The sequence below is a fragment of the Porites lutea genome, chromosome 6 (assembly GCF_958299795.1).
Source record: "Porites lutea chromosome 6, jaPorLute2.1, whole genome shotgun sequence".
In the NCBI taxonomy this organism is placed as follows: domain Eukaryota; kingdom Metazoa; phylum Cnidaria; class Anthozoa; order Scleractinia; family Poritidae; genus Porites; species Porites lutea.
The window spans coordinates 30,077,291-30,149,379 of record NC_133206.1 but is presented as its reverse complement, the minus strand read 5'-3'; the positions used below and the strand labels follow the sequence as shown (position 1 = coordinate 30,149,379).

The 72,089-nt window shown below is 39.1% G+C and overlaps 1 protein-coding gene and 3 long non-coding RNA genes across 4 annotated transcripts; 1 reads left to right on the top strand and 3 right to left on the bottom strand.

Annotated features, from left to right (window-relative positions):
• Positions 1 to 460: 460 nt before the first annotated feature.
• Positions 461 to 4,438, bottom strand: LOC140940239 (uncharacterized). Its single transcript, XR_012166321.1, has 5 exons — positions 4,387 to 4,438; positions 3,562 to 3,652; positions 2,169 to 2,251; positions 1,826 to 1,880; positions 461 to 549 (listed from the first exon to the last, which is right to left on the bottom strand). It is a non-coding gene; the product is annotated as an uncharacterized lncRNA (long non-coding RNA).
• Positions 4,439 to 6,048: 1,610 nt separating this feature from the next.
• Positions 6,049 to 6,856, bottom strand: LOC140941523 (uncharacterized). Its single transcript, XR_012166473.1, has 3 exons — positions 6,741 to 6,856; positions 6,400 to 6,454; positions 6,049 to 6,095 (listed from the first exon to the last, which is right to left on the bottom strand). It is a non-coding gene; the product is annotated as an uncharacterized lncRNA (long non-coding RNA).
• Positions 6,857 to 33,425: 26,569 nt separating this feature from the next.
• On the top strand, positions 33,426 to 71,861 carry LOC140940223 (uncharacterized). Its single transcript, XM_073389144.1, has 13 exons — positions 33,426 to 33,566; positions 53,221 to 53,377; positions 61,708 to 63,144; positions 64,968 to 64,999; positions 65,752 to 65,807; positions 66,263 to 66,329; positions 66,623 to 66,702; positions 68,027 to 68,087; positions 68,281 to 68,336; positions 68,623 to 68,692; positions 68,983 to 69,062; positions 70,426 to 70,486; positions 71,588 to 71,861. Exons 4-13 carry the CDS (start codon positions 64,976 to 64,978, stop codon positions 71,663 to 71,665), a joined length of 633 nt encoding a protein of 210 aa, XP_073245245.1. The 5' UTR covers positions 33,426 to 33,566; positions 53,221 to 53,377; positions 61,708 to 63,144; positions 64,968 to 64,975; the 3' UTR covers positions 71,666 to 71,861.
• LOC140940248 (uncharacterized) lies at positions 52,379 to 53,352 on the bottom strand. The gene is made up of 3 exons (XR_012166330.1): positions 53,283 to 53,352; positions 52,587 to 52,657; positions 52,379 to 52,494 (listed from the first exon to the last, which is right to left on the bottom strand). It is a non-coding gene; the product is annotated as an uncharacterized lncRNA (long non-coding RNA).
• Positions 71,862 to 72,089: the final 228 nt, after the last annotated feature.

Sequence of the window (72,089 nt, the reverse complement as noted above, 5' to 3'; positions counted from 1 at the left end):
CTAAGTACGTATTAGGCTGTTGTTTTGCATTAGTAGTCTATGTCGACACAGTTAAGCTTATGAATCGTTCAAATTGTAAAGAAGAGTGCGAAATCGTACTAAAGGGTGTCAGAAAGGTAGTCAGTTGTCGAACAGTTATCTTACGTGACAGGTTGGGTGCCGATTACATCGATCAGTCCTGGGTTTCGAGATTCCCCGATTTTTAACCGGAGGCCCTGCAGGGAGGAAATTAAATACGATTCCGACGTTAAGAAACTAGGAGTTGGCATTACTACTACGTTTAGGCATTAAAACTGTTTCATGTCGTCTGTTGCTTCACATGACGAGGAAGGAAATGGATCAGTTGAAACTTGAGTTCAAAAAGTGGATATTACTGTCCTTTTTACAAAATATTATGTGCAGCCAAAAAGGGTTATGTTACACCATCAATATAAAAAACAAAGCCAAGCCAACAATTATACAAATTTATTTTCACAATAGAGTATTTAATAAAAGTAGAAACAGTGCAAAAATAAACACAGCCACGGGGTTAGGCGGCTCCTCGTTTTCCTGTAGAAGATATGATAAAAATTAAGTTAAACCTAAAGCCGTCTCTTGAAATTTTTTCTAAAATACAGTATTAGTATAGTCAAACACCAGCCTGCCTTGCACGCGTAATCTAGCCCCGGCTAGTAGTAGTCAAAGAGTTAGTTTCGTCTGTTGCGCAGGCTACTAAATACCCCATGTTTCAGTAAATTAGTGTTTGCTTGATAATGCTTTGGTACCTCTCTTTATGTATACTTCTCCCACTCCTTAGCTACCAGGGCAGTTTTAAACATCAGGGTGTTGTAGGTTGCACAAAGCTAACCCTCTTCCTTAAATACGTACGTTATTAGGGAATGACGCAAAAGCAAGGATCATATTTGCGCTGTGTCTGAACAAAAATCTTTCGCCCGGTTGTTCGAACATTGGATAGGGCTATCAACCGGATAAATCGCCATGCAGCGGATAATTGGTATTATTAAAAACTGAATCATTGGATAATGCAATTCTAGAGCTATGATTGGCTTAGCCATCATGGTATATGAGCCATTATACCATGCTCTCCAAATATGGTAACTGTACGCGTCTGCTCAAAATTTAAAACAACTTGAAAATCGGTTGTGTTTACAAATAAATTCGGGAAGAATTCTCGATATTTTGTGGGTGTTTTTCATAAAACAATTATTCCACTCGCGCTTATTGGATATGATATGATTGCGTTATCCACTGGAGAGACACAAATCCAGTCGCTCGGCGTTATCCATCTTTTGAACTACTAGGGCCTGTCTTTTAAAGTGTCCAGTGTATTTGGCGTCGCATGTTTAAGGTGAAAAAAAGGGACTGCTAAGTTAGCAAGAATCGGAGAAAACGTACTTAGGATGTGTCATACATTATATGGCTTTTGAAAAATTTAGTTTATTTATCGATTAGGGGATGGTAAGTTTAGCGTAGTTTTTACCCTCCTAAATTATTGGTGGAAATTTATCTGCGTTTATGAGTATGTGTCTGTAAAAAAATTACATTGATATTTTGTTTTAGCTTTGAGCATATTAAGGCGGGTAAGAAAGGGTTTGGGGGTGCATGTTTCATCCCAAAGCATGTATGTTTGAGCGATTTATAATTTGACAGGTCCATCCAATACTGTTAACAGTAGAAAACGTATACTTCGACGAAGTTGAGTTAATTTTCTTAGTTGTGACCTGGAGATCGCATGATCCTACACAGTGCCTACATTTTACAATATAAAGCTAGCGTAAATGAAAACCCAAGGGTAGCACAAGAACCTGGGCAGTAAAGTACTTACCTGTGGCTGGCAGCCACGGGCTCTTTCCGAATACACCTCTAAATTCGGTACGGAACTAAGAGTAATATAAAAAAAAAAATTAGTGAGGACAGGTGAAATATCGTAAAAAGAAGCAATTACTCTTTCCTGTGTAAAACCGTACGTTATTTCTTTAGACGATTTAGAACACTCAAGATGTTCGCGCGAAATTAGCCCCAAATATATTATTGTTCTATTTTGCTCATGCTTGGGGAACGTCTATCATTAGAGACCGCCTTTAAAACACGCTGGGGAACCAGCAGAGACCAACTATAGTTTGTTTTACAGTCCTTTATATTTTAGTCACGGTTTTTACTCTTCTTACCAAGTGCGTCGATCAAGTTCATGGTCCGAAGTCTGTTCACCTTCGGCTTCAGTCACTGCTTGGCTTCCCTCATCGTCTTTTTCCTGTATATACAGGAGAAAAATCTACCCGTGTGTGACATAAGCTGCAATATGTTTGAGAAAAGAAAGGAGTGTTGAATGATGTTTCTAGGCAGTAATCTGGGTCGAAATTGAAGGGAAAAAAGAACTACTAGGGATTTGTCAAGCAACGCTAAAGGTAAAAGCAGTTTTCTAAGGATTGACTCGATATGTTTTGCTGGTCAACTGTAAAAGGAATGAACTTTCTAAAACTCATTAATAATTCATGAAGAAAATACAGAAGAAATTAATGTTTAATGAGTGTTTGGAAATCAGATGAAAAACTGCTCATTTTTGCATCCCTAATTTCTCCTTCTAAAATCAATTGTTTGAGTAATATCAAGTAATGTCAAGCATTCGACACGTTGTTTCATCACCAGATGGAACGACTCAAAGTTCGTCAAAAATACTCCGCTGCGCGTCGTATTTTCAACTCTCTTCTCAGTGTTTCATCTGGTGATGAAACAGTACGTCTCATGCTTGATATATTACTTGAAAATCGCTCTTATGTACCCTAGATTTTTCCCCTGGATGGTCCTATCTATGAAGGGCTCTATTGGCTTAGCTGGTTCTTGTGGGACGTGAGAGCGTGAGAACCCACACCACGGTTCGAAAAGAACAGGGGACTTAGACCAGTGGTGCGGCTAACCTTTCCTGGGGTGGGTGGGTTATCTGTAAGGAGAAATCTTAATATAGGGATAACCTCATTGTCCTCCTTCAGGTGTCGTAATGGTTACCTGTAAACAGTGTATGTATGCTGACGTCAATTGTACTGATATATAGTCAGAAAAAAGAACTGCAAAAGGCATGGCTGTTTTGGCAGAGCTGGAGAAAATGGCGGAAGAATTCACACGATATACAAAGAAGAAATAACCGAACTACTGCCTGACCACATAGCATGAATAGCAAAAATATTACGCAACAGATGACAAGTGCTACTTGAAGACTGTTTGCTAGAATAAATATCTCGAGTTCATAACCTGAAACTGCCGAGGAACACTCGACGATCAGGCAGGTTATGAAGAAGGGAACTTTATTCTGATGGAGGTTAAAGTTGGAAATATTTTGAATAAATATTAAAACAATGATTAGATTAGGCTTTCGTATGTTACGAAGAATTATCCAGAACTAGGAGGGTGTAATCCGTTTTGGCAGATAAGCCCCTCCTCTATCTCCCTGCATAATTATTCATATCATAATCGGCCTCTCCCAACAAGTGCTTATGTATTTTTGTTTATGCAGTTATTTGGGGATCCATCATAATTACAAGGGGAAGACAGAAGCCAGCCGCCTACCTGTTGACGATGTGACTCCGTTTCGAGGGAGTATGCCCCACTGGACTGCTCCTGGCTAGCAAGATCTCCGTCCACGGGTTGAGTGACGCTACTAAATGACATCATAATACGGGTAATTAAATTTTATGAAATTGTATAGTAAATAGTCGTAAGAATAGACCACTTTCACAATAGTGTAAATTAGGGATATAGTCGTTTTTGCCTCACTGGGATTGTGAAATTGAACACAGTTCATACGGGTCATGGAAAACCTGGAAAGTTATAGAATTCAATTGTCGGTCAAGGAAAGCTACGTTTTGTAGGTTAGTTATTGCACATGTCAAAGCAAGGACAATGAAAGATAGAGGAGAGTTATTAAACCGCGCTAACGGCACGCATTTGGTGGACGCCAGAGTTTGTATCTTTTAAAAAGAAAAAGTACCCTAAAACAATGAAGTATTTGAAAATTTCGGAAAGTGAGAGCTAAATCTAAGGTCATGTAAAAGTTAATGAAAAGACATAGGAAGTCATTGAATGTGAAGAGCTCAAAAAAATACGAACCCCATTGAATAAGATGGCGAAATGTGCTTTCTTGTCCTCGCGAAAATGTTTTTCGTTAAATGAACGTTATTAGCGGAAAGAGTGGAAATTTTGGACGCTTTAAACACCATAAAGCTGCTGTAGAAGTCCCAGGAGATTAAAAAGCGGTTTAGTTCAACGTAGCTGTCGGAAACACGAAAATGCACACCAAAATTAAAAGGGCAGAAGTTCTGACCTTCGTCCTCCAGAAGGAGTTGGTAGGTTTTTGAAGGATTAACTGCATAACCATGTATTTGTTTTTCTTACCTATGGTTCTTGTCATCGTCATCAGAATATCCTGACTTGTCGGCTTCCTTTAGAACAAAAAATAAATAAATAGATATAATAATAATAATAATAATAATAATAATAATAATAATAATAATAATAATAATAATATTGCAATGAAAATAACAATAATAATGACTATCATGATCATGATGATGATAATGGTCAACAGCGTCTCATGGAAGTTCTGTACTCTATCGTAACTTTACCACTTTTATAACTCATCGTCTGTATCCTGGTATCACATACCGTATTGTAAAAATCTTTTGATGTGGCCATCTGCCAAAAAAAAAGAGGGAAAAAAGACCTTAAAATTGGTTTAAACAAGACTCAATCTTAAATTATTGCAGAACCGATAGGACATGACTAGCGAGTAGCACTTGGCAATTCTTTAGTTATTTCATTGAAATCGATCAGTTGAATGGTTAGCAGCAGAAAATGAATCGCATAGAAATCTCAAAGTTCCGGAGAGAAAGTGCGGAGGGGATAGCATTGACAAAATTTAGTAATTTTGGTCGAGTATGAACATTGATTAGACCTTGCCATCCACGGAGAGCAGAAAATTTGTCCGTACCGATAAAGGGATCAATATCAGATAACTGAACAATTGGCATGATGATATTGCACTAGTGCTGTGAAGTGGGAAAGATTGAAAGCAATTTTTAAGCCCTTCTCAGATAAACAAGTTCAATATTTACGATGAGAAGGCACAATTCAGTTGTGGTGGAAAATGTGAAACTCTATTTAAGAAGCAACGTACCAAAACAGTTTTTTGAAGTATCACTGATCACAGACGGCGCTTGGACTAAAAATCGCGCCGTTCTTGAAGAAATTCATCAGGCTAGTGAAGTTAAACAGTCGATTTAAATGTTCTTAAAACATAGCCAGCATCAAGAAGACGTTAAGACTGGCTATGTTTAAAGAACATTTAAATCAATCACGCCGTTCGTTTGCGCTCAGTTTTGAAAAAGTCCAACTACGAATAAACGGCCAAACGAAACGAAACTCGTATGATCTGAACATTTACACGGTGATCCCAACCAAGTTATCGTTGGATAAATCTCATGCTTAATGTAAAAGCACAAATATTTTTCAAATCCGTTTAGCTACAATAGTGCTTATTCCAAAACAAACAACGACTGACCGAGAAGTCTGATACTGTCTCGCGCTGAGTAAGGGTTATACACCCGAAACGCTTCTGTTCTGATAGTTGTTTCAGGTCCCATAGCCTCACGTATTTAATCTTGTTTTAAAGTGAAACATTTTATGTGCTGCAGTGCTTTTGCAACAACCTCGTAAATAAGTTGATGTCATATTTTCATTTCTTGTAAATCCATGAAGCTATTTGTTTCTGTTTGTTGCCTAGTGTGTTTAAAAACGGTAATATTGTGTGCTTGCCTTTTTCGGTTTTTCTTTGATGCTTGGCGCACACGTTTTTTTTTAAGGTTGTCCTTTTTCACCAACACGACAAACGCTGGACCCAGCGGGCTAAGCTGTTTTAAGTTCACCCTATATATTGGTTATGGTGAACAGAGTCAAGAAGAAAAACACACACTAAAGAAAAAACGTTTCTAACACTTAACGTTTAACAAGCAGGCATGATGTTTTGATTTACGTATATGATGACACGGAGATAGTACTCACCTTAAATTATTGTTGGAAATTTATCTGCGTTAATGAGTATGTGTCTGTAAAAAAATTACATTGATATTTTGTTTTAGCTTTGAGCATATTAAGACGGGTAAGAAAGGGTTTTGGGGTGCATGTTTCATGCCAAAGCATGTATGTTTGAACGATTTATACATGTAATTTGACAGGTCCATCCAATACTGTTATCAGTAGAAAACTTATACTCATACGAAGTTAAGTTAATTTTCTTAGTTGTGACCTGGAGATCGTATGATCCTGCACAGTGCCTACATTTTACAATATAAAGCTAGCGTAAATGAAAACACAAGGGTAGCACAAGAACCTGGGCAGTAAAGTACTTACCTGTGGCTGGCAGCCACGGGTTCTTTCCGAATACACCTCTAAATTCGGTACGGAGCTAAGAGTAATACAAAAAAAATTAGTGAGGACAGGTGAAATATCGCAAAAAGAAACAATTACTCTTTCCTGTGTAAAACCGTACGTTATTTCTTTAGACGATTTCGAACACTTAAGATGTTCGCGCGAAATTAGCCCCAAATATATTATTGTTCTATTTTGCTCATGCTTGGGGAACGTCTAAGTTTCGAGGCCGCCTTAAAAACACGCTGGGGAACCAGCAGAGACCAACTATAGTTTGTTTTACAGTCGTTTATATCTTAAGTCACGGTTTTTACTCTTCTTACCAAGTGCGTCGATCAAGTTCATGGTCCGAAGTCTATTCACCTTCGGCTTCAGTCACTGCTTGGCTTCCCTCATCGTCTTCTTCCTATATATACAGGAGAAAAATCTACCCGTGTGTGACATAAGCTGCAAGTCTGCTACCAGTCTGTCAGCTCTGACACCTAGTGACACAGCCTTAGCTGGTCGAACCAATCGAATTAAACGGGGAACAAGCTTTGTATTGAAAACGCAAGAAAGTGATTGGCAGATCTTGACTTGTTAACTAGGCTAACATTTATTATTGTCTAATCGACACGGGTGACAGGGAAAACCCGCCCCACTGGGTCTTTTTGTGGAGCTTTGCTCCGCCCAAGTGGGTGCTATAGGTAGCTGTTGTGTCTCATAACAGTGATCGCTGATCAACCGCTAAAGCACCGGCATAGGACGTTAGATTGTTCTGGTTATTATCGGTATTATAGACATATTAAATTCTGCAAGCAGAATACTGCAATGCTGATCGTACTATTATTTTAGCTGATCAGGTCTTTATAGATCCTACGTTCTTCGGCATATTCGTTTGCGGTCCTTTGCAGTCCCTTGTGGTTAATGTTTGTCCGTTAATATCACCGTTGAAAGGTATTTGTTTCAATTCGAGCGAGTCCCGTAAGTTAGTTTTAAAAGCCAAATGAAGATGGATTTTTAAACGTAGGTAAGACTAATTATAGGGAAGAGTAACACTCAAGGCTATCAAATATTCTCGGCTTCAGTGGTTACTGGTAAATAGCTGACAATAGGCACAACCGCCTCCGCCTCCTCCTCCTCCACAGGTTAGACAAGACTAATTAATGGAAAGATTGGTTATAAACAAGACAGCACTCCGTACTTAAAATGTTACGGCTGTATAGTTTCAGTTTGTTAATATTGCCAATTATGCTTAATTATGCGCTGTGGAATTTATCGTTAACAAAGAGATAAATTGTAAACGACAAATTCACAATTTCTTAGTCCAACAAATGTACTTTCCAATCATTTTATCAAACGTTACAAACAACTAATAGAAACTAAAATGAACTTTGAGAAACTGTTAAGCTAACAAGTTTTCAAAAACCCACAATTTTAATCCGTTTTAATCTTCAAGTTTGTCTCTCCGTGTCTATTTGTGTATTTGCTGTGTTTTTTTAAATACCCGATCTCTTAATGTTTTAAGCGAGTATTGATGATTTACTCAATTTGGTGGCAGTTCCTGCTGTGAGAATTTTGATAAAATTCGCGACACAGCCCTTTTAAGTATTACGATTACTATCAGATAGCTTTGGCGTCTGTGCTCTCTGGTGCAGGTCATTTTCACAATAAGGATAAAGACATACTTTATCGTTAATATCTTTGAAGTACGTGTCGTTAATAGTCGCTTATCGCGTGATCCTCTTAGCTTTGTGGGGTAAAGGAAGCATGTTTGAGTACACAAGGACAGTGTATTATTGTGTACGGATACTCACCCTATCTTTATTCAATCGTGTCAACTCTGACTAGCTGATCACGAATTGCGAAAATGGCATGACATGTAACCTTTATCAACAGGCGGTCTAGAAAAAATTGTTTTCAGTTTCCGCTTACTGACGGCTGTGTTTATTTAACGATTGTTATTGTGTCTAAATTTAAACATTACACTCTGTCTTTCCGGTCGTTTAGTAACTTTGTTAGCAATATTCCTCAAACCAATTATCATTCGTTTTATTTTCAAATTTGCCACGCTATTCAAATACGGTAAATAAAAGAAAAATTAGATTGAAATAAATAAAGATAAAAAAAAACTGAAGAAATTACCGGGCTGGTAACTCATGAAAACTGACTATACGACTAATTAAATCAGGCTAGAACAAACATCGCTTCATATCCTGAAACTGCCTCGAACGCGGTCTTAAAAAAACTCGACTACACCTCGTTTTTCAACCCACTTCACGGTATATTGAAATAGGTTGAAACACTTGTTCTCGTGTTGATTTATTACTTAAACAATCTTTCGTGATTAAGCGTTGGTATTGAGTAAAAAAGTTTGCAACGTTTACTTTAAGGTTCTGATTTCTTTTCTAACTTTTTCTCGTGAATTATTAGTAGCGTTCAAATTTTAATAGATTTGCACATTGAGACCAAGTGCTTACCAAAAAGGAATGTTAGAAAATGGAAATTCCCAGCGTCCTAGTAAAGCTGCCTCATTACAGGAAAGCGCTGCTTACTTCCTACGAGTTTAGACAGCCTGTTAGAATCACGGCCTTATTTATGCTCTTTCTGTTTGTGTAAGCGAATCATTGTTTTCACTAAAAAGGCCTCAAAAAGTTTGGAGAAAACAAACTCGAAACGTGTTGTGTTCTATCCAATCAATTCTGTCGTCTTGGGATTAAGAGTTCCACGTTTAGTGACATTTCATGGTCATATCATGTCGTAGCGTATATTCTGCTCCATTCAATGCCTTGATTACTGTATGTTCTAGTATATTTATTATGTGCATAAAAAGTTTGTAGCCATAAATCTTGCTAAGCCGGTTTGCGGGAAATATATCTTATGCTTTTGGTGATATTTCGTTTTGCATGACAGGCTTAAGTTGCCATGGAGACCCCTTGCGTCATATTTCCAAGAAAGACGTAATGTACATTTCCTTCGTTTCTTAAAAACCTTTCCGGGAAAAACGAATTGAAATTTCATTGAATTTTTATCTATACGTTTGCGTTTAGAGTGCATGCAGTTTTCAAACGTAGTACAAGTCAGAAAGAAATGGCGTAAAAGAATTTCAGTCTGTGGACTTTTTGAGACTAAAGAGACACATCAGTCTTCTTCTCTTCGATGGTGAAAACTTTAAATATAACCATTGTACGATGTTTTGCCTGAAAGATTGCTGGTGAGTTGGATATTTGCATTAGCACGTCTGAGTATCGTACTGGGTATGTTTTTATTACAGCCTCTAACTTGCTTTTCTTCAATACCGAGGAACCTCGAAATATCGAACCCTTATATAACGCCTTCAGGTCCTTGGCAGAACGAAGTTTATCTCTTGTCTCAGTGCTAGTCAAATATATGGTAAAGAACCTCCATATAACGAGACCTTGGTATAGCGAACGTATTTTGCCAGCACTTTAGCCCTTCGTTACATTGTCTTTCCATTGTAGTAAAGAAGTACTTTTGTAGCGGCAGACTATTCTATCAAAGTCTCTTTCTGAAACAAGAATATTAATCAGATGTGTAGTTGAATTATATAGAAGTTTCTGCGAATCCTTTGAATTGGAATGTTTTTGAGGTTAACTGTCGCTTTTATATGTTATGACGCATCTTCTCTCCTTATCCATACATTTCATTTTAGGCCTCTTACCCCTGCTCTTTGAGGGAGACCTCATTTCTAAGGGTAAAATGGACTTTTCTTTAAAAGAGGTTAAGGGTGCGTCAATAACAGCTAATGATATAGACGCTATAGAAAGAGTATTTGCCGAGCACGCATAACGCAGGAAACCATTTTTTGCCTTAACTAAGGGGTCTAACATGGCTTGCTCGCTAATTTTCGTTTCCGCAAAATTGTGTTTTACGGCGTCTCAATTGGAATTTGATTTTGATTTTGACCCGAATCAGAATTTTGTACCTCTGTGTCAGTAAGATATATTCTTTCTTTGTTTATGTAAGTGTTCTTTGCCAGCCTAAAAGGCGCCATTTTGCGCGTTTTTCACGGGAGCACGAAGTGGGCGCAGAAGGTGAGACCGCGAATAATTAGCGCTTGTTCTCCGGGCTAACGTTTTCTTTGAATATGGCGTTATGTCCCGTAAGACACATTTTATCTTGGTGTCATTAAAGTATCTTGCTTTGAGGGTAGTATAAATGTTAGGACTTTAAGGAGTCACGTCAACAGGGATGACAGTTAACAATTTTTGTTGCATTACTATTTCATCACGGCACGACAAGGAAGTGAACGTTTTCTTTAAATTATTTTACTTTAAAGTATTGAACAACATATATAAACAAAAACTTTGCACAAAATCGAACAGTCAATTTTTAAGAGACATAAAACAAGAGAATGATTAAGATGATAAACACAGCAACATCAGTGTGCTGATTTTCCTGTGGGAGATATAAAAGAAAACTACATTAGCTTGAGCTGTTTATGTTACCAAGTCATCTCAGTTTCATTTTGTTCAACTCCAGTCTAGTTCCTCGCCCAATTTTTTTTATTAGTATATATGCTGGATTTAGATGTACGCACATTTTTTTAAAACACTACTGTCTAACGATTTAAGAAAATTTAAACTCATCGCTAATGATGAGCTTGGGAACTGGTGCCTTAAAGGTTAGTGGGGGGCCAAATGCAATAAGCAGAGAGGAGGTATCCATGGCAACCCTGGAAGCGGGAACCACCCCAGGAGCAGCCACTAACCGGCACCGTCACACTGAATAAATTCAGTGGAGATACTTACCTGAGAAAATACTTACCAAACCACCAGGCAGGGAGGGAGGAGAGGGAGCAAGAATCCGCAATGATTCGCAAGAAGGCAAACATTGATCCGCGACTATCAGCAAGAATCCGCACTGATTTGCAAGAAGGCTAAGAAATGATCCGCTACAATCAGCAAGCAAAGCTACAATGCAAAGCAACACTAGCAAAAGGGCACACAAGGAGCCCTGCAATTCCCCGCGGGCCGCCCCGTAGGTCACATACTGAAGTGGGAGAAGACTGCTGGCCAACTCGCTCGAGTTTAACTTTGCCTAAATGATATTTAGCCACATTTAAACTCATCGCTAATGATGAGCTTGGGAACTGGTGCCTTAAAGGTTAGTGGGGGGCCAAATGCAATAAGCAGAGAGGAGGTATCCATGGCAACCCTGGAAGCGGGAACCACCCAAAGAAACCCGTCTCCAGGTGCTTGGAGAACGGAGGGACCCGTCAACAGGGTGACTTGGTACCTCCGATCACCCAAACAAATCCCCAAGCACCAAACAACTCCCACAGCTGCACAAATTACGAAGGCACTAACCTACAATTTTGTAGCTGATCCGCAAGCTGAAATAGGCAAAGAATCCTGAACCAGGACAGATGGCTGCCAAGCAAGCTACCCCGGGAAGCAGTGAGGATTGTGCAGTGACGGGATTCTGCATGGAACTGCGGAACGCGCTGAAGCTAGTTTTTGTGACAATGCAGCTAGCGAGTCAGCTAGCGATGTCATTGTAAGCAGGCTACGCCGCTGCAATTTTGCTTCTGTAATAAATCTTTGTTTCTTTTGGTTGAGTATCCAAGGTTGCCTAGCAACAATGTGGCGACTACGCTCCAAAAATCTAGCTGATCCGCCAGCTGAAATAGGCAAAAGGTCCTGAACCAGGACAGATGGCTGCCAAGAAAGCTACCCCGGGAAGCAGTGAGGACTGTACCGTGAAGGGATTCTGCATGGAACTGTGGAACATGAAGCTAGTTTTTGCGAGAGTGCAGCTAACGAGTCAGCCAGTGTCCTAATACAAGGCTGATAAGCGTTGCTGGGCCAATGGCCCATTGATTCAGAATCCCACTGCGAGCAGCGACAGAGGCAGCTCCAATAGGAAAGCTAGGGGAGAAGGAATTGCCCGGTATCTGAGCTGAAGTTATGATCTGCCTAAGCCAATCTGTAAGAATAGTGCGAGTGAGAGGCTGCCATTCGCAAACAAAAACAAGGGGCCAGACGAATACCCCCTAGAAGCAGGGAATATCATCATAGCGTGCACTGCATAGAGAGGATGCTTGTCAAGGCCAATGTGAATGAAAAGAGCCTTTCCAGGACGGGTCTGTCTTGGAGCCCTTGATTCGTATGCGCAAGGACGATGCAGCCGATGAAAAATCCACTGCAAAGTCCGGGACACTCAAGTGGAGGGATGACGAGTAGCTAGATGGGTTAGGTACCATGAACTCAGACGAACGCAGGAAACCTAAGTACCCCAGAAACGAGCTGCCCAGAACATCTGATGATCTGGAGGGCCGAGATCCAAAGACTGCGAGGTAACTAGCATCAATTAATCTCATCCCTTATAAGCAGCTGCATGGACGAAGGAGTACCCTGACAGCGCTTGATGCCATGAATGTCCCTTTGCAGGCGGAGACAATTTGCAAGCAGATGCGAGCACCCCTGATCCATGTGGAGAGCTCTAAAGCCTGATACATTAACCTTAATCAACAAATGCTGGAGAGTCCTGGCCAGAAACACAACAATTAGACAAGGCGTCCATTCGTCCATTAAGCATGGAGACCTTGATGGGTGCAAGTTGCCAAGCTGTCAGCAGAAGGAAATGAATTTCGCTTGGGCTGACGCATAGGAATGCCGAATCGAGGGAGCCAGGCCACGAGTACGAAAGGAGTAGCACTGCTGTTCTAAATCAGGGAAGTCAAGTCGGTAAGCAGGATGAGAACTCCGCATCGAAGCTGGACAAGGCTGAGTATTTGGAGCCAGCTGCCTGAATTCCTGCCAACGACAATGAGAGCCAGCATCAGCACTCTGATTCATAACACCTTGCACATGTTGGGAGAAGCTATGACGTACCACTGCGAGCAGCAAAATGCGAAGCAACCGCATTAAGCAGGGAACTTTAGAAGTCCTAGCATTCGAGATGTGGACGACAGCATCGTGGTCAGAGCGAAAGAGTCATGCTTTCAGCCCCAGTGGTGGCACCAAAAAATGTGGGAAGCAATTTCTGGCAGGAACAGCTCCTTATAAGCGATAGATTGCTGCTGCTGAGCAGGAACCCGGGACCCAGAAGCCCTTTAGGAACATTCAATAGCCCAGGGATCCAGCTTCATCCAAGGGAACTGCCACATCCGCTTTAGGGAGCAAGCCTGGAAGGAGCCAAAAACCAACCCCATTCCACTGTGACAAGAACTGATGCTACCAAAGCAAGTCCAGATGACACTCTCTGTTGAGGCTAATCAGGTGATCCTTCTCGTGGAAGCAGCACAAAAGGTCGATCATGCAATGTAGGAAGGCTCTTCCTGGCCACAGCACATTGGCAGCATAGTGTAGATGGCCAAAGAGGGACTCCAGTTTGCGTCTGTTGCACCACCTATGCGGAAGCCATGAGCTTATCAGGCCCTGCAAGGCCGATAGTTTGTCTGCTGGCAAGCGGGCAGCTTGATTGATAATATCAAATTCACTTCCCAATACTACAAGCACCGTTGCAGGGCCCTCACAGTTCTCAAATGGAGAGCTAGGCCTGGCCATTTGCAAACTGCTAGCGCGGTACTCATGTTGTGCACACAGTGTGGGGGGGGGAGACAGCGGTCACGAAGTCATTCAGAGCAAAGCAAGACACAAAGCGCCTTTCGCGAAAGAGAATTGATAATTTAGTCATGTGATGTCGCCCGGAACACTTGAGGATCGTAAGCAGAGTCATTTGGCTTTGGTCATAACTCTTTCTTTCTATTGGTTTGGTATCCGCACTTGCCTAGCAACAGTTATGACAGTGTCCCAATTGAGCTCAGCAGCGTGATGTCATTGTCAGCAGGCTGCACCGCTGCAATTTTGCTTCTGTCATAAATCTTTCTTTCTTTTGGTTTGGTATCCAAGATTGCCTAGCAACGATGTGGCGACTACGTTCCAACTGACTGCTTTTTTGGCCCGTTTTGGCCGTCAAGAAATAATTTTGGCTAGAAACATTGACTGCAGAAGTACTTTCCAGAATACATTGAAGCAATTTGGGCCAGTAGCTTCAAAATAAGAGCAAAAATCGAGATACAAGGGCATTTTTCAGTGCATCTCACTACGCAGACGAGTTTGTGTATGTCGCGCGATATGGTTCTCCAGAGTGTTTTGTTCAGTTTGGCGTTTTACCGTCGAAACCTTTTTTGTTTTTTTTTTGAAATCTAGTTTGGAATTCAATTCACACCGTGGCTCACCCAAGTGTATTGGTGTCCTGGTTTCCTCGCCGATAGATCAAAGTTTCTGCTCTGTACTGCGGCAAAGGAACAATAATTGCAAGCGAATTGTACTGTTGTGGTGGTTGCAGTTGTTGTTGTTGTTGTTGTTGTTTTTTTTTCATATTGCCGCCGACAAAATGCTAAATATGCTTCCTAATACACTTTTAAATAACACCATACAAATTGTAAAACAGCAGAAAAATGAGAGAAAGAACAAAGCAAGGACCTTCACGATGATGTTGGCAGTGGGTCGCCCAACCAGTTCCTAGCCTCGCCCGACAGGGCTTAACTTGAAGGGAAGCTACTAAAAACATCGAGTTTCGCGAGGGTTATTGCGAGATACGCATTTATTATCTAAATAATGATGCAATGCACTTGAGTTAAATAGCAAGGGGTAGAACGCTTGGACATGAAAAGCTTACCAGTCTCAAATTTGTTGCGGCTGCATGCTTGCTAGAGGCCCGATCGTACGCTAACCACACGCGGCCGGTGAACGAAAAATGACGTCAACACGAGACAATACACTAAAAGGCCTCCAGCCAACCGCCAATATCGTCCATACGCCGTTTTGGCTTTTTAGACGCTCGGGGGGAAGGAGCAACGGGCGATACCGGCGGCGAAAAAGTTGACACAAAGAAGGGACAACAAAGTTTGGCCTACCTTGCAATTGGTTAACCGATCCGATGCTGGTAGCAGAAATTGGTAGGAAACCAAGACTAGACGCAGCCAGATCCAAAGCTTGAGAATGCAAACGAACGTTGTGGGAACGCCCCCAGCCACGCTTGAGGCTACCGGAACGCTTATTGTAGATGTAGTTTGTTCGGCTGAGAGCGCTGATTTAACGGCAGCGACCACGGAGGCGCGGCCAAAAAGGCAAAGGACGGCACGTCCGGAACGCTAGTCAGATGCGATGGGCTCCCAAACATCGTTCGCAGAAGAATGAGGAACTTCTGGGATGGCACCCGTTGTCAAAGCGGGCAGTCGTGAATCCAGCGGCAAAAAACCGGCCGCAAGGCTGTTGTTTGTGTTACGTAGAGACATGCAGCGAGTAGAAAACGGTGTGTAACGGCGAAGACGGCAAGAATCCACAATGATTCGCAAGTAGGCAAACATTGATCCGCTACGATCAGCAAGAATCCGCAATGATTCGCAAGTAGGCAAAAATTGATCCGCTACTATCAGCAAGAATCCGCAATGATTCGCAAGAAGGCTAAAAATGATCCGCTACGATCAGCAAGCAACGGCGAAGACGGCAAGAATCCGCAATGATTCGCAAGAAGGCAAACATTGATCCGCGACTATCAGCAAGAATCCGCACTGATTTGCAAGAAGGCTAAGAAATGATCCGCTACAATCAGCAAGCAAAGCTACAATGCAAAGCAACACTAGCAAAAGGGCACACAAGGAGCCCTGCAATTCCCCGCGGGCCGCCCCGTAGGTCACATACTGAAGTGGGAGAAGACTGCTGGCCAACTCGCTCGAGTTTAACTTTGCCTAAATGATATTTAGCCACATTTGTAAAAATGATAATTCCTGTTCGATATCCACTATGTATCACACACAATCGTGTGTTTGCTTGGCCAAATCAAGTCAGCAAAATCAGCTTAATGTTAAGATATTATGTTGTAGCCGAGATTTGATAAAAAAAGTTAATTGCCTAGCTTTGTTACTCTTACCCCTGGCCCAGTAGGGACTTGTAGACATGCTTTACCGCTGGAAGAAAAGAAATTCAAAGCGGTTAGTTTTTTGAAATCAGTTAAATCCACTGAAGTGGGTAGAGCTTTCTGCATTTCTTGCATTAAATTACACTCCTATGATCTGCAAATTTTGTGGAAGGTAAATTGACAAAAAGGAGTGAGCTCTAAGGTTAGTTTGCAGTTCGAATGAAAGGATCCTGAATTTTTCCAACTGGAGGACACGTAAAATATGTCATTTGACTCCTTTTCTATGGTCGAATATCCCCGACTCATACGTCAAAAAGATTAACTTCTCACAACTTGTAAAGCAATCGGTAGACATGATGGTCAGCAGGGTTACCAAAATATCCCTTTTGAGGATTTCGTGAAGCTAAAAGAAAGGTGATGCAGAGATACAGAATGGTTATGATTGAAAAAAATAAGTTGTTTTTGATATTACATTAATTGGCGCTTTGATTCATTATTGATTGGTGGTTGGCAAATTAACAGCTGGGAACAGTGCTTACCAAACAGGGTTATGTCCTCCCCCGGTGTCAGTACATTGTTGCACCAAACGCCCTCCATCCGTGTATTGCCGCTATGAGGAAAAAAAACTCACTTATATTTAAATAAACACATTCTCAGCAAGTGATACATAAATGCCCTTTTTAGTATGAAAGCAGTGTTTGTAACCAAAATTCAAGTACGATTTTAAAAGCGTAAAAATTGCGGGGTAGGTGTTGGCATGTCACATGAACATCATCGTTTTGTGTAAGTTCATTAAGTGTAGCAATTTTTCTCGCAGCTATAATCTGTGACATTAGAACTTGGGTCAATTGAAGGAATAACGTTGACATGTTGTGCTCGACCTCCTTTTCCTTTTCCCCTCAATGTTGGCCACGAACTTGGACAATTCCACCGAAAAACCATTACAAAACAACGTTGGAAGAGAGACAGACAGGTATCGGAGCAGCGTGACCCAAATTGAGTTTCACTGATTGTAGATGTGCATTAAAAGTATGCTGTGCAAAGGGTCATTTTCATTCAACATTGCTTTCTTCAGATATCAAGATTAACCAGAATGCCATGTCAGGTGTCATGCATATTTCAAGAAAGACAACTATAACGTTTACCTCAGGGGAAGATATTTCAAGGTGGCCAGGATTAGAAACAGCTTGGAGGTCTTGAGCAGTTTCACTCACATCATTCTCACTATCAAGAGCATATCATTAAGGTAAAGTAAGTAAATTTTGCATTGTCTTGTTTTCTACATCTGTATCAGGTTGATTTCTGAAGAGCTTTTATTAATTAATTCATCCATTCAATTGTTTTCTCATTTTCCTTGAATCCCCTACTTATTTTACCACTTATTAAAGAAGAAATGAAAGGAGTACAGTTGAGTAAAATAAATTATATTTGCGAAACGTTTGAAACTCATTTAGGTAAATTGGGCAGAGAAATGTATAGAACAGCAACATAAACTGAAAACGATGGCGAGGAGGCCTTCAGAAATTGCCAAACTTATATAAGGTAGAACTGGTGTCGTAATGAGTGACTACGATCGTTACGAATGGTTGTCAACTTTAAAATGATGGCTTCGCTCTAGGTGTATTTACAGCGATGAGCTTTCTCACTAATGATCGTAACATTTTTGGGCGTGGGTCATAACATACTTGAGGTTATCCTCTATCTGAAACTAAAATTTCTTTCTTAATAATTTCAAACTGGTAAAACTGCTAAAAGTTGAAGAATAATGCCGCATCTTTCAGTGATCCTAGGACACTGAACGATGCAGTCCTTTCCTGTTATTTGCCAAAAGTCATTTGGCGTTTGTTTTGGTTTTGCATTGCTTCACAGTATTCGATCAATGTTATCTCCGTAGGTCTGGCGTTAGCAGCCTTTTTTAAAAAAATGTTTTAGCTCTCTTAAAAACTTAATCCGCTCTTCATTTCTGTTGATTCACTTATCGCTTACTTTCAAATCCCCCTTTTCGGACACTCGCTTAATACGGAACCCCTCATTATTATGGACAGTTTGCTTTGTCCCTGGGGAACGAAAGCCCTCATAGTTTGTCTAAATTTAAGCCGCCTAATACGAACACTTTCTATGGCCCCCTCAGTGTCCGTGTTGACGGGGTTTGACTGTATTTGGGGTTTTAAATTGGTATTTGAAAGAGGCAGCGGCTCAGTTTCCTCTTTTCAGTTTTTGTTCCAAAAAGAAAGATCTTTAGCGATGTTCATTTATTTTTACCGTTGTTAAAACTTTAGGAACAGGGGATACGTTCATGTTTTTGACACAGGCAGAGCTTAATCCATATCTAAGATGTCACCGAAATGTAAGAGGCCTCGAAGAGTTCCCAAATAAAACCAACACGGGCCCACTTTGATACTTAACGGCTGCCTACAGAAAAACTTTGTGAGCCCAATAATTCCCTTTGCAGTGTCTGTTAATGGTATCAGTGATTTTATACGGTAGATTTTTTTTACTTCTCACTTGGGAGTTTTCTCTTCCTTGTCTTGCCCTTCTTCGTTGTCCTAAAAGAAGCGTAATAAATCTTTTGCAAACGTTTCTATCCAGAAGTTGTATAGCAAGATGCAAATCTATACACGTTGATTGTGTAATCTACCCATTCACAAACATCATGTTGAACCTGTTATCATATTATATCTTATATTCGTCTTTATTTTACGTACTTAATAACTTCGCTTATAACACATATCTAAGAGAAATACAAAAAGTGGCCGGAATAAGTAACAGACGCAAATCATTGAAAAAAGACTACAGACATGAAAAATTCTTAATTGTATCACAGGGTATAAGCTACACTGTGCATGTTAGGCACCTTCCAATTGAATAATGTCGTTTTAAGATCTCCGTCAATAGATAAGGGAACGGCAGCACTATAATTGTTAATTCAGGTCGAGATATTACCCCGCTTGAGTGCTTCTTTAAAGCCTAATTAGTACAGCTTGCATTATAAGCAAAGCGGTAAAATTTTTACAACAGTCATTGTTTACGTAAACTCTCTGTCTGCTAGGAAGGTTTATTTTATATCCGTAATCAGGATGATGACACCAAGCTTTTATTTCTTGTAGTGTGGTTTAAAAGCATTGATGAACTAGCTAACGATTTGAAATTTTGCTCACTATCCATCGTAAAAATGAAACTTTATGAAGGAACAGCAGTTGTTGCTACGATCCTGTAAACTCTTACCCGCTTTTCTGCCATTGGAACTAATCTACAAAAAAGAAACAAAAACAGATTATGTCAACACTTACATGGTTTAAATAACCTGTAAAATTAATGTGAACAATACTGACTCACTTGGGAAGTTCAATGGATACCTACAGCTTCGTCCGAAGGAATAAGTGCACCTCCCCCAGTTTTCGCTCACTAGGTAAAATAAAGATGGCGGCCTTAAAGTTGGTCCTCTTTGGCGAGAAACGCGCCTTAAGATAGTATACGGTTATTAGGTTGTCCATACCTTTTCAAAAAGCCTAGATTCTAGTCGACAAATACAGCCGCCTCTCCTCGCTGTCCTTCCTGTGATCTGCGACAAAGGATGTTATCTCCGTGTTGTCAGAAAAAGGTTTCTATACGTCGAACATTTGCGTGTTTGTGTTTGTTTGTTTGTTGTTTTTTTTTGACAAATTTAGTGGATGACTGCTTTAAAGTAACGTTAACAGTAAGAGTTGTAACGTTTATTAGACTTTGTGTCCTATTGTGTACAATTATATTATTAACATCGTGGGAGTAAAAAAATGCATTAGTCTTTATGGTGGATACAGTTGGCCAGATCTATTGTGTGGGATAAAAGATGGATGTGAAGATGTATTTAAGGCAGATAAATATATCGTAAACATATGTGGCTTTTGTACCTTCACTAAAAATTCTTTTATTGCAAAGTGCTCCTGCAGTGTTGTAACAAAAGCAGCTAATAAAGTCATATGCCGTGAGGTGGATCTTGTCAATTAAACTGAAAAGTCATAAGGTGCCCTGCTGTGATTGTCATTGAATGCTCTTAAAAGGAATAGTTCAGTTTGAAAATGAGTCGAAAAAAGACAGCTTCCCTTGTGCTATCACAGATAAAGTTCTATCATTTTTCTAGTGTTTAAGAATATTGCAATGAAACGTAGTCCTCTGAGTGCCTTAAGTATAAAAACATGTCCATGCTGAGCAATTGTCTCGTCGTGTGCGAGTATTTAGAGCTAAAATGGCTTGCAATTAATAATGTTTACCCCAAGCACAGCTGTTCTGTAATCTAATGAAGGCGTGTGGCAATCGAAAGTGGTTAATGCTGCTAATTTCTGCTTTTTACGTTCCTCGGCTCATTGAGTGAACAGTACCGTTGCATACTTCACTTTTAAACTGTCCATTCCCTTAGGTTTTCGCGAGTTCGAAAAAAAGGGGTTCCAAAAATCTTGGCCTGGCTACTTGGTTGAATGTTACGATGTCACTTGCACAGATCAAGTCGACTCTCGTTCTCCCGTCGAAAAATTAACGTTCGTTGACAATAACTATACCAAACTGGGTAATATAAAAGCAATATGCAGTGATCGCTTGTCCAAAATCTTCATATACCTGGTTTTAGATTCCTCTTTTATTGGCTTGTTCAGTGTATTTTCATTTGTCTTCAATGCCGATCCGCTTCTCGCTTTTCGTCATTTAATGTGCACTGCGATGCTTGGCGTCAGCGGATGCGAACCTCAGCGTATGCGTTTGCTAATAGCTGGGATTTTGAACGGTTTGTAGGCAGTTTTCTGTCGTAGGCACTAAAAACACATTTTTTTCTGCCGCCGAAAAACTAACGTTTGACAGAAACATAAAAGGTAATAACAATGATCTCTTATTCAGAATATTCACGTACCTGGTTTTAGATTCCTCTTTTATTGGCTTATTATTATTTTTCTTTTGTCTTTGATTTCGATCCGCTTCTTGCTTTTCGTCATTTAGTGTACACTGCGAGGCTCAGCGTCAGCGGATGCGAACATTAGGGCCTGCGTCTGCTAATAGCTGGGATTTCGAACGGTTTGTAGGCAGCTTAGGCTCTTAGTACACTTTTTTACGTTGCAAGTCTTAATCTCAAACCTTCAGAAAGGGTGAGACCGTACTGATTAAGGAAGTTTGTTCCTTGCTCGCTGGCTATTAAATTATCCTCCGTTTTTTGCAAATAGCCGTGAATGGTTCCCTCGGGAGAAAGGAGATGCGAGAGAAAGGAGTGGGGAAAGAAAGTGAGAGCTCATTACCACTAGAAATGGAGAAGACGTTGCTACCAGTTCATAACATTTCTCGGTAGTCGTGCGCGTTCGCTATTCGGTGAGCCACTGCAGTTACGTTAGGAATTCCGAGGAAAAATTCGAGCTATTTACATACTAAGCAACGTCCACTGTGGCTCCAAGTCTCTTTTTTCACCCGTTTCAACCAACCCGTAACAATCAACAACATTGCGGCTGTTACACTTCTCAAAAAAAAAAAAAATTCTCACGTATGATACCAGGACACATAAGTGTACGCTCCGATAGTGTCTTTTTGTTTTTGGAAACGAAAGAAGAATTCGCGAAAGCAATGAAAAAAAAAAAAAAAAAAAAAATAGCGGAGAATAAAGGAGCGGAAATGCGGGATCAGGACCCCCTCCTTCCACACCCTGCCTTAACTCTAACCTAAGTTTTATATGAGCGCGAATTACTGTCATAAATACGTGATTGCTGAAATCATCTTGATTCGATAAAAATGAACGTAAAATGATCCGCCAAACAAATTTGAGCTTGGACATGGCTCCTGTCGTGGCTCATTTCTAATCGGTCAAAACATTGTCTAAACATTTATTTTGAAGCAATGGCCAATTTAGACAAAAATGTCGCCTCGTATGGTCAAAAAGTCTTCTTATTTTTTGTCTTAATTTTGCAGATGATAAAGCACACAACAAACAAGGAATGGCCTTTTTTCCTTTTTTCTTTCTTATTTTCTTAAATAAACTATCTTCGAGTGTTACTATTTCAGGCCGTTTGTGATCGTAGTCGTTGATTGATGCAATATTTATTTCTGTCTGTTTAGCACAGTACTTAAAAACGCAGACGTTTCTGTTTTGTGAAGTGGCATTCAGAAAGTGCCGCAGAACCCATTTTTCTCATCTGTATTCTCCAATATTTCTGACTGCAAGCAGCTAAAATTTTTGACGATGTAACTATTTTGTAATTTCCGGAATTTAAGCGAATTAATATATTTTTCTAGTTATTTGAATGCAGTTGAAAGCCATTTACTTGACCAGTCAAATTATTGCGTCCGTTTATTATTCCCTGCCGTGCTTTCGAGCAGTGTTTTGTGATGGCAAAGATTCAAATTTGGATTTTAATCAGTGAGAGTATGAAGCAGATATAAATTGTTTCAAAAGATCTATTCGTTTCTTCGTATACACTTCAACAATTCAATACATATTTGAGAAGTTGGGAACAATTTGCGGATAGTGATGTATTATTTGACACGTTTTATTGAAAAATATCTTGACCTATTATTTCCGACAGGTTGGTGATAATAATTTTGACACATGTACTGTTGCTTTCCATTGTGAATCTCTTAAATATAATTGTTTCTCGATTGTCTTTCTCCGCCTCTTAACATTGCCACATGGGGGAGAATTATTTCTAGACTCGACAAAACAAAGTTGCTGATGCTAATTTGACTGCCCATGGTTTGCTTGTTACACGTTGAGTTAATTGAACGGTCTATTCTATTTTGAACTGTCACTAAAAAAATCAACGGCTCGGTAACTGAATTTGCAAATAAAATGTTTGCCCTCCTAGAGGAAATATTAGTTTTCAACAATATAAAAACAAAGTAAATTATGAAGCGCAGGCTATCTTGTTCAATGATGGAATGATCGCCGCTAACGACCAAACGAACGGACATTGTAAGCAAGATAATGTTAACGACGCTATTTAGAGGTTTTCTATTAATCTTTGAGGTGGGATATTTTAGTTTCTTGTCTACCTTGTTGGAGGTGAGACATTTTTAGTTTCTGTCCACCTTGTTGGAGGTGAGACATTTTTAGTTTCTGTCCACCTTGTTGGATAGTCGGCGATTTCCCAGATTTGTTGTTAGGCGAAGTTTATTTTCATGATTGAATATCACTGTTATCTATTACAGATAATTTGCGTTCAACCCTATCTTGATAGCTTGGGTTTTTTGCGACCGAAGCTCATGTTAACTGTACAAGATTAAGGAGATATGTTTGTAAATATCCCTCAGTCCTCAGTGAGTGCTTTATACCTCTGAATAACCTCTAATTTACTATGCGAGAAGTAAAATGTCCTTAATCATATTTCTCGTGCCAGCTGGTTTGTTTTCACTTAATTTTAAGTTAGAAATATGGACGAGAATGTGAATGAGTAAATTCCCTGGTGAATGCAATTATCATGTCGTTTTCCTTGAAAAAATGAGCTTCTTCCCTTTGAAAACTCTTTCTCCCGGTGGTAAATTATGTTGGCTAATTGTGCTGGTATTCTTATTTCTCAAACGCTTAGAAGGTTTTTAGAAATCTTTTAAAACGTTTAGTAAATTGGAAGTGTGTTGGCGCTATATTAGACTTAAACAGTGTAATGGACAACCTTAGCTTTGAAATATTCTCATAGCTTTTCGTTTGACTGTGATCCGAAAAGTCAGCATTCACTGGAGCTTGAAACGAAAACAAGTTTGGTCATTCGCATGCTCTTTCTAAGAACGTTACTTTGGACGACTTGTAAGATGGTTCCAAGCCACATCTCTTTATAGCTATTAAATCTTGACTTACCCTGGCTTTTGACTGTTAGGCCTGTGATTGTATGTCCAGGCGCGTACACGAGACTGCTTGAATCTTGTTTAGTTACCCAGGCCAAGTTTGCCAACTAAAATCATAGTTTTCAAAGGTTTACAAATGAAACGTTAATAATTGATATTTAGATCTTGGCTTTAAGTTGCGTATAGTGATGTATTATTTAACACGTTTTATTGAAAGATATCTTGACCTATTATTTCCAACAGATTGGTGATAATAATTTTGACACATGCACTGTTGCTTTCCATTGTGAATCTCTTAAATATAATTGTTTCTTGATTGTCTTTCTCCGCCTCTTAACATTGCCACACGGAGGAGAATTATTTCTAGCCTCAACGAAACAAAGTTGCTGATGCTAATTTAACTGACTATGGTTTGCTTGTTGCACGTTGAGTTAATTAAACGGTCCATACTATTTTGAACTGTCACTAAAGAAATCAACGGCTCAGTAACTGAATTTGCAAATAAAATGTTTGCCCTCCTAGAGGAAATATTAGTTTTAAACAATATAAAAACAAAGTAAATTATGAAGCGCAGGCTGTCTTGTTCAATGATGGAATGATCGCCGCTAACGACCAAAAGAACGAATATTGTAAGCAAGATAATGTTAACGATGCTATTTAGAGGTTTCATAAATCTTTGAGGTGAGACATTTTAGTTTCTGTCCAGCTTCACCTTGTTGGATAGTCGGCGATTTCGCAGATTTGTTGTTAGGCGAAGTTTATTTTCATGATTGAATATCACTGTTATCTATTACAGATAATTTGCGTTCAACCCTATCTTGATAGCTTTGGTTTTTTGCGGCCGAAGCTTATTTTAACTATACAATTTTTAGGAGATATGTTTATAAATATCCCTCAGTCCTCAGTGACGTGCTATATACCTCTGAATAAGCTCTAATTTAATATGCGAGAAGTAAAATGTCCTTAATCATATTTCTCGTGCCAGCTGGTTTGTTTTCACTTAATTTTAAGTTAGAAATATGGACGAGAATGTGAATGTGTAAATTCCCTGGTGAATGCAATTATCATGTCGTTTTCCTTGAAAAAATGAGCTTCTTCCCTTTGAAAACTCTTTCTCCCGGCGGTAAATTATGATGGTTAATTGTGCCGGTATTCTTATTTCTCAAACGCTTAGAAGGTTTTTAGAAATCTTTTAAAACGTTTAGTAAATTGGAAGTGTGTTGGCGCTATATTAGACTTAAACAGTTTAATGGCCAACCTTAGCTTTGAGATATTCTCATAGCTTTTCGTTTGAGTGCGATCCGAAAAGTCAGCATTTACTGGAGCTTGAAACGAAAACAAGTTTGGTCATTCGCATGCTGTTTCTTAGAACGTTACTTTGGACGATTTGTAAGAAGGTTCCAAGCCACATCTCTTTATTAATAGCTATTTAATCTTGACTTACCCTGGCTTTTGCCTGTTAGGCCTGTGATCCTTCAGAAGAAGAACCTTTACTGAGACCGCGAATTTCCGCGTGATTGTATGTCCAGGCGCGTACACGTGACTGCTTGAATCCAACGGAGATCAGTGATTGGCTGTAAAACAATAAGCACGACGATCACTTGTCAGTAAATGTGTCTCAGAACTTGTCTTATTTTCTCCGAGTTGTTTCTTCCGGAATCGTTCAGAATCTTTTTTCCACCACGAAAGGGAGTTGAAGATCTGTCGCTTAGAGTAGTTTTTATACAGTATTAGGCCTTTCTAAGGGGATTAGGGGGAGAGCGGTTTTGAAAAGATTAAGGGAGAAGGCGGAAGGTTTCCCCCTTTTTGAGCTATTTTGAAAACATAGCTCATATGTCAGTGGTGTAAGCGTATGTATCTTTGTGGGTTTGTGGGTTTGTTTGTTTGGATGTGTGTTGCAGGGGCTAATAAGGTTGAAGGTACTATGAGGTATTGTGCAAGGAACCGATGAGATTTTGGCATCTAAACATTGCATTGTTGCGGTAAAAGTCAAACAAGGGTACTTTGAGACCGTTATATTAGTTGTTCACAATTTCATTGTGTTTTAATACGGCTTAAGGTGTTTAGAAGCATAAGATTTAAATATCTTCATGATTCAAACGTTGAGTACAGCGATGCAGCGGTTTAAGGGTTCATATTTTAGTGTGGCTGCTGGTTTAAGACATTTATGACCTAGTTTGGCTATCGCGAACGATAGGTGATTTTAGGTGAAAGCAGGTGAAACATAATTCACCTGCTTTCACCTAAAATCATAGTCTTCAAAGGTTTACAAATGAAACGTTAATAATTGATATTTAGATATTGACTTTAAGTTGGAAGTATGCGTAATTGTGTTTTTAGAAGCTTGAACAAGAGCCGATTTTTTTAAAGCTGTACCGACTAAAAGTAATTATGTAAACGTGCTTTATTCTCTCTCGTACAAAGATCAAGAGACCTTTAAATTCACGTTCCGGCAACTTAGGTGCAACCATATCTGATACATGTTTGCTGTCATAAAAGTAATTAAAACATAGTATTTAATTTAACCGGTGGCTAAGTAAAGATGCGTAACTTTTGCGTTAGCGAATTAACTTGGAAGTAGCCAGTTGACGAAATAATTTGTTTCATTGAGTGGAATAACATGAGATGAGTAGAAGTCGGTTTTTCAGCAGACAATCATTCTGTTAGAAGTAAAGTAATAAATCATGCATTATTTTATTGCAGATGTAATAAAAAGAGGTGATTTGTTAAAATCGTTTAAGCAAAGTAAACAATATGCGTTCTTTCACGTACAAATTTTAAAAGGGGCAAAGTCCAACATCTTCACGTGCAAATAATGTGTATGAGTTATTTTTATAATCCTGTTTACTAGATTACGACGTGATAACTCGAATTCTCTCACGTACGAACCACGAAAGGGGGCAAAGTCCAACACTTTTACGTGGCAGCTGTGTGACTGTACATCTCATGCAGATTGGCTTTTCACAGTAATAATAGTAACTTGAACGTTTGAAGACCTGTTTCGTTTTGTAACCAATGCCTTAAGAAGGGCTCTTGTCTTTTAAGAAGCAGTAGCTTTTAAAACATGAAGAATTAAGTTTTCAGATTTAAAGACTGTTTCACTGAGCAGAATCGCACGTGATAACCTTGTGAATTATGATGATACAACCATCCACCACAATGATAAAAATCCTGGTATTTCGTAACTATTCGGTATTCGATGATTGTCTTAAGAAACTCCGAGGAAACCTTAGAGTTTTCTTCTAATCAACGTTTGGAGAGTTGATATTTATTGTACTTTAACAATTTGTTTAACTGGCACCAGATGTATCAGGGAAAGACAGAGGAATGTGAATATATAACATGAGTGTCGACTCAGCTGAGCGTTTCGCGTTTTCATTTATGTACCGCAATACTCAATTTCGCACAAAAACCCAGTCTACATGCGGGATGAAAAAGGTAGATTCATCACTCTTGGTAAGGTTACACTGAAGCATTTAAAATAGCTCATGCACGTTAAACGTGCCTATGTTTTGATTTTGTCCTTAGAAAAGCCGGCCTGATGCCCTGGCTGGGATAGTTCTTGAGCTCCCGCTCGTGCGACTGGTTTTTGATTTTCTTCGAATACCATGTAGTGGATGCGTCGAAAAAGTGGTCCACATGGATGATATAAAGTGAACATTAACGACGCGGTTTTATGATCCACATTAGGCATGCTTCAAGAAAAGAACTAAAAACTAAAAGGAGATTAACTTTGTTGACTTCGTTATGCTTTCTTGCAACCGAAAAATCGTAGGGCAAATATTAACGCGGACGGGGTGTATCGCCTGATACCAGTCCTCCGATTTGCCACCATGTGACCAAAAATTGCCTGTAAAATCGCGCGAAAGTTGGGCCAGTAGAATAATTATATGGCTTAGTTTGATTTTCGCACTGTGATTGGTCAATTTTTCATATACATCGCCTCATGTAAAGGAATCCCGATTCCGGAATCAAGAAATTTTTGCTTTGTGGGATCCAGATGGGAAAATGTGCTCGTGGAATCCTAAATCCTGGGCTTTACAATCCGGAATACAACTGAAGGTCCCCCTAACGATTGCAATCTAGAATCCAAATTCCACTGACAAAGACTGGAATCCAGTACCTGGAATCCGGAATCCACCGTGTGGAATCCAGAAATCAAGACTGTCTTGGATTCCCTTACACGGGGCGGATATACAGTTAAATGTTACTGGTTTAGAATGAGAAAGCTTCTGTTGCTATTATTAACTTTTCCCCTATTGAGGCCACATGGATACTGGATATCCAAGAAACAAGAATCACTTCGTGAATTTTACCGGGGCCACTTTTGTCTTGGCAACCCACGTGGAAGGGTCGTTTTCATCAACAAGTTTGTCGGGCGACATGAAAATCTTTTTTATTGCAAATATTCTTTAGAGATGAAAACAAGGTGTAATGAATATTGTGAAAAGAGAAAACGTTAGGGAATCCCCCATTTTGAACAGTTGAGAGTTTTTGCATGTCGCTAATGTAAATATTGCGTGACTAAAGTTAGCTTTGATAAGTGTTCGCATTGATTCTCATGGAAGGTTCACTCAATGTAGATAACTTTGATAAGTCGTTTATTTCCGCGATAAGTTTCACGATGGAAGGTTCACTCTTAAGCGATGGCTCGTAAATTTGTCCCTCCAAATGTTCACTCTCAAGTTTTCGCTCATGAACTAGTACACTGTAAAGGTTGGGGAACGTGTCGTTCCCAAAAAGCTATAATCTTTCACTTGACTCTCCTCCATACTTCGTGCTTTTCAAAATGGCGGATAAGATTTCAATGAACCAGCGATATATCTCAGCGAACACTCCCAAAAGTAAAGAGCCAGCGATATATCTCAGTCAGCGATATATCCCTAACAATGTAGCTTTGAAAAGACAGAAACGCGTTGCATTTTATGACCGGTGCCAGCCTTCGGCTAGGCCCCGGTAATAAGTCAATCAAGAATATTAACCAGAGGTACTCGATTTTACAGACTTTTCTCAACCTAAAAATGTATGTGGAGGCCTCATTGAAAACTAAGCTAAGGTTGCCTTTGCGTCTCATTAAAGTCGGAAAGTTGAAACGATTTAGAAGTGACTTGACAGCCATCCTTGAACCGACTTTCTGTCTCTTGGGCGATAAAACAGGGCAGAAAGTCAATCAACTCTAATTAACCTCGGACTAATCTTGAAAAACGCCCAAAAATCCCGCGTTTGTGAAGCGTTTAGCAAGAAAATATTACTTTCCCCTAGACTTTACCTGAGATGTATTGTAACTATTCGATGATGCTATTATTACATGCATTTTATTCCTTAGTGACTCTTTCAGTGCTATTAGCGTGAGCAGAGCTTTTGATTCGCTGTAAAAAAGGTTGTATTGTTTCTCTCTGAAACAGTTAAATGGAAGTTGATGAGAATTTGACGAATTTTCATTGCGAAGCTCTCAAATTTGATTGATCTTAATCGCCATTGTCTTGTTCCTGAACATTGTCACTTTTTTTACACAGTTATCTTTAAACTCATTCAGTGCTGGGGATACGGAAATAAGTATTAAACAATAGGAAAGCTACGTGAATATTAAGGCTCAAACTATCTCGTGCGTTGATGCGATCGGCAAATGTCATAAACGAACAAAAATGTTTGCATTGCTCGTACCAAGTTCCATAAAACTTTAAGGTGTCATAATTTAGTTTCTCCGGCTTCTTCTCGTTGGACAGCTAATTTCGTAGAAATGTCGTCATTTGATGGGTATTTTTACTCTCAATCATATCTATTACAGACCCCATTTAAATACAGTTCGGTTTACTCGCGGCTGAAGCTTGTATTCTAGTAATACATAATTGAGGAGACATGTAGTGATCATCCCTTCACAGTCGCGAACTCTTTTAGTTCCCTCTTGCCTTACCTGCATGCAAAATACACCTGAATGGTCTCGCCTTTATAATAGGTTGTACCTTTTCCTCACACCCGATTTCGTTAACATTTAAAATCTTTAAGCCCCTGGAAGAGAGAACACGTTTGCTCGGGCGTTTGGTAATTGATAAGCAGGTTAGCCATCAAATGTTTTCTTACCTTGAACTTCATAGCTCCTCTCCGGTAGCGCGGAAGCTCTGCAGAGCTCTTAGCCCTGTATCTGGTGACTGTTGCTTTTCGTAGGCTTTCTAAAAGTGTTCTTGTCAATATTGGCCGCAGAAATCACTGATTAGCCGTATCCAACAATAAGAACGTCAATCGTGCTTCATTGAAAGGGTGAATCCCTCAGAATTTATCTTGCACTTTTTGAGAATGGTGTCTTCGGGGATCTTAGCGCCATCGCCGCCAAGAGGATTTGAAAGAATCTGTCGCCTAGTGGAAGTTCTTTAGCTCGCGACTTGTGAGATCGGTTTTCGGTTTTCCTCAAATACAAGGTTGCAGCTTTGTGCGAGAGGAAAGCGCGCCGCCTATCTCAATCATCATTAATTCCCACACTTGTAACTAGCCAGCTGGTTTGCCCCAGCGTCGGAATTCTCAGTCTTGTTATGTTTGATTTAAATTTATTTATTTCAGACATTTGCTAGGCCCATAATCATTAGTGCTATAAATACTCCCTATAGGGTAAGCAAAGGACATTATTATTATTATTATGCCGGTAAGAAGCTAGTCTAAAAGAAGCGTAAGAAATTGTATAAACGTAACCGTGGAGTTATAACGTCGCATTACTGACAGAGTTATGTCAGAATTATGGTGATGTTTCGTACCAAATCGTATGATGTTATAGCATTATATACTCCATATTTTATCCTAATTCTCGTATTTTCATGCGTCGTTGTAATTTTTCCACTGGCCAACCAACCGCATAAAATCGTGGTATTGTTACCACAAACCTTTGCTTTGTGAGCTTTTCCGACCTCCTGGGGAATAATACATCTCGTGGTGATATTTCGATTGTCTTAACTTTAAGTTGCCTTGGAGACTGCATGTATAATATTTCCAAGAAAGAAGAAATGTCAATTTTAATAGTGTCTTAAACACAGTTCCGAGAAAAACAGACTCAAATTCCTTGAATTTTCATCTACACTTTTCTCTTTAGAGTGGAATTTTTTAACGTAGTGCAGGTCAGAAAGAAATAGCGTAAAAGAAATTCAGTCCGTCGATTTTTTTTGAGACCAAAAACTGAAGACCCAGTCAGTCTTCTTCTTTTCGATGATAGAAGTAACTTTAAATATACGTTTTGTACGATGTTACACCTTGGGGGGTGCTGGCGAGTTGGCTATTTGCATCAACATACATGGCTGAGTTCCTTGTTGGGTGTGTTTCTAACACATCCTCTAAGTTACTTTACTTCAGGACCGAGGAACCTCGACAGATATAACAAAGTCCTTGGCAGAAAGAAGAATATACCTTACCCCGGTACTAGTAAAATGTACTGAAATGAACCTCGATATAACGAAACGTAGGTATGGCAAACATTTAACCAGCCCCTTCGCCCTTCGTTTTATCGACGTTCCACTAAAGTAGGATTAGTTTAGGAAGCAGAAAGAGTATGTCAAATAGGAAACCATCTGTAGCTTCTATAGTAAAGTGGATTGAGAATGTGGCTTGCTCGCCAGCCTTCGTGGCAGGCCTTTTAAAGGGAAAGGGAGGGAGATTGAAATTGTGTTTTACCTCGTCTCAACGGGTATGATTGTTTTAACTAATTATACACCCGAGTACGAATTTTGTACCTCTCAGTTAGATATTTCCATTTTGTGTTCTATAAATATGGCATTATGTCCGGCAAGACACGTCTTTTTTTATCTTATTGAAGTATCTTGCCTCGTACACTGCTTGTAGTACATGTAGTGAGTTTAACATGACACGGCAACAAGAATGACAAAAACACAATGCGTTTAATAAGTAACACAACAACCTTACACGTTCGTTGCACTTTTTACACTTTTTGCTACGTTGCTGTATCATTAATGCATGACTAGGAACTGAAAGTTGCCTTTATATAATTTTACATTACAACACATACAGATGAAAACGTTGTACAAAATAGAACAGACAGAATTTTTAAGATAAATAAAACAAGAGAATAATTATAATGATTAACACAGTAGGATCAGGGTCCTGATTTTCCTATGGGAGATAAAAGTGAAAAATAAATTAGCTTGAGCTTTTTATGTTACCAAGTCACTTCACTTAGATTTTGACAAAATTCAGTCCTAAGTCAGTGTTAAAAAAAAGTGGAAAAAAATTGCGATTGAAAAATAACTTAAAATATCGGTATGGTGGCCGGAAACCAGTTCGAAGTCCACTATATATCCCACAAAATCGTGCGTTTGCTTGGCTACACCACGTCAACAAAAATCTTCAGTTTATCATTAATAAAATCTGGGTTGTAAGCTTGATAAAAAAGGTTAATGGGTTAGCTTTGGTACTCTTACCCCCGGCCCAGTAGGGACTTGTAGACATGCTGTACCGCTAGAAGAAAAGAAATTCAAAAGCAGTTAGTATTTAAACATGACCAAGGTTTAGGAACAATCTTCCTTTGTCTCCATTTCGAACTTTCTTACCAAACAGGGTTATGTCTACCACCGAGGTCCGTGCATTGTCGGACCAAACGCCCTCCATCACTGTATTGTTCCTAAGGGAAAATAAATCACAATGTTCAGTGTATCACAACGTTGCTGCTCCTGATTGACTCAGAAGCATTCAGGATGGGCATGATTACGTCGCATGACTTGGCGTAATATATGTTTAGTAATTCGACAGCCTGTTACGCCTAAACTGTTGTTAATTTGATAATTTCAGCGTTGAATGAGCAAACTCTTCTTGGTCGGTTCTAACGTTGCAAAAGAACACCTAGTGGAACTGGTATTTCCACTGATGAAGGGCCAGACCCGAAACGTGTGGAAAGGAGAATTTCAACCTAAACACGGCACTTTTGTTCATGATTTCTTTATTTTTAATGAACATTTTTGTTACTTCTCTTTTCTAAAGTGCTACGCAGCTTAACGGAAATTCTTTCGTCATTTGTTGAAAGGAACACCTAACTTGTAACCTTGTTACCTCCTCAGTTGAGTGCTTTTTCGACTTGGTCCTTATTTTTAATGACCTTAAATGTTTCGAGGAACATGTGATTCTAATGCTCCTTTTACTATGGGAGCAATATTTTAAAATAGAATTGAAGTACGCCTAGACAGATGGGTAAATTAGGGATTGAGTGCTACAAGTCTATTGAACACAAAATCATCGTTTAGTTTAAGCTTATTTTGCGCCCAAATATTTTCTTGCAGCTAGGTGTACTGTCTTGATATAAAGTCCATTAACATCATGTTGTTTAATCAATATTGCTTTTCTTTAGATGTCACTGAAGATTTACCAGAATGACATGCAATGTTCAAGGAAGACAATAATAACATTTACCTCGTGATGGTAGCCGGGATCTGGAACGGCTTGAAGATCTTGAGCAGTTTCAGTGACGTCATCCTCACTAATCAACACCAAGTTATAAAGGCGAAGTAAGCTTTCACCGTTTAGCTTTTGTATATCAGATTGATTCCTAGCAGTAAGTCATTTACTGATTTATTTATTCGTTTAATTGTTTCCTTGTCTTTCTTGCTAACTGGCTTACTAAGTTGAGTAAACATCAGTTATATTTGGGAAAGGTTTGAAATATCGGTTTAAGTTTGCAGGGAAATGTTTCGAACAGCTCATATAATAAAGATGGCGAGAGAGCCTCCAGAAATCGCCAAGCTTATACAATGTAAGGAGAATTACTCTGTTACTGAGAAATTTGCAGGATTATATCCTATCAAAAGTTTTAAGTGGAACATGTCATTTCTAACTTCATAAATTAAAACTGGTAAAATTATTGAAAAGGTTCCTAACGATCTTGTAACACTAAGAGAAGCAGTTCTTTTCAGTTGAGGGCCGAAAGTCATTTGCATTAAATACACTACTCGATTTCTCCCCAATGTGTCATCTGCGTACGTGTGTCTCTAGTAGGCTTTGAAAAATATTTTAGCTCTTTTTGGTTTTTAAGAAACCTGACTCTCTCTTCCAGATTGATTGATTCCCTCATCTTATATTTGGAGTTTTAAATTGTTACTTTAAAAGAGGCAGGTGGCCCAATTTTTTTTAACGTGGCTCGACCCAGTATTTTTGTAGACAGGTAGGCTTGCTTGATTTCGAAAGACTGGAAAGTATCTGGGTAAAACTCAATGCTGAGCTCTTTTTATAACTAGGAGGCTATTCTCACAAAAAACAGCGATAAAATCATATAGCCTTCATGCAGAAATTCCAAATAGTCTTCGTCTAGAAATTCCACGACATCTTGAAATTGCACTTCGACATTTTTGTGAAACTTCGCTAGCAAAGAGCATTTCCAGAGAAAGTGCGAATAAGGACTGTAATTCGATTAAGAGCGAAAACCATTGTGACGTCATTGTTACGTGGTATTCCGTTCGCGAAAAATTATGTGTAATGTCATAATAAAGTTCAGTCTATATGTGACCATGTGTTATAATGTATTTACAATAAAGACCAAGTTATTTAAGTATAGGAGGTCCAAAGGTGAAAGGTATCAGTCTATACAAATACTGGATCGAGCTACCTTAAAAGAAGCGCTAATAGCAATATTCTCTTTTTAAGTACAGGAATAGAGGATCTATTTATTGAAAAAAAGCAAAGTTCGGGTGATATTTAAGGGCCTTTGTAGGTTTATGAACAAAAGCAACACACGCCTTACTTGTAGCCGAGCTTAGTAATTACGGTATCTGTTTGATGACTATCAGTGATTTTATACGTTAGATTTTTTACTTTTTACCTAGCAGCTAGTTCCTCCTTAGCCTTTTCTTCATCATTTTTCTGAAAAATAGCAAAAACATCGTTTGTTTTTGTCCAAAAGTCAGAAGTGAAGATGCAAATCTCTATGTACCTTGACAGAGTGATCTTTTAGTTCACAATCATTTCCACCATGATATCGTTTTAATAAGTATTTTTTTCTATTTCACTAACTTCGTCAATGACACATGTACGTAAAGATAAGTAGATGTTAAAGTATGTTCGTACATCACAACAACCGTAGCCAAATATTGTACATTGTAGGTTGAAAAATAATGTATTAATCGTTTCACGAAGTATAAACCTGAACAGGTTAGACAATACCTTGCAAGAGACCCAGAAAGGAAGCAAACATTGCAAACAGGAATTTAAAATATTGATTTAAAGCCGTGAAATAGTCCGGGTCGAGTGCATCCTTTTAAGCTGTACAAAGGATTTAATAGCATTGTCTAATTCGTCTGCTAAGACGTTCCAGTTGTTGAATATCACAACAAATACCCCTATGTTGAGATAACTGACATGTGTCTGTGTTTTGTAACCCCGCTTACGGAGTTTTTATGTAACGTGAAGCAGTAAAACCTACACTCCACCCTGTGTAATAAAAAAATCCCTGTAAGCAAATTTTTTTTCTTTTTTTATCCGTAAAGAGGTGATGCTACTCAGCTTCCTGTAGTGCATTTAATCTTAGATTATAATCCAGCGCAACGATTTAAAATTTTGCTCAATATTTGTTGGGAAATTTAACGTCGTCATAAGGAAAAGCATGATACTATCTTCGATGCTCTTACCTGTTTTTCAGCCATCTTGAGTCTACAAGAAAAACAAAGAAATTATTTCAAAAATTGGTTTGGGCTTTATTTGTAACCTGTATTTGTGAAAATTGTGTACGTATATTGATAATTATTCATTGAGGTGCTTCAATAGACTATGATTGATCAGATTGATATACGTATCCCTAACTTAAGCAAAACTGAGTGCGACGAAGGCAACGAAATTCAGAAATCAGCTGTAGTACATGTAGTTCAAAGCGTAGTAAAACTCACGAGCAAATTGCAGTCTCCCCAGTTCGCTCACCAGATAAAATCAAGATTTCGGCCGTGAACTCGGTGAGTACTTTTATTTAGTCGTCCTAACCTTTACAAATAGCCAATTTTATCCACGCCAAATTACCATTGGAGTCAAGTAATTGTGTAGATAACCAGATGCAGGGCCTAATTCAGTGACAATATAAATTCTGGTTGTGGGGCAAATGGTGCAAATCGATGTGCAACCAGCGTATCGTTGTGGTTTAATTACGCGGAATACGTCTATTGTCTTTAATAGAAAAACTAGTTTCACCTGCAAGAGTTAATGGCAGTATCATAACAATAGTGTCTAATTAAGAAAACTACACTACGGGCGTTCATTTCAGATAAACTAAAAAGGCATTACACGCCCTGCTGTGATTGTCTTCTTAGTTCGAGAGCTTTAAAAAGCTCTCGAATTGTTCTTCATAGTAGTTTTACAACGTCTTGAAAGTATAGAGGCAGGTTGAAAATAAGGGTCCAAGATGATGCTGTGTAGACAGTTTTCTTCTTGTTGACACAGAACTAAAGTTCCCGTGTTTTGTCCATTTTAAGAATATGGCTATGAAATTTAGACCTTTGTATAAGTTCAATGCATACTGTGTGATTGTCTAGTCGTGTGCGAGTGTTCCGGGTTAAAGTAACTGGTAATTAAAAGCTGTTTACCCCAACACAGCCGTTCCATAAATTGATGCTAAGAGTCATCTGGTGTTTACACTCGGGTGGTACGTGCATCTTATATGCCTCATTTACTGATCGATACAGTAGTGTTGCAAACTTCACCATTTATGCTATAAATTGAACAGTCATGCTTTCTTAAAGAAGAAATTGATTTGTAATGAAACGAAAAAAGTTGGTCATTGACATAAGGCAGCTTAAGCGACCACAACGACGACGGTAGCGATAACCATCCCTCAGTAAAAGGATTTTGCGTTCATTCAAACTGTTCTCTTTTACTTGCTCACGTTCGACCAATGCAAGAGAATTTTCCCACAGTTGAATTTTAAAGTCAGTTCTGAAACCTTATTCAAGAAGAGAAAGGAAAATTCGTTGACATGTGTCCCCGTCCTCCATGAAGCGTTGCGGTAGGAATTTTTAATAGAGAGTTTTAGATCCGAGTTTTCCGCGATCCTCTAACCGCTGGAGGTCACGTGACATGTCTTTCGCCTCACGTTTGAGGTTTACGACGTGCGTTTTCAACGTGGGGAGGTAGGTTTTCACGTATGTCATTTACTTGAAAGCTTTTAGCGTATAATTCTTGTTTTATTCCACGTAATGATACAAGAATCTTGTGGAGCAAGGCGAAATGCTAAATTTGATAAATCCTATTGAATCTTGAAAACAAGTGCCATTCATGGCTGCTGATTCAAAATGGCGGCCGTAAATTTGCAAGAAGAACTAATGTAAGAATTTACTGCTCTTTGCTGCTATATAACCCAGTGTTACCGTAAATTTCTTTTATTTTCATTGATTGATATTTCTTCTATTTTTAAATGGAAAAATAAACCAGAATCCACTTCTTTAATCCACCGCCAATCTAAATCGAATTATGTTTGAACGTCGAACCGCAAACGGGTAACCGCAAACCGCGGTTAGAGGTTCGCGGTAAATTCGGATCTAAAAGTCTCTAATGTCGCAGTCGTGCGGTGGACGTCGTAGAAATGTACCATAAGGTAGGGTTCATGTGCAGAACTGTTGTTTTGCTTTAAAATCTAATTGTTTTTTGGCGTTCTTGTTGACGTTTTCTTCATGGTCTCTCCTGTATACTTAGTGTAATTACAGTGGAACTGAGTCGAGTCAATCGTTGTTTTCCTGTCGAAAGGCTAAAAAATTAAAGGTATACGAAGGTGATAAAGGAACCTGAGAAATATTTCATGATTTATCGTGCAGAATCTTCACATACCTTGGCTAAGATCCCTCCTTAATTGGGTTGATGTGTAGTTTTCTCCTGTATGCTGTGCTAATCGTATCTTGCTGTTCGTCGGGCACACATGTGCACTACGAGTATCCTTGTACTTGCGCATGCTTTAAAAATCGAACAGTCTGTAAGGACCGTAGGCTCGCGCATTTTGAAATGTCAGATGCTGTTCCGATTGTAAGGCAAACATCTTCCATTCTTCCAATACCCAGTCGTTATCTAAAATAACAAAAAAAGGGTGAATTAGAGACCATGTCAGTATACCCTTGCTTAAATGCACGTTGGCCTTTACACTCTCCTCCATCTTCTCGTCTTCGGTGTATGTCAACGGTTTCTAATTGTGTGGCACGTAATCCTGTTCAGAAGGTATTCGTATGCTATGGCTGTCTTTTTCAGTATAATTTAGTACTGATTTGTTTCAGTTCTTCGTATTAGTTCTTCTGTTAAGGAAGGCGTCCGTGATGGGTTTCGCTGTACGTCACTTGTTTTTGTGAACAAAACGCAAGACGTCGAGCCTACCCGAATAAAAATACATTTTGCTGAGCCAATTTGTGTGTCCTGTATCTCCACGAATTTGAGCTGGGAGCAGAAAATAGCAAGATAGGAAATGGTTACTCAATAACTTGTAAGGCTGAGTTATTACTTTTGACTTCAACTCCAAATTCATTGTCCTTCACGTAGCAGTAAACTCCCGTCATACTTTGTTCGTTTGTTTGTTTGTTTTTGCCAGTTTAAGGCACCGTAAGCTCTCCCAAAGCAGACCGCTCTCAAGACGAACACTTCAGCCATCAGTGCAAAGCAGATCATGGCTAAATTTCAGTGGTTTGCCCTCAAATAATGCGGACAGCAAGGGATGGCTAGTTCTGGTCAAATTTTAAAACATTTTCCCTGCCAAATATAACTTAACTTTCGACGACTACCCACTGGTCTGTCTACCCAGTCGAAGTGACGAAACAAGCAAGCGAGCAAACGAACGAAGGGGGAATCAGCTCTTGCGTGCGCTGTCGTGTGTTACGTTTGATGTATTCACTCTGAAAAACAAGTGATTATTTGTATCCTAAAAGCCGTCAGTTTTTTAATATCCATTCTGTTTTTCACCTGGTTTATTGACATTTCTCTTTTTAGTTAGATCACAGACGGCTGGTCGTCGAAGTTTCTGCGAAATACATATTGACATTCCATGAAAAATTCCCCGGATATCTCATCTATCCTTGTCTTCTGGTGCAATATATTATAATGAATTTTGTTCGATGAAAGGGAATATTGAGAAAACATTTCAAACATTCTAAATAACCAAAAAAGTGAAGCAAAAGATACCATCGTTTTTCGTAATTTCCAGCGAAAGAAGTTTGCATTTTAAACACTAACTTTCTAAAACTTTTAGTCCAAGATTTAGAAGTACTGAAACGTTTTCGATTCAGTGGTCGCTTGGAGGTATTTGCCCCTTTCTACCACCAACTGAAAATTTCATAGGAGTTGCATTTGTTATTCCAAACATAGTTTACAGGCAGTCTTTCTAAACTCTTCTTTAATCCAGCTTACCTCCAGTTCTTCGGTGTCTTGAGGAGAGGTTATCTACCAGCAGTTTCTAAGCTTCCTCGATTCAGTTATCATATAGATATATGTCTGGTCCCCGCTTATAATGGGCATTTTTCATACCGTCCATACATTCTAGAGAACATTCGTCAAACGTTGTCGTATACAAGGCATTTCTCTTCGCGGAAAGAATCACATCGCCCAACAGTTTACAATTTGCGTACATGATAAAAGTTAGCTAGTCGTTATTTACTCAATAGGAAGTCATGCATTCACTGAGGCATCATTTTTGTATTGTTTGAAGGTAGTATGTGCTAAGACACATCCCGTTTAAGAAGAAGTTTTTTAAGTGAAAGCGCGTTGGCGTTTAAAATTGTGTGCTCAATTTCATCTTTGTTTTCTTGGTATATTCATATGCAATTTTTTCATTTAATTATCTTGGATTTTTTAATCAATTTTAATTTTTACTGACCATTGTCCAGTTTTTGACTGTTTCAAAACAGATAACTCGATTTACAGACACAGAAGGCAATCAAAAAATACGCGCTGTATTCCAAACGAAATAGTTGATGTGTAGCGGCCCATGAAGATTCTCTGCTTAACCGGCCACGGTCATTTTATGAATATACTCGAGATTTGTCATAGCGGGATTGTTTACAATACCTGTCAAAACTGTTATTTGGTTTCCTAGCAAAACATTTGATCATATTCAGTTAACACAAAGGGTCGATTATTTATATTGATGAATATTTTTCTTTATGCCTTCTTGACACTGGACTAATAATTAACAATTATTGAGTGAGGCTGAGAAGGATGTAAAGAATTAGGAGGCCTCAGCCGTGGTGGGTAACATCCACCGAGGCCTGCATAATTCTTCACATCGTTTTTTTTATCCGTTAAGTGGTGATGCTACTCAGCTTATATTTCCTGTTATTAACTTGCTAATATGACGTAAGTGAAATAATTCTTCACATCGTACGGCAGCCGAATTCAATAATTGTTTTATTATTAATTCAAAATATTTCTAAGTTCTAAACATGCTTACCTCCTCGTAGACTTTCTTCACAACTTGACAACTTCACAACTTCACAATTTCTCGGCACAGTATTAGAGGATATAAAAAAGGTTTTTCTCCTCAAAAAGTAGATAACGTCGATCGTGTAATATGCTTTGCGTATTTTTGTACTTCTTCGAATCAAAAAGTCAGCTATTTCGTCCTCGAATAGCCGTGAACTCCATTTTTTTTAGTTCACTCTTGCCCAAGCAGCCTCGTTTTCAATCAAATATACTAACGTTCAGCCTCGTTTCCAATCGAATATACCATCGAATTGATGGTATATTGCCACGTCTTCTAAATATGGTAAGCGCCAGTTGGTTAAGAAGAATTAGTCGGAGGATTGGAGCCAATTAGAAACTGCGAGATATTTTGAATGAATAATTAACAGTGTTTAGGCATAAGAGTTTGGTAAATTAAAACTGCGTTAGAATGCAGGTTTGTTAATCCCGGCTGAACTCTGAATCTCATTCAGTTATCATTTTTTATTAAGATAATAAAGACTAAGAAAAGGAAAAATGCCACAGGATCCGGCATGTCATCATTAGCCTGAAAAAACAAAAGAACCGGTTAAACCCTTAACTAAAGTAAATTAGGAAAATAAGAACTAATTGAACTGACAAGTCCGTTCTAATGTGCAGAGACTACGCAGCATTTCGAGAATATGCATAATCTTCTCTGGCCCAAAAAATTACCACCTCAGAGCGAAAGTTTCGCTTTATGGTTTTAGCGACGTTGCTTTTGTTACTTGTTTACTGAATGAAATAGAAGATTCCATATACACCTGTGGTTGAGCATGACTCGACGCCGCTATCATATTTGGTAGACCATACCTGAAAGATATGTAAAACAGTCGGTTAACTTCCATTCTCGTCATCGATAAAATGAAAGATGAGTAGTGCAAAAACTCATCAGTAGCAGGCAGCCTTTGCTCGCCCTAAAAATACGCCGAATTGAAGGCTAGTGTCAGCAGAGCTGTGCCCTTAAGTGCAAGTGAAACTATGACTTTTAATTAGACGTTGTTGTGCATAGTGTAACGTACGTTTGTCACTGTAAACTGGTCGGAATGATCTGGCCTCTTGCAGTGGCAACATTACAACTAATTATGCTTTTTATGATATCTTTGTCAATATGTCATTTTCGGCTAGGAAACTGTTCATTTGCTCCGGAAAGCAGGTTATTTCACCACCTACCTTCTCGGTTTTTTGTCGAATACGCCTCCCTATTCTGTGATAACTTGTGATTACTACTAGTAAGTTAGCTAGGGTGGGTACTATATGGTGGAGATGATAATTTGTATAGTAAAGTTCTTTATAGACATGACTGTTTTTAGTGTCTTACCTGGCTTGATTTGCCTGGTGATCATTTTGCTGGCGTATAGCTTGGTTCGCGGCGTTGGACCCCTAGTGAGTTAGAGAGAATCAGCAATCTGATAAAACTGAGACATATGGGGGAAGCAAGTGTGTAAATGAGGTTCAAAAGGGAAAGTGAACTTTTCTGAGCGACTGAAATTTGAAAGAAGGAGAGGGGAGTTGGCGTGGGACGTAACAAAAAGGATTTTAACATTCTTTTCAGTGGTTAAGTTGACGTTGGTCACTCGGGCTGCTCGGCCGCGTGGTCAAGTGCTCGGTAAATCACTCGATTTGAGAATCGGTCAGTTTTAGTGAGTGGGTCAGTCAGTCTGTCGGTCTTACGTCATTTCCTGGCGTATTTTTATTAGAGCATAGAATTTAAATTCGCTTGTGTTTTTGAAAAAGGAGTGAAAATTTGCTAACATTTACTTCTTGTGTCAGTGGAATATATTTTTAAGATCATTATTTTGAATATTAGATGTTAGTAAATGTTTTGCGTGAGGTCTAGGAAACAGTATTTTCACCTGCCCAAGCGCGAAGGGCACCACGGGCTGATTTGTTGGTGAACTGCCGGAATCACTGTTTGTATCCATTTCTTCATTGCTAAATGAAAAGGAAAAGTCGGGTCAGTAGCAATCGAAAAATTCTTGTCTCCAGGATATTCAGTTTTTGAAAGGGTATCTCCAAAAAAAGAACGTACTAACATTTTACCATTAAAATTCTGAACACTTGACAGCATTGAGATTGTGTCGTTTAGCTTGCTTAGAAGTTACATGAAGTTTTTGCCCATAGAAAGGTACAGCCGTCTAATGTTATTCAGCAATACCTTTATTAAGTACATGTAAAACCTGAAAAGGCCACCCCATCTGTGAGCGGTATTGTATTACCTAGAGTTTAGCTGGTAAAATCTTGGCGCTGCCAGGTTTACAAACAAGGATATACGTAGAAGCAGTAGCGCGCTTTTCTTTACTGTCTTTTATTTGTACAAAAGTTACTGGAGCAAACCACTTCTTCCTTATTACTAGAATAATACCTTTTGAATGAGCTTAACGCCACTTTGTGATCAGGCAATCACAAATTTCTTCAAATCAAACAATCAAGCAATCAAAAATTTCATCACAGATCACTTGAAATGAACACCACACGTGTGAGAAGGCGCGGGAAAACACTTGCGCGCAAAGCACGATGGACTAAAGAGCCACCCACCCGGACAGAGCCCTCTATTGTCTTGACCCGTTCGGGTGCTCCCAGGTCTTGATAAATGATCACTGAAGCGCAAGCGAAAATTCAGAACTCGTGCTGAAAATATACATGGTTGAGTTTGAAATAGAGTCGGTAAGTGGAAAAATGCGCCCAGTATTGGCTCAGGCATTAAAGCTTATAAAAAGTAGCGATGTAAGAGAATTTGTCCGGTTATAGTTTTATTCACAGCGTCGAGTTGAAAATTGCATGGTTCTACTATGTAATTTGACGAAGCGGGTTGAAAATACACAACGAGCAAGGTCAAATAGAAGAGTCGAGTTTACAAGGTAAAAGACGGGAGTAAAAACGTTTTCCAATGATGCGAAATCTAAAGGAAGAGTGTAAAATTTTGAATTTAGCTGTAAAATTCAAGTAGCGAGGTTAGAAATTTAAATGATTAATTTAAAATTCAAACCATGAATTGTGGCGGGGATCGTACGCCATAGCCTTCATAGTCTGCTATACAGCCGTTTTTAGAGTCGTCACGCAACGCTCCTCTCCGTTGTGGGGAGGAGCTTTGCGTGACGACGCTAAAAACGGCTGTGTTGCAGACTATAGCCTTCATGGCATTAGATTTTCTCCCGGAAGAGTCAATAATCCTTGGTTACCGACCTAGCGTAAGTGAAGACAGCCTAATTAGTGGGAAGACAGTTTTATAAAAAACGCCAAAGCTATCTTTTACCTGCGGCTGTTTTTATACCCAGTCTCGATGGAAAGCAATATTCATGATTTTGTCTCGTCTGAATGGAAATTACTTCTCGTGAAAGAGATGTAAATTGCTGCGCAAATAGTTATGGTGCAGTTGTAATTCCACTTATATTTTCTTGCATCTCTCCAAATCGCAAGTCGAATGTATTTAAACTATCTCCAAAAGCGATCTTTTAAACACATTTTCACTGGCTCAGGTCAAAAGTGAAACGGTTTCCCTTTTTGGCCCCGGCGCAAAATAAGCACGCTGACGTTGTGTACTACAATATTTAAATGTCACTTTTAAATCGATAATCTCTTAGTTATTTACTTTAGTTGTACATTGAGAACCCAGAAGCACTGAGTATTTTTCTTTGGTGTAAGCAATGTTAAAGGGGCTGTGTCATGGCTGTTTCCTTCACTTTCTTTACTATGCTAATTACGCGTCACCCTGGTCCCACAGGTTTTTCTTAAAATTTTTCGGCTTCGCGACAGAGGGAGCAAACCGGGAAGCGGCGACAACGAGTCGCGATTATAATCTTTCTTTCAAACAGTTCCAGGTAAAACAAACTGAAAATTTTTCGGCTTCGCGAAAGAGGGAGCAAGCCGGGAAGCGGCGACAACGAGTCGCGATTGTAATCGTTTCTTTCAGACAGTTCCAGGGAAAACTAACTGAGATTTCGTGAAAGTCGTCAAAATCCGGCGGAACTCAGCCGTGTAATACGCGCGAATGGGATTTGAATTTGACGCCAGTAAGTCTCTTGGCGGCGGTCGTTACAATGACGATTGCTTTGGTTTTCACTTGTTCAGTGAGCTGTGAACTTGGATGCTAGAATTTGACAAACAAGACTTGTAGATTACAGGTTTTTCAGTCACCCACACTGAAATAAAGGATTTGGATGATTTACTCAAAGTTTTGTGAGAGCTTTTTCACAAGCAGAGGACCCGCTGTAGTGATTTCGAACCGCTGTTCCCTTTGTTGATAATGAAACAATATTGACCGTGCCTCCATTTATATAAATGGTAATTTTTAGTGGGTGTTAAGTACAGCTCGCGTGTCGATGGCATACTGGCGCGTGCCCTGCTAATTAGGCCATGGATGTAATTAATTAAATTCAAGGCACGCGGAAAGTACGCGAATAACGCAGACGAAATTTCCTGCCAAGCGAAATATTTGGAATATAAGATGAAGTGCAGATTAACTAAGCCTTCTCTCTTAAGAAAATAGGCGCTTTCAGGAACTGATAGGTTCCTTTCGTTTTGGCTCTTACGTAGACAGTAAGGAAAAAAAACAATCGAGGTCAGTACATTTGCATTAAGTCAACAAACAGCACTTTTTTTCTTCATTCAGAATGAAAACCGATTTTTTTTTGTTTCACGAAATGGCTCCAAAAGAAGCTAACATTTACGTTGCGCGCGTGTCGGTCGTGCGACACAAACCGAAAACAAAAGTGGCCCACTGTGTTTCCGTCGGCCTCCTAAGGCAGAGTGGGCCACTTTTGTTTTCGGTTTGTGTCGCACGACCGAGACGCGCGCAAAAGACGCCTTCAATCAAGAGATAAGGCAGTCTTTCAAATGCAAATCGGGGGCGCACTTTTTATTTGGAAAGTCTATTGTCGAGAACAATTAAGGAGTATTTTATCACCCATTATAACACGGCGTTGAACTGAAGGATTTGACTTGCCGTTGATGATATTTTGCAATCTGTGGATTTCACAATGTACAGGTATTCTTATGGACTACAGTAAGATATCATTTCCACGCACAATTTTAGCTGTAAAAAGCGTACAAAAACTAGCTAGCCTGAAAATGAAAACATAAAAAGGTAAATAAAAAGTTCAGACTTTTTAAAGAATAGAATGAAATTGAGATACCCTGGTTGTCAGGTTTTTTTTTCCTAATTCCTGATAGTTTGCGATAAATTGACAAAAATGAACAGTAAACAGTCTGGTGCCAGATTTGACTGCTTCAGTCATCACTAGTTAACGATGATTTCAACAATCCTGAAAACGGAAATAATTTTAAAACTCTTACAGTGTGGTACAGAGCGTGGATTAAACAAATTAAAGCTAATCATAAGCAACGAATGAGCTTGGAAATAAACATTAAATCCTTGACAGTGCCATTTTCCTCTGAAACAATTACCACGACAACAGCAATACTTTATTAAACACGCAACATATAGGAGCGCAAGCAAGACCTATAGGTATTAACTGGAACGTAGTTCTTTTAACGGTTTCAAGTGAGTTGAATGGATGTTAGTTTTGTACTTTTTAAAGTACTTCTTAGCGTAGTCGGGTCTTTTAAGCGATCGCTTTGTCAGACGGCCCGGTATTAAAGACATATGTTAACGAGATTTCGAGAGTGGATAACTTCTTCATCTGCTTTACTCTTACTCTATGGTGAAGGCTAGTTTAAATAGTAGGAAAAGTGCCTCACAAAGTGGCGATACGATCGACTGTTTGCAATTCTGATAATCTTATCAACGACTGAGTTTGAATACAAAAGTACAAAGTTTGCTTGGTTGACTGGACTGCAACCCCGTACTTGAGCATTGCTTCGCACTCTTGACATCCTGTATTTCAAGGTCTCTGGGCCGTGACTTTTGCTCGTGTCTTCCAAACCGCCGGCGAAAGCTAAGTTAAGACTGATTTGGAATAAACACAGGCCTTTATACTCTTACATCGTTGGTCACTGATACATGGCCTTGTGACGCGTTCAGTTCTACCTTAGTTGTCGAATATATGAAAACATTAACTTATTTGCGTTAATGAGTAGTTATCTTTTCTTTCTTACCTTTGTGTATTTTTGTTGTAGTATTCCTTTTATACACGTCTGTGTGATTATTCCCGTCCTCGTTAAACTCTTTCAGTTTGTGGTGAATTTACCCTCCTTTTGACGAGATATGGATTTTAAAACGTCTCATCGGTCACTTACCCTTTTGATTGACATTTGCGCCGCCCATGCAGTTCTGAAAGCGACCATCTGCAGCAAAGGGAGTCAACGACTGAACCATTACCGCAAAATCATAAACAAAAGAGAAATACTGAACTAGAGATGACCCCTGGCTTTTTTTTACCTTTCAAGCCCGTGCAAAAATTTAACCGAGATTTGGGCAATTTCGCCGAGATTGGTTTTTGTTAAAATGTTGAAGGTATTACAATTCGTTCCAGTACGACCCGGCCCTAAGTCGACAAGTGTTTTGTTGGCATACATGCGTAAAAGAAATTCAGTCGGTCGACTTTTTGAGACTGACAACTGAGAGAAACAGACAGTCTAAAGTAGAAACTTCAAATATGATCTTTGTGCGATGTTTCACCTGGGAGAATGCTGGCGATTTGGCTATTTGCATTAGTATGACTGAGTGTCGTATACGGTGTGTTTTTAATGCAACCATTAGTTGCTTTACTTTAGTTAAGTAGACAATTGATTCTGCTTCTACTACTTTTATCACAGTATCAATTTTAAACAAGAATATTAACTAGAGGTTTTGGATGGTTTAAAGGTTTTTCAGTGCTAATCGTTTGAATTAAATGTCGCTTATTTTTGTTATAATACATATCCATACATTCAATTTTAGGCCTCTAAACCAAGCTCTTTGAGGGAGGCCTCATTCTTATGACAGTGTAAGATGGACCTTTGTCTCAAAGAGTTTAAGGGTGACCCAATAACCTTTAGCATTAAACTTCAAAACCGTCTCTCACACTTAAGTAAGGATTTAGGAACCTGCCAGGGGGGTCGCACTCCGTCATTATTATTATTACTAGAAATACGTGTATCGCAGAACCTCGCGAAGCTTGGGGGGAGCCCATAAAGGGGTGGGAGGACTGGAGAGAAATGAAGTAAATCATGTAACTGGGGAGGGTGGATCTAATATTGGGAGCTAAGATGTACTTAATCTCCTGTGGATTAAATTTGAACCTAGTACTGTACTCTGGCTTTAAGAGGATCTTCTGAGATTTAAATGGGGTTGCTGTTGTTAGCGAATGCTGCATAGGTCCCATCCCCCTATGTTCACTCCATTTGACCCTCCTACATGTGTGTAATTATGGTCAAAAGGAAATGGGGGTGATAGTGGATAACTACCAGCTAATATTGAGTTGCATTTGCTTAATAAAAGCTCACCCTTAAGTGCAATAATTATTTGTGAAATGTGTCAGTAGAAGAAGTGAGTGGATGGCAATTCTAGGAGATAATGCTGCAGTGAAAACAACAACTAAATGCTGCTAATTGGAGAAAAAATTTATTGTTAGGAGAACTACAGCTATAAAAGTGTTTGCACTTTTTTTGGTACATAATCACACTTGACAACTATTGTTTGTAACGGTAAAGTGCAAAAATAATCACTGAAATAGAAAATGACAAGTAGCAATGTCATTAAGGATGCAGTTCATGAGAATTACTAAAGTGATCATGATTTATGATTATTGCATGTGTGGGTATTCACCTTAAAGCACTGAATCCATGTAAAAAGTACCAATTTTTTACCACTTAGGCAAGTGTTCATAGTTATTCGAGTACATGCATAAGAAACAAATCCATATGCAAGAGTGAATTTGTATGTAATGTCCACAAACAAGTCATGTTGAAGGTGATCGGTTTCTCCATTGGTCTGCATTCTAAACATGCATGAGCTTGTTGAGACAGTGCCAGAGCCATAGATTTTTAATTTCCCAGACTGAGACGAGTCAAATGAACACTTTCCCTGTATTACATACATTTATCGTGAATATAAAGTCAAGTGCAGGGTGGATTGATCTTATGGGAAACCCTATATAAATATCTGCTTACATGTCGTTTAATTTCTTGAAACAATCTTCATCTGCCAATGGAACAAATGTTTTATTTCTGTGAATATGTCACCTCTGTCTGACTTCTTTGAAAGAGTAAAATTTTATGAGTGACCTGTTAAATTTTTTCCTAACAGCGAAAGGAATTAACGTTCCTGTCATGGCAACCATGACACACACTAATATTCTGAGGATATCCGAAATACAGATGTTATTTTCGAATAATATAGGAACAAAAATATAGGGGTCCAGCAATAACAAATTTTTGTCATCTTTGACTTAAAAGACACAGCTGGGTTTATGTATAAGGCTGCTATACATACATATATTTTACTTGTGAAGGAAATTGAATGAAAATTGTAAGCTTAAACGAAAAATTTTGCTCAGTAAGGATTTTGTTGACAAAATGTAACGCTTCCCTACATGTCACACATTATCGGTGTTCTAAACTGTTCATTGTAAAACAAAGCTTACTGTAAAAGGGTGAAAAGGCTGATTGGCTGTCCTCAGTCCGTTGCAAAGATACTCCTCGTGTCGATTTTACAGATGGTGTAATTCTTGCTTCCTATCGTTGCATAGAAGAAGATAATTTTGACTGTAAACTTGCCTCTCGGCCCCGTCCGTTAATACGGACACTTTCTATGGCCCCCTCAGTGTCCGTGTTGACGGGCGGGGGGTTGACTGTACTTGGAGTTTGAAATTGATATTTAAAAGAGGCATGCGGCTCAGTTTCCCCTTTTCAGTTTTTGTTCCAAAAAGAACTTTAGCGAAACTTTAGGAACAGAGGATACGTTCATTTTTTTTGTCACAGGTAGAGCTTGATCCATATCTAAGATGTCACCGAAATGTAAGAGGCCTTGAAGAGTTCCTAAATAAAACCAACACGGGCCTACTTTGATACTTAACGGCTGTCTACAGAAAGACTTTGTTAGCCCAATAATTCTCTTTGTCTGTTAATGGTATCAGTGATTTTATACGTTTTTACAAACCTGCCGCTTCCGTGCGAGCTAAATACAAGTTAATCCATATATGCTAAAAAAAAGTCAAAGAATATATCTTTCCCTCGATATAGTAAGTTTCCGTTTTTATACCGAGACTTACCGGGAAGCACGAGACTTGGACCAAGCACAAACTCCTGCGATGAACAGTCAGATTTGTTTGCTTTGATGAATGAAAATTAATGCACCGAAACGGTAATTTACCGCCACTTTCCTGCAACTAGGTGCAAACCATGCTTTATTGATAAATCAAAGCAATTGTCTAACTGTTTTCGATAAAAACTATAAAGCATAAAATTTCTAAGGTGTTTACAGTGACGTGACGTATATGGACGTGTTTATTCAGATCGAACAGTGAAGTTGTACAATTCATCGAAATTCAGCACAAAAAGGGTCCATACGTTTTACAAAACTGCTGCTTCCGTGCAACTCGGTGCACGCTTACTCACCAAAACAAAGCCCAATAGTTTTTCTTCAACTGCTATAAAAATTCTCGTGACTTGCATTAAACATAAAAAGTGAAAATTACCCACCTTTTTACTGTTTTTTTAGCATGTCGTCCTTCTCGCAACCAGCGATAGCAACGCCCATCTCGATTAAACGGATCGAGCGACTGTGTTTGTCTGACACTTCCAGGATGCATTATCCTCAAGACAACACATATCACTAAATAATTCCACCAAAATATTTGTCGATCTCTCATAGAGGCCACAAAACCACAAAGTTAACGCTACCGACTGACAAAAAAGCTGCTTTTTCTTGTTTCATCTCGACAACATGTCAAGGGGATTTTGGCTCTAAGCTAATGAATTTGCCGAAAATTGACCACGTGATATTTCGCCATGTCAGGCATGCGCTTCTCAAAGAGCAGACGGCTATTTGTCGACCAATAAAATACCCAGGCTAGAACTATACCCGTCTCTTCCTGAAAGGAAGGGCGGGTAAAAAGAGTAAATCGATTCGAGTAGCACTATTGTCCTTTTTGAATGGAAAATATGTTTAAGAATATTTAACGACGATTACAGTAAACGTCCTGTGTGTAGATGTTTTCCGGCTAGAAATTGTATAAACTTAAACGTGGAATTATGACGGCGCATTACTGACATAATTCTGTCCCTGTTAAGATCGGTCAAGGTTTATGATAACTTGCCTAAAGGGTGAGGAATTTACCATTTACTGATGTTTCGTTCCATATCGTATGATGTTATAGCATTATATACTCCGTCTTTATTCTTGTATTTATCATGTGTCGTAGTCATTTTTCCAGTTGCCAACCGCATAATAGGCATCAAGAGTTCAGTTGAAAATCGTGGTATTTTTGCCACAAACCTTTGCTTTTTGAGCTTTTCCGACCTCCTAGGAATAATACATCTTGTGGTGATGTTTCGATTTGTTTAACTTGGAGTTGCCATGGAGACTGCATGTATAATTTTTCCAAGAAAAAAGAAATGTCAATCTTAATAGTGTCTTAAACACAGTTCCGAGAAAAACAGACTCAAATTCCTTGAATTTTTCATCTACATTTTCGATTTAGAGTGTACTTTTTAACGTATAGTACAAGTCAGAAAGAAATGGCGTAAAAGAAATTTAGTCCGTCGATTTTGTGGAGACTAAAAGCTGAGGACGCAATCAGTCTTCTTTTTCCGATCGTAAAAGCAACTTTACGATTTGTACGATGTTACACCTTGGGGATGCTGGCGAGTTGGCTATTTGCATCAACATGCGTGGCTGAGTTCCGTATTGGGCGTGTTTTTAACACATCCTCTAAGTTACTTTACTTCAGAACCGAGAAACCTGGACTGAAATAACGAACCCTTATTTAACAAAAGTCCTTGGCAGAACGAAGAATTTACCTTGTCCCAGTCAGGAAATGAACCTCGATATAACGAAACTTAGGTATGGCAAACATATTTAACCAGCCCCTTAACCCTTCGTTGTATCGACGTTTCACTGTAGTAAGATTAGTTAGGAAGCTGAAAGAGTTTATCATTTGAAGCGTGCGTTACTAAATGTATGTCAAGGAAACCATCTGTATCTTTTACTAAGTGGATTGAGAACATGGCTGGCTCGCTGGCCTGCTTGGCAGGCCTTTAAAAGTGAAATAGAGGGGGATTAAAATTGTGTTTTACCTCTTCTCAGCTGATTGGATTCTTTTAACTGATTATACACCCGAATAAGAAATTTGTTCCTCTCAGTCAGTTAGGTATATCCATTTTTTCTTTATGTGTATGTGTTCTTTAGATATCGCATTATGTCCCGTTAGACACTTTTTATCTTGGTGCTATTGAAGTATCTTGCCTTGTACACTACTTGTACTACATGTGAGGAATTTTAACTTGTCACGGCAACAAGAATGTCAAAAACATAATTAGTTTAATAAGCAACACAACAACCTTGCATGTTCTTTACACTTTTTGCTGCATTACTGTGTTATCACTGCACGACTAGGAAGTGAACGTTTTCTTTATATAATTTTACTTTACAGTATTGAACAACACATAAATTAAAACGTGTACAAAATCTAACAGATATGATCTTTTAGAGACCAAAAACAAGAGAGTAATTAAAGTGGCTAACACAGTAGGATCAGAGTCCTGGTTTTCCTATGAGAGATAAAAGTGAAAACTAAATCAGCTTGAGCTGTTTATGTTAGCAAGTCACTTCTCTTAAATTTTGACAAAATTCAGTCCAAAGTCAGTGTTAAAAATTTTGTGGCGAGCGAAAAAGGAAAGAAATTGCGATTAAAAAAATAGCTAAAAATATCGGGCGGGTATGGCCGCCGAAAACCTGTTCGAAGTCCACTATATATCGTACACTATCGTGCGTTTGCTTGGCCACCCCAAGTGAGTAAAGATCTTCAGTTTATCATTAATGAAATGTCGTAGTCTTGATAAGAAAGTTAATTGCCTAGCTTTAGTACTCTTACCTCTGGCGCAGTAGGAACCCTTAGACATGCTGTACCGCTAGAAGGAAAGATATTCAAAAGTAGTTAGTATTTAGAAATGACTTTGGTTTAGGAACAAATTTCCTTTGTTTGCATTTCGGACTTTCTTACCAAACAGGGTTATGTCCACCACCTAGGTCCGTGCATTGTCGCACCAAACGTCCTCCATCAGTGTATTGTTCCTAAGGGGAAAAAATCACAATGTTTTTTATCACAGTTTTACTGCTCATGACTGACTCAGAAACATTCAGGATGGGCATGGCTACGTCACATGACTTTGCCTAATATGTGTTTAGTATTTCTATAGCCCGTTGCGCCGTGTTTGACAAAGTTTGACTGAAAATGATCTAAACTGTCGTTAATGTGAGAATTTCAGCCTTGACTGAGCAAACTCTTCTTGGTTCTAAAGTTGCAAAGGATCACCAAACTTGTAATCTTGTTACCTCCTCATTTGAGTGGAATTTTCGACTTGGACTTGGAATTATTTTTTAATGACCTTAAATGTTTCGAGGAACATGTGTTTCTAATGCTCCTTTTACTATGCGAGCAACATTTTAAAATAAAATTCAAGTACGCCTATACAGACGGGTACATTAGGGATTGGGTGCTACAAGTCTATTGAACACAAAATCATCGTTTAGTTTAAGCTCATTGTGCGCCCAAATATTTTCTTGCAGCTAGGTGTACTGTCTTGATATAAAGTCCATTAAGATTATGTTGTTTAATCAAAATTGTTTTTCTTTAGATGTCACTGAAGATTTACCAGAATGACATGCTCTGTTCAAGGAAGACAATAAAAACATTTACCTCGTGATGGTAGCCGGGATCTGGAGCGGCTTGAAGATCTTGAGCACTTACCGTGACGTCATTCTCACTAATCAACACCAAATTATAAAGGCGAAGTAAGCTTTCACTGTTTTGCTTTTGTATATCAGATTGATTCCTAGCAGCAAGCCATTTACAGATTTATTCATTCGTTTATTTGTTTTCTTGTCTTTCTTGCGTACTGACTCACTAAGTTCGTGAGTAAATATCAGTTATATTTGGGAAAGGTTTGAAATAACGGTTAAAGTGTGCAAGGAAATGTTTCGAACAGCTCATATAATAAAGATGGCGAGAAGGCCTCCAGAAATCGCCAAGCTTATACAGTGTAGGGAGAATTCCTCTGGTATTGAGAAATTTGCAGCATTACGACGTATTTGTAGGATTTTGAAACATTGAATGATTGTCTAATTTAGGATGGTGGCTTCTTTCTAGGTTTATGAACAGCGTTGAACCTTTTCGATATTATAGCATTTTGGGGCGTTGGATACTTTTGAGTCTTGAGTTTATTTGCTATCAAAAGTTTTCAATGGAACATGTCATTTCTAACTTCATAAATTAAAACTAGTAAAATTATTGAAAAGGTTCCTAACTATCCTGGAACACTAAAAGATGCTGTTCTTTTCAATTGAGGGCCGAAATTCATTTGCATTGATACACTACTCGATTTCTCCCCAATGTATCATCTGCATAGGTGTGTCTCTAGCAGGCTTTAAAAAATATTTTAGCTCTCTTTGGTTTTTAAAAAACCTGACTCTCTCTTCCAGATTGATTGATTCCCTCGTCTTATAGTTGGAGTTTAAATTGTTACTTTAAGAGAGACAGGTGGCCCAATTTTTTTTTAAGGTGGCTTGACCCAGTATTTTTGTAGACAGGTAGGCTTGCTTGATTTCGAAAGACAGGAAAGTATCAGGGTAAAATTCAATGCTGAGCTCTTTTTACAACTAGGAGGCTACTTTCACGAAAACACCGATAAAATCAAATAACCTTTATGTAGAAATTCCACGATATCTCGAAATTCCACTTAGATATTTTTGTGAAACTTCGCTAGCGAAGAGCATTTTCAGAGAAAGCGTAAAAGAAAGTGTAAAAGAAGCGCCAATAGCAATATTCTCTTTTTAAGGGCAGGAATAGAGGATTTTTAGAAATAGAAAAAAGGCAGAGTTCGAGTAACATTTATGGGCCTTTGTATATACGAGTAGCGAGTATATACGAACGAAAGCAACACACCCCTTATTTGTAGCCGAGCTTGGTAATTACGGTATGTGTTTAATCGGACTATCAATGATTTTATACGTTAGATTTTTTTTACTTTTTACCTAGCAGCTATTTCCTCCTTGTCCTTTTCTTCATCTTTTTTCTGAAAAAGAGCGAAAAACATCGTTTGCAAAGGTTTTTGTCCAAAAGTCAGAAGTCAAGATGCAAATCCCTATGTACCTTGACAGGGTGATCTAGCAATTCACAATCATTTCCACCATGTTATCGTTTTAATATGTATTTTTTCTATTTCTCTAAGCTCGTCAATGAGACATGTACACAAAGATAAATAGATGTTTAAGCGTGGCCGTACATCACAGCAACCGTAGCCAGATATAGCACATTGTAGGTTGAAAAATAATGTATTAATTGTTTCACGAAGTAAAAACCTGAACAGTTTAAACAGTACCTTGCAAGAGACCCGGAAAGGAAACAAACATTGCAAACAGGAATTTAAAATATTGATTTAAAGCGGTGAAATAGTCCCGCTCGAGTGCCTCCTATTAAGCTGTTCAAAGGAGTTAATAGCCTTGTCTAATTCGTCTGCTAAAACGATCCAGTTGTTGAATATCACAACAAATATGTTGAGGTAACTGATATGTTTCTGTGTTTTGTAACCTCGCTTACAGAGTTGTTTTATAACGTGAGGCAGTAAAACCCACACTCCGCCCAGAGTACAAATAAAATCCCTGTAAACTAAAACCTTTTTTAGATGATGCTACTAAGCTTATATTTCCTGTTGTGTTAAATCTTATATTATTAACCTCTCTAGTATGACGTAAGTGAAACTAGTGCAACGATATAAATTTTGATCAATATTTGTCGGGAAATTTGACGTCGTCGTCACAAGGAAAAGCATAATACGATCTTCGATGCTCTTACCTGCTTTTCAGCCATCTTCAGTCTACAAGAAAAACCAAGCAAACTATTTTAAAAAATCGAAATTATTTCAAAAATTGGTTTGGACTTTGTTTGCAACCTGCATTTGTAAAAATTTTGTATGTATTAATAATTATTTATTGACTCGGGGGTGCTTCAATGGAATATGATTGATCAGATTGATACCTATACGTACACCTAACTTTAGTAAAAAGTGGGAAAGAAAACAACGAAATTAAGAAATCAGCTGTAGTAGTTCAAAGCGAAGTTAACCTCACAAGCATATTGCAGTCTCCCCAGTCCGCTCACCAGATAAAATCAAGATTTTGGCCTTGAACTCGGTAAGTACTTTTTATTAGGTCGTCCTTACCTTTCCAAATACCCAAATTTATAAACGCCAAATTACCACTGGGTTCAAATAATAATGTCGTGCGCCAATTTTGACAACAAAATAAATTCTGCATGGGTGTGGGGCAAATGAAAATAGATGGGCAACCAGCGTATCTTGTGGTTTTGTTGCTCGGAATATGCCTTTTGTCCGAGCAAAACTGTTTCACCGCAAGAGTTAACGGCAGTCTCACAACAGGAGTGTCCAATTAAGAGGAGTACACGTCAGGAATTATATTGCCAATAGACTAGAAAGGCATTACACGCCCTGTTGTGATTGTCTTTTAAAGCTCTTGAGTTGTTTTTCATAGTGATTTCAAAACGTCTTAACAATAAGTATAAGTTTAGTTTAAAAATAAGGGTCCAAGATGATGCTGTGTAGACAGTTTTCCTTTTGTTGGCACAGAACTAAAGTTCCCGTGTTTTGCCCACGTTAAGAATATAGCTGTGAAATTTAGACCTTTGTATAAGCTCGATGCATGCTGTGCGATTGTCTGGTCGTGTGCTATTGTTCGGGTAAAAATGAGTAGTATTTGAAAGCTCTTTACCCCAGCACAGCTGTGCCATTAATTGATGATCAGAGTCATGTGGCGTTTAAACGTGGGAGGTACGTGCATCTTATGTGCCTCATTTACTGATCGATACTCGTGAGTTGCAAGCTTCACTTTTTATGCTATTAATTGAACAGTCATGCTTTCCGAAAAAGGAAATTGATTTGTAATGAAACTAAAACACGAGACTTAACGTTGACACGAAGGCAGCGATAACCTTCCCTCAATAAAAGGAATTTACTTTCTCACGTTCAAAATGGCAAGTGCAGACGAATTTTCCTGCAGTTGAATTTTTAAGTGAGTTCTGAAACCTAGTTTAAGAAGACAAAGAGGAAGGAATATTCCCGTCCTCTATGAAACGTTGCATTGGGAAGTTTCATGTCGCAGTCGTGCACTCGACGTCGAAGAAATCTACCAAACAGTGGGACTCATGTGCAGAACTGTTGCTTAGCTTAAAAATCTAATTGTTTTTTTGCGTTCTTGTCGACGTCTTCGTCGCGGTTGCTCCCTTTTATATTTAGTGTTATTGGAACTGACTCGAGTCAATCCGTGTTGTTTTCCTGTCGAAAGACGTATATGTTAAAGGTATACTGAGGCGATGAAGGAACCTGAGAAATATTTCATGATTTATCGTGCAAAATCTTCACATACCTTGGCTCAGATCCCTCTTTAACTGGTTTGATGTGTAGTATTCTCCTGTATGCTCTGCCAACCTGCTTCTGCTTTTCGTTGGGCATGCATGTCCACTACGGGTATCCTTATTATTGCGCATGCTTTATAATAATCCGCGAACAGCCGGTCTGTAAGGACCGTAGGCTCGCGCACTTTGAAATGTCAGATGTTGTTCCGAATATAAGGTAAAGCATCTTCCATTCTCCCAATTGCCAGTCGTTATCTAAAATAACAAAAAATTTGAATTAGACACCTTGTCAGTAAACCCTTTCTTTATTGCACGCTGTTCTTTACACTCTCCTCCATCTTCGCAGCTTCAGTGTATGTCAGCGGTTTCCAAATGTGGCACGTAAGCCTGTTCAGAAGAGCTTCGTATATTATGACTGTCTTTTTTATGATTTAGTACCCATTTTTTTTTTCAGTTCTCCGTATTAGCAAACGTTCTCAGGCAGTGCAAATTCTGTTGAGGACGACGTCCGCTATGTTGCGCTGTACATCGCTTGACACTATCCGTCTGAAAGATTTTGTGAACAAAACGTAAAACGTCGAGCCTACTCGAATAAAAATACATTTTGCTGAGTCAATTTGTGTGTCCTGCCTCTCCACGAATTTAAGCTGCGAGCAGGAAATAGCAACACAGAAAATGATAACTCATTAACTCGTGAGGCTGAGTTATAACTTTTGACTTCAACTCCAAATTCACCGTCCTATACGTGGCAATAAAAACTCCCCCAATCCTTTGATTGTTTTTTGCTACTTCAGGGTACCGTAAGCTCTACCAAAGCAAACTGCTCTCTAGACAAACAGTTCAGCCATCAGTGCAAACTCAGATCATGGCTAAGTTTCAGTGGTTTGCCCTCAGACAGAGGACAGTAGGGAATGGTTAGTTCTGGCCGAGTTTTGGAACATTATCGAGGCGAAATATGACTTGACTTCTGACGACTACCCTCTTCTAGTAGAAGTGACGAAACAAGCGAGCGAGTAAACGACAGCTCTTGCGTGCGCTGTCGTGTGTTACGTTTGATGTATTCACTCTAAAAAACAAGTGACTATTTATATCCTAAAAGCAGTCAGTTTTTTAATATATATCTGTTTTAAACCTGGCTCCGGTTGTTCAAACGCTAGATAGCACTATCCACCGGATAAATTACTATCCAACGAATAAATATTAGGGAAACCAATTGCACTATCCACTGGATAGAGATTTATTTAGTGGATAGTGTTATCCAGCTTTTGAACAACTGGGCCCTGGTTTATCAGGGGCACCCAACGTCAATTCTCGGAAAATATCTGTTCGAAAAACGATTTGAGATCTAGAATTTTCGAAACATTTGTTGTAAAATTTCTTGCTTACCTGCCTGTCCTAGGATTTTCGAACATCTTAAAAGTGGTATAATTGCCTATATTTAACGGATGTTTACCCTAAAAAGACCACCTAGAATTTTCGGGGGCCCTTTTTCTGGCTGAAATTGTCGAAAAGGTAAGTCTTGATCCCTATAATTTTCGGATCACTAGACTTTCAGCTAGGAAATCCGAACAGATGAAAAATTTTTAGGGGATAAAAATATGCCTATATCTACCGTTTAAATACTAAAATACGTTCAACAATGTTATGTTTAAGCGGCTTTGAACTATATTCTCGTTGCGTTCCCCTGATTTATTGAAGATATTTGCCTTTTTAATTAGATCACGGTCTAGCGGATATCGACGTTTCTGCGAAATACATATTGACATTCCATGAAAAGTTCCCCGGATATCTGATCTATCCTTGTCCTCTGGTGGAATACATTTTAAAGTATTTTGGTCGATGAAAGGGGAATATTGAGAAGTTATGTCTGAATAACAAGGCAAGTGAAACAAAAGATCAGCATCGTTTTTCGTAATTTCTCGCGAAAGAAGTTTGCTTGTTAAACACTAACTTTCCAAGACTTTTATTCCAAGATTTCGAATTATTGGAAGGTTTCCTTTTTTTTTCAAGTCTGTAGCGTGTACTGCTTTCGATTCAGTGGTCGTTTGGAGATATTTACGCCTTTCTACCACTAACTGAAAATTTCATGGGAGTTAAATTTGTTATTCCAAACATAGTTTATAGGCAGTCTCTCCGACTTAACTCTTCTTTAATCCAGCTTACCTCCATTGCCTCGGTGCTTTCAGGAGAGGTTATCTACCAGCAGTTTCCAAGCTTCCTCGATTCAGTTATCACCCTGGTATATGTCTGCACCGCGCTCATAAGGGACGGCTTTCATACCTTCCATACATTATGCAAAACACTCGTCAAACGTTGTCATATATATGGCATTTCTCGGACCGTCTTGAGGGAAAGAATCACATCGCCCATCACCTTCAATTTGCGTACGTGATAAACGTTAGCTAGTGCTTATTTAGGCAGTAGGAAATCATGCATTCACCGAGGCATTTTTATATTGTTTGCAGACAGTATGTGCTGAGACAGGTTTTGTTGAAGAAGCATTTTTTCGAGTGAAAGTGCGTTGGCGTTGAAAATTTCGTGCTCAATTTCATCTTGTTTTCTTGGTATATTCATATGCAATTTTTTTCCTTAATTTTTAATCAATTTTCAATTTTCATCATTGTCTAGTTTTTGAATGTTTTAAAACAAATAACTCGATTTACAGACACAGGAGGCAATCAAAAAAATACGCGCTGTATTCCGCCAAACAAAATAGTTAATGTTTAGTGGCCCATGGAGATTCTCTGCTTAACCGGCCACGGTCATTTTATGAATATATTCGAGATCTGCCATAGCGGAATTGTTTACAACACCTGTCAAAACTGTGATTTGGTTTCCTAGCAAAACATTTGATCATATTCTATTAACACATAGGGTCGATTATTTATATCGATGAATGTTTTACTACTCCTTTTTTTATGCCTTTTTGACACTGAACTATTAATAACTAACAATTATTGATTGAGGCTGAATAAGATGTGAAGAATTAGGCAGATCGAGGGGGCCTCGGCCTCTTCGCATCGTACGACAGCCGAATTCAATAATTGTTCTATTATTCATTCAAAATATTTGTGAGTTTTAAACATGCTTACCTCCTCGTTCGATCCTCGTAGGCTTTGTTCATAACTTTGGCCTTTTTCTCGGCACAGTATTAGAGGATTTAAACAGGTGTATCTGTTGCATATGATCCTCGAAAAGTAGATAACGTCCATTGAGCAATATGTTTTGCGTACTTTGATGTTTCTTCGGTTCAAAAAGTCAGTCTTTCCGTCCTCAAATAGCCGTGAACGCCATTTTTTTAGTTCACTGTTGCCCAAGCAGCCTCGTTTTCTATCAAATACACCATCGTTCAGCCTCGTTTTCTATCAAATATACCATCGAATCAATAGTATATTGCTGGCATCTTCCAAATATAGTAAGTGCCAGTTGGTTATGAAGAATTAGTCGGAGAATTGGAGCCAGTCAGAAACGGCGAAATATTTTGAATGAATAATAAACAGCGTTAAGGTATCAGAGTTTGGTAAATTAAAAATTCGTAAGAATGCAGTTTTGTTAATTCCCGGCTAAACTCCGATTTAGTAACGGACCGTATGCTGAATCATTTAGGGTGCTTTAACAGCGTTCCGCCCTGAAGCTCCGGCCACCGGCGAAAATCGGCGATTTTATGATTACGGAAGCGACGCCTCTCACAGAAAGTAGTATTTACTTTGTATTTGTTTCCCAAAACTTCACTTGATGAAAACAAGCATATGGTATGAATTTGAGAAGCACATAAGGGTATATAAAAATGCCCTGCTCATGACTAAAATTTTTTCACCAGGCAATTAAAGTACAACGAAATGCAACTTTAAATTAAAATATAATAGGCCATTTCCGAGTTCCAAAAAATCTCACCTTCAAAGCGAGGCTAAGTGCGAAGCCATTGATATGAAAATGAGTTTTAATTATGATGCAAATAAAACTCATTTTCGCAACAAAGGTTTCGCACTTAGCCTCGTTTTGAAAGTGAGATTGTTTGGAACTCGGAAATGGCCTATTGGGCACTTAACTGACGCTTAAACATAATAGAGTGGCTTGTATGTTCTAGCGAAGTTCGACTGCCTTTACTCCATGCTAAAAGAGTGGGTTGCGATCAACCTTGTGTAACACAAGCCTCGTGGTTTCATTTAGGTTTCCTCGCCACTAATTGTATAGAGTGGCAAAATTTGAATATAAAGTATAGATTTAGCCAATGCTAAAGGCGAGGCTCCCGTTAATAAATGTATATTTTACTTCAAACAATTACCTTGTAACCACTGCAAAGAGATCCAGAGTCTGCGATCAGTTGAAAACTAGTAATTTGTCAGCAGAGCACTCCAAAAAACACGTTCCTCGATAGGTCAACACCTGAGTCAACAGTATGGCCACACAATATTAGTCAGCGGATACCCTGTTTAGACAGCTGTCAATTGACCACAATACGGATGTGCAATTTCAGGTTACAGTCTCCCACACAAGCTAGAAAGTGTGACATTTCACATTGGTGACCCTGTGGTGCGGTTGGACGGACGGAAGTACAGTCAAGTGACTACCAAGATGGATAGATAACCAAAGTTTCTTAGCTATAGGGCTACGCTCGCGCGCGCGTGTGGCTTCAACAAAAAATAAAATATACTTATTAAATTGATTCTTAATCCTGTTTTTTTTTTTCCTTCAGCTCGCATACCTTCGCTACCGTGTGGGCACGTGTAAAGATACGGAGAGTGCGTTATCGGTCGTTTGGCGGCCTTCCACCACAAGAACAGCTTCCCCTCGGCCCCAGCAAAAGCTGAACCAGTGCTTCGCATAATCCCAGAAAGAAACGTGATTCTGCGTGCCAGCAAGTAGCAAGAGAAATGGCAGCGCAGAAAACCAACGCCTACCTTAATTAAAACGGCCATAGGCACCCAGGACAAGCTGCACAAGAAGTCTTTTGGACTAAGTTTAATCGTGGTAGTAAAACATTAAAGAAATCTAGAATCACGTTTACGGCTTATGGCAAACGTCAATTTGTACCACCTGACCATATCTTCCCTATTTGCCCGAAGAAAGATTTTATGAACCTTTTTTTAGAGAACAAAGATGATTGTGTTCTTTGAATGAGGTATCCTCCGAAGAGGAGTCCAAAGGTGCGGTTTCACTGGAGTTAAAACTATTCTAAAAACCTAAGGGTTATTTAAAACCTATTACAAATATGGTCTCAGAACAAGTATAATTTAAACAGAAATATTCCAACATTATGACAACGTTCTCGTCACTTCAGTGTTTGATTTGAGTAACGATCACGTGATCATCGTAAATCACTTGACCATTTTAACGCGCCGTTTATATTTGGTTGCGAGTCAAGGTCCCTATCTCTTTTCAATGTTGGACAGAATTTTCTTCGTGACCAGTGCCTCCTCGGCATATGTCCTCTTGATCGTCTGTTGTTAATATTCTGACAGCTTTCACTGGATTTCTTTTTAGAGGCCTTGCAGTGCCGAAACTATTTATGCTCAATGTCCGTTATTTTTTGACAATGGCTTTTAGAGCAGGAAAACAATCTTTTCGATAGATTTAAGGTCGCTATGTAAAGTTGCTGGTTTGCTAAAGAATGTACGTCACTTCCGCCTCTCTCTCCTAACAATAGTATTTATATTGCGACATTCTCCCTTATATTGTGCGTAATTATTTTTTTTCAAAGAAAACTCAGTAACATTTGAAAACCTAAAGAAGGCAGGTCTGGCTAGCCAAGAAATCGTTCGAAAATTTTTAAATACACGTTGTATCAGCTTTAGTAGTCTTTGGACTTCTTTTTTCTGTATATTGATATACAGCTCTAAGTTCAATTCATTTTTCCTTACACTTATTTACTAACATTAAATTACAGCTTCTTTTGTTTATAGTTTTAATCCTTTTTATTTAATTTATGTTAAAGTGGCCAAGTACATGTAAACCTTTCGGTTTCCTAGAAATCTACAAAAAATTCAAACAGTCACGTGAGTGGTCGACTTAAGTTGTCACGTAAACGAAGACTGTATTTATCAGCCGTCAAAACATTACCTTCAACAGGTTATCCACGCGGCCTTGTCGACGCAAAATTCTCTCGCCACTACGGTGTTTAATCGTGAACGAGGTAACGTATGATCACATTTCCTCGCATTTCTTCTGTACATATTTAGCAACAGGGTAGATACAACAACACCCGCCAGTACCGACAGGGAAGTGGGGACAGCGACGCAAGACAACATGTTTTTAATGAAGTCCGTGATTACAGGCCAGAATGTGTAATTTTCCGCAAGTTTTGATTCAATTGTGGTTCGCCAAAATTTTTCACGCACATCCAGAACACTGAGTTTTAATACACGCGAACGATTTATAAACTCGCGGCGAATCTTAGTGTTAAAAATTTGTTTACGGCAGTATCACAAATTATTTTAGTATCGATCGCATGCTCTCTTATTATCTCACCGGTGACGTCGTTGTTGCAACCCAGTAAATTTCGAGGTCAGAAACAACGTTTGCTCAGAAGGACATAATTTTTTTATTATTTTGAAGTTTGAAAGTAGGAACTTAAAAAGTTTTGTTTGGTATCAGATGTTATGAATCAAAGTTATTCTTTGTTTCAAATGATCACGGTCGTGATTCATGCACGACATGTGAATTAGGTGATAGCTATAAATATCGGTGACAAAACCCGGCACATGTCGGAACGCTTTTGAGAACGAAGCATATGCGAATGTTTTTATAGATTTTTATAGATGATCTGTTTTTATGTGGGGTTTAGGACTCCTTTCAGATTATCCTTTGGCTTTTGACCATAGATTATGATAAATGAATAAATAAATAAATGTTAGCAACGCCAACGACTCCATACATCAGGTGATACCTTCTAAAAATGATACCGAAAGCAGGAAGTTCTACGTGCATATGGGCTTAGTCACGCGTTCGTTCCTCATGAACGTCTGCGTGGGAGGCTACGGCTTGCAGGTATTAAATTTGTTTCCATTTTCCATTAGATCCTAAAACAAAACATCTTTATCCAGCTTTATCTGGCCATTATTCCGTTCACTTTGTTCAAGAGGGCAAGTCGCCGCTCCTTTAAACATTTCTTGATCTTTACAGGACTCTTAAAGATATCTCTCCGGTCTAAGCGGGTATCCGTATAGTCTAGACTACGAGTAGTCCCCATTTTTCCTCAGGGATAGTAGAGCGAGCGAAACGCGAGCGCCCGTGAAAATCACCCCACGCGATAAAAGGCGATACGCGGCGTGTCGCCTTTTCTCAGGTGGGGTGATTTTCACGCGCGCTCGCGTTTCGCTCGCTCTACTATCCCTGAGGAAGAATGGGGACTACTCGTAGTCTAGTATAGTCGGCTTTAACTGTGTATTGTGATTCTATTCTCATTACATCATTCCTTCGTCCACTTTACTGCCGTTCCTAACCTTGTGTCATTGCGTTATTTAGTGTCGGGAATGATCAAAGGATTTTTGGGGGTTTGAAATTTCAACAATCTGAACTACGCATGTGCGCGCGCACTGACTGCATCAATGGGATTGCTGTAGAACCGCGCGCGTATGCCGGCCGCGTAGTTCTGCCTTACAACCATCATGGTTATAGAGTAAGGGCATGTTTTCTTGGAGGTTGAATGTATGTGGTCCAGGGATTTGTTGGAGTTTCGTTAGAAGCCCTAGGGATTTTTTGAGGTGAGGATTTCTGCACCCTTTCGATCATCCCCGTGTCTTTAATCCCGGAGTAACCCCACGTGGGTGATATGTCCCAAACCTCTGGCGCTGCCTGAGTAGGGTACCCTTCCGTGGCTACGTCACCTAGGGCCCTTGATGAGCCTGTTAAAAAGACACACCCACAAGTATATTGTATGGTCTATTTTACTTCCGATTGTAAATTTGCGTCACCTTTTCAACATTACTTTTGATACAAATTTCTTTTTTTCTTTAGGTTGCACCATGGATACAGGAAAACGTCACTCGGTAGGAGATGTACTTATGATTTATGTACTCCCGCCTTTTATTTCCTTTAGCTACGCTCCATTACTGCAGTTACATTTTCAAATCTTTGGTAATATATATCTAGCCGATGTATGGAAAACGAATTTTTTTTTGCGCTCGATAACCTCGAAAATCACGCTAGCAAAGGAAAAGGAACGGAAAATAGAAAGAGCGAGGAGAAAGAAAACAATGGTTGCACTCTTAGTTTTTATAATAGCTACTTTATACTGAAAAAGACTACTTCTTGGTTTTCATGGGTGGTAACGTTTTCAAAAATCCGGCTATATATACTGTCCTGTGGCCACACCTCGAATTTTAGTACACTGTATAATCTTCTGCGGGCGAGCGTTAGTGAGACACCATGCTAAATTATTTTGGATGAAAGATCAGCCTTGAGGGTGCACCGTTGGTTACGAGGATTATCCGGGACATAGGCCTAGAGTATTGGCCCGTTTGAACGACGAAAAATTAAGCGTCAAGTATTGTATTTACAATTTTTGTTTACCATAGTAATCTAATCAGGCTTCATACAAGTTCATTTGTAGCTGCCTTTTTATCAGGAACGTCTTCCAAATTCATGCGAGCCCCCTTTTTGAAATTGAATTTCCTGGAATCTGGAATCTACGGCATGGAATCCAAGCGCTTTAATTAACTGCCATCAAAGTAAATTAGACTGATACATTTGAGTTCCAATTTTAGTTAATATGAAAATTTTCGTTTACATCTTTCGTCAGGATAGTGACCCAAAAGCGTATTCTGCCGATCGAGAAGAAGAACCGGTGCATCCTGGGTAGGTTATTGTGCAAGTCGCCTTGTACCACGCGATACTATATTGCAACTACTCTTCCTAGTTCGCATATTTCGAATTCGTGCTTTCGCCGGTAAGCAGAAGTCGGTGCAGTATAGCCTCCCCAAGGGGGTTATGGGGGAGGGGGTTGGCAATCAACGCATGTTTAGGTAAAGGTGTGTCGCTGAGGGCTACTAGCCCTGAAGACAAAAATAATAGTCGCGTTCGTCAGAACGCATCCTAATCTGGTGTTCCTTTGGCGCTAAGGCAGAAATTTTCGATCTATCACGGGTGACTGCAACAAATAAGGGAGTGTTCCCCTCCCCCCCCTCCCCCCCCCCCCCTAAGATGTAACCTTCGCATGAGTGTGGGTTTTATACGTTGTTGTTACAATTAATAGTTGATAGTTGTTTTCTTCTTTTCTCTCATTTTGCTTTCACCTTTTTTTGGATTTAAAGATTACAATCGGATACGGCAGAGGACGAGGAATCTGAAAACTACCCCCAAGAGATGTTTCCTTTGGAAGTAAGTATTCAGCAATGAAAAGGAAGGCATTTTACTGAAAGAAGCAATTTCTTTAAATAGCATTCGGGACAATTAAAAATGAGAAATGTCTTAATGTGTGTCCGAAGCTAAAGGTCACGATGAACAGTTTAACTTGACGGATTTGTTTTTAAGGGCCTGGGCCCGAGACGTTTGGAGTAAAACTCAAACTAAAACACGGCCTTTTGTTCATTATTTTTCTATTTTTTTGTTGAACATTCCCTTACTATCTTTATTATTGTAATTCACGTCAGCGCTTGATTTTTTATTTGTAGGAAGCATCGCATTGTACAGAGAACGGAAAGCCTATACGAACGTGCACTGAAGAAACACTTGAACCTCGTCTTGTGGTATAGTAAGTTGATCATTTTTCCATCATTCATATCCATTATAATTTCCTAGTCATTTTGCATAATTACGCAGGTGTTTTGTAAAATCAGTAAAATTTTCAGAAGCAACAACAATGAATGTTGACGCGCTTTAAGGTTTTCGCGGGAGGTTCCAAAAGCCCGTTAAGACAAAGTAATTTTTGTACAATCACGAACCAACATAAAGAACTTTACTGCGAGGTGCTCGGACGTCGACCTTTCTGTACTGCTCATGAAAAACTTCATTCGTGCTGAAAAAAGACGAGCACATCCTCAACCCTTTTATTCCTAGACCACGTTTGGAGACCTGATTATTTGGCACACTAACTTTGAAATCTAAGGAGGAAATCCTCTGGTTTTACCATACAAATAAAACCTCTTTGTCAGAATTTTTGCATAGCAATATTTATTTGTTGTGATTTTATTGGTCTCTTTTGGGAAGTTTTTCTTCGGCCACTATTTAGATTACGGGTTAACGATCTTGTATACCTCAAAGTGATACTAAAAATGCGTATTTCTGCTTCCAATCTTAGCCCCCAGAGTGTAATTTATATGTCCCCCTTCTTCTAATACGCCCGTTATAAGTGTCGCATCATTTAAGAAAATCCAAAACAGTCTTGGATTCTGGATTTCAAGCTGTGGATTCTGGATTCCGGATTCCTTTTCAGTGGAACTTGGACTCGTGATTCCAATCGTTTGCTGGATTCCGGATTCCTTGAGCTGAATTGTGGATTCCAAAGCTTAAGATTCCAGTTTCCACTCTAAGTGGAGCGAGATCACTAAGGGTCCACTTTGAACATCATAGAAGCAAATATGTTCCAATAAAGAAGAGTGAAAGTAATACGCACACCCTATAGCTGCATTCTTACTCGTACGTTTAATCTTTTACACCCTTAAACAGTTTTGTTTCAGTCACATTTCAGTTTTTGTTCTAAAACTTGTACTCGTTCAGGCTCCTAATTCATTTTGTGAATAATCTTAACTTGACATTTCACCACCAAAAGTACTAATTAAGGTAGTGAGTGCTTCTTATAAATCCTAGTCTGGAAGCAACAGCCTTTTTGGAGTGAAGGGCGTCAACTGGAAGCCTGGACTTTTTGCATCACTGAGAAGTGGTTTGGTTGAAACTCTCGGGTAAATCGTCCCTATAACAGAAACGAAAGTTAGCAACACAAATTGTATAACGTCAAGGCATAAAAAACCGAAGGAGGCCTCACTTCCGGTTGACGTGTGTCAACCGGAAGCTCCCTAATGTGGGATCAGTGACGTTACCCCATTTTCTTGAAATAACTCGCGGTTGTTCTTTTGCAGTGGAACGCGAAGTGCCTGGTCAAGAGGGAGCGGTAACAAACCCAGCCAAGCTCAGAGACAAGTAAGCGTTTTAGTTTTTTAGCCTTTTTTACGCTAGCCAGCACTCACTTTGAAACTCCTGGAATATGGAATCTACGGCATGCAATCCAAGTGCTTTATTTACCTATCATCAAAGAAACTGGACTAAGTAAATGATACTGATACACGTAAGTTCCAGTTTTAGTAAATATGAACATTTTCACATGTTTATTCAGGATGATGACCCCAACGCGTACTCCACTGATCGAGAAGAAGAACCGGTGCATCCTGGGTAGGTTATTTTCGCCACGTACCACCGCATGTAGACCACTCATCTCAAATCTTGACGCTCTTTGAAGGGCTCCCGGCCCAAAGAGGCAGGGTGTTCAATGCCCTGTTTGAGCCTCAAGGTCCTGAAGCGGCACATACCCGGAGCCACTCCAAAATAAGGGAGTGACCCCCCCCAAGATGTAACCCTCGCATGAGTGTCGGTTTTATCCGTTGTTGTTACAACTGATCATTGATAGTTATTTTCTTCTTTGCTCTTATTTTGATTTCGTTTATTTTTGGTTTTAAAGATTACAATCGGATGATACGGCAGAGGAAGAGGAATCTGAAAACTACCCCCAAGAACCGTTTCCTTTCGATGTAAGTATCCAGCAATGAAAAAGAAGGCATTCACTGAATAAAGCAGTTTCTTTAAATAGCATTCGGGACAATTTATTTCAAATGAGAAATGTCTTTATGTGTGTCCGAAGCTAAATGTCACGATGAACAATTTAACTTGTAAGATTTGTTAATCTTTATTATTGTCACTTTAAAATGTCAAATTCATCTCAATTGGCAGTTGTCTTTAAAATTAGAAGCAAAATTCATACTTATTTACTAGATATGACGAATCAATTCAGGTCCCTCACAGCTTGATTTTTTTTTTCTAGGAAACATCGCAACTTACAGAGAACGAAAAGCCCCTGCATCAGTGTACTGAAGAAACACTTGAACCTCGTCTTGTGGTATAGTAAGTTGATCGTTTATCTATCATTCATCTCCATCATTACCTCTTAGTCATTTTGCGTAACTACGCAGGTGTTACACTAAAGTCAGTAAAATTTTCAGAAGCAAAAACAGTGAATGATGGCACGGTAATCTGCGAGGTTATCGGACGACGACCTTTCTGTTCTGCGTAAAACACATTCCTACTAAATAAACGAGTACCATCCTTAAGCCATTCAATCCTTGGGAGACATTATTTGTCACGTTAACTTTGAAATTTGTGGAGGAAATCCTGTGATTTTACCATACAATGAAACCTCTTTGTCAGAATTTTTGCACAGTACTATTTATTTCTTATGATTTTACTAAAAGAAGATTGGTCTCCTTTGGGAGTTTTTCTTCGGCCAATACTTAAATTAATTAATCAATCAATCAATCAATCAATCAAGGGGTTAACGACCTTTTTGGTGGACCTCGAGGTGATACTACAAATGCTTATTTCTGCTTCCAATCATTGCCCCCCTCCTCAATTTATAAGTCCCCCTTCTTCTAATACGCTCGTTTTAAGTGTCGCATTATTTAAGATAATCCAAAACAGTCTTGGATTCTGGATTCCACGCTGTGGATTCTGGATTCTAGGTAGAGGATTCCGGATTCTTTTCCAGTGGAACTTGGATTCGGGATTCCAATCCTTTGCAGGATTCCGGATTCCTTGAGCTGAATTCCGGATTCTAAAGCTTAAGTTTCCAGATTCCACTTGCAAAAATTTCCCGGATTCTGAAATCTGGGTTACCTTACATAGAGCGAGGTCACTAAGGGTTCACTTGGAACATTATAGAAACAAATATGTTTCAATCACAGAAGAGTGAAACTAATACGCGCACCTTACAGCTGCATTCTTACGCGTACGTTTAGTCTTTTTTACCCTTAAACATTTTTATTTCAGTCACATAACGGTTTTAATTCTAAACTTTGTACTCGTTCAGGAGCCTATAGGCCGGGCTCCTGAGTACTGATTCATTTTGTGAATAACCAAAACTTGTCATTTTACCCACCAAAAGTACATCTTTAGTAGGCCTCAGTATTATTTACAAGGTTTAGTCCAGAAGTAGTAAGAAGTGTTAACATGGTATCAGTGAGGTAGCCTGTTCCATGCGTTCAGATAATAGAGGGCGGCGTTCGGATAGTGGGGGGCGAGTTACGCGGAAGTAAAGAGGGGAAGAACGAAGAGGGAGTGGGGCGAGAGCCCTCCCTTATCTCTCTCTAGCCTCTCCTGTTGTTTTTCCTCGTCAATTTTCGACTGCGCTCTACAATCTGAACGCCTGGAATAAGTTTTTAATGACGTTACCCTATTTTCTTGAAATAACTCGCGATTTGTACTTTTGTAGCGGGGCGCGAAGTGCCTGGTCAAGAGGGAGCGGTAGCAAACCCAGCCAAGCTGAGAGACAAGTAAGCGTTTTCATTTTTTAGCATTTTTTACATCCCTATGCCAGCCTGTTTCATTCGCGTTCGTGTTTTCTGGTAGTAAAATTAAAGTTGGAGGTGACAGATAGTAAGAGGTTAAACAACCTGTTTACGGCAAATGGCAAATATAAGCACGTGACCATTTCTTACGTTTGACAATCAGTGTATACGGTTTTCGATGAGTGTTTTAGACCCCTGAGACTGCGCGCAAGCTCTTCTTTGTGACTGACGAGGGAAGGGAGCCGCAAGAGAACGCGCGGATATCCCCAATTCACAGATGGAGAGCTTTTTTAGACCTAAACGAAAACTTGAGGAAGAGCTCTTTGTTGCTTAATTTTTGTTGGATACATACGTTATTTAGTAGTTATCGTATGAGCATATCTTATGTCAGTTACCGTTCTCCCTCTTGTCGTAAACGTGATAATTACGCTATGTTCACCCTATACCGGATAGCTTTTTGTTGCGCCACCAAAAGCTCTCCGGTATAGTATGAGCACCTATCCGATATGTGACCGGCTCCACTTTAGAGATCAATCGGAGCGGTGCAGCTTCGATTTGTCACAGAAATCGCTCCGCCACAACCATTTTTTGCGTGTAAACAGAAACCCTATCCAGTTACTTTTCTTGGCGTCGCAAAAGCTATCCGATATAGTAGGGCCATTTATACGAGGAAAAATAAGACGCGTCTTAAATAAGACGCGAACTGTACCATTTATACGAGCATGTCCTATCTAATAAAACGCGTCTTAGCTAAGCCGCGTCTTATTTTAGACGAAATGTGCCGTTTATACGGAAAGTTCGCGTCTTATTTAAGACGCGTCTTATTTTTCCTCGTATAAATGGCCCTAGTGTGAACATAACTTTGACCTGCCTAATGCCGTTTCCTGACGTCACTCTTTTTAAGACAGGACTCGAGGGCCTCCTTACTAAGTTTGGGTCGATCAAGTGAATTGTAGTTTTTAACAATGCGCTATTGTTTAGGAACAATGCTCACACAGTATATTCTAAATGAAGCGTTAGCAAATAATCGAGACTAATGTCACTAATGCCTTTTCATTTTCATCTGCCCTTTTGTTTTCTTTTGAGGTGGATGACGGAACTTTCCGACAGGCAGACAGTTTATTTGTCTTGACATTTCTGCTGTTTATCTTCCTTTGGAATTAAGCCGCCGCTTATCTGGCCTGAGACTTGATTATTTTCCCCGAATTCCACTGGCTTTAATATATGAATTGGCAAAAGAAATAACGTACGTTTGGGTCAGGTTGGAACAAACCCTATCTTCAGATAACCAACTTCTTCATTTTCTTGTATTGGAGTGAACCAAACTTTTACGTGACTTAAAGTATATTCGTGTAACTGGATTTACTGGTTACTTCTATGGTTTTTCAAATGATGTGTAAGTGTCTTTTTCTTTCGATAGTTAAAAATACAGACCAAAGGAGTTAAAATTTTTTTCACCGCAACGCTTTTTTCCTTGGAGTTTATCCTTATGTCATCATTAGTCAGAAAAAGAAAACACGAAAAAGAGATTCCTTTCGAGTTATTTCTGGTTATCGCTAACTTGACATTTCAGAAATATCATTCAGGA

Coding starts and splice junctions, on each gene's coding strand:
- LOC140940223 (XM_073389144.1), top strand. CDS start 64,976: ATGGATACAGGAAAACGTCACTCG. Junction 66,330..66,622: donor AAGAGATGTTTCCTTTGGAA/GTAAGTATTCAG, acceptor TTTTATTTGTAG/GAAGCATCGCATTGTACAGA. Junction 68,088..68,280: donor CCAGCCAAGCTCAGAGACAA/GTAAGCGTTTTA, acceptor ATGTTTATTCAG/GATGATGACCCCAACGCGTA.